The sequence below is a fragment of the Mesocricetus auratus genome, unplaced genomic scaffold, assembly GCF_017639785.1.
Source record: "Mesocricetus auratus isolate SY011 unplaced genomic scaffold, BCM_Maur_2.0 Super-Scaffold_4256, whole genome shotgun sequence".
In the NCBI taxonomy this organism is placed as follows: Eukaryota; Metazoa; Chordata; class Mammalia; order Rodentia; family Cricetidae; genus Mesocricetus; species Mesocricetus auratus.
Genome location: NW_024429182.1, coordinates 72,108,952 through 72,179,296, shown reverse-complemented (window position 1 = coordinate 72,179,296; position 70,345 = coordinate 72,108,952). Strand labels below are relative to the sequence as shown.

The 70,345-nt window shown below is 49.3% G+C and overlaps 3 protein-coding genes and 1 long non-coding RNA gene across 5 annotated transcripts; 2 read left to right on the top strand and 2 right to left on the bottom strand.

Moving 5' to 3' along the window:
* The first annotated feature begins 8,109 nt into the window (after positions 1–8,109).
* CUNH16orf54 (chromosome unknown C16orf54 homolog) lies at positions 8,110–11,185 on the top strand. Of its 2 annotated transcripts, none has more exons than XM_040754088.1 (2): positions 8,110–8,440; positions 9,471–11,185. In XM_040754088.1, the coding sequence occupies exon 2, from the start codon at positions 9,512–9,514 to the stop codon at positions 10,178–10,180; it is 669 nt and encodes a 222-aa protein (XP_040610022.1). In that variant the 5' UTR covers positions 8,110–8,440; positions 9,471–9,511; the 3' UTR covers positions 10,181–11,185. The 2 variants fall into 2 exon arrangements, with proteins under 2 accessions (XP_040610022.1, XP_005064431.2); XM_005064374.4 differs by having other exon boundaries at positions 8,112–8,440; positions 9,468–11,185.
* Positions 11,186–26,486: 15,301 nt separating this feature from the next.
* On the bottom strand, positions 26,487–43,139 carry Qprt (quinolinate phosphoribosyltransferase). Its single transcript, XM_013120027.3, has 4 exons — positions 42,939–43,139; positions 27,408–27,943; positions 27,076–27,207; positions 26,487–26,948 (listed from the first exon to the last, which is right to left on the bottom strand). Exons 1-4 carry the CDS (start codon positions 42,949–42,951, stop codon positions 26,730–26,732), a joined length of 900 nt encoding a protein of 299 aa, XP_012975481.1. The 5' UTR covers positions 42,952–43,139; the 3' UTR covers positions 26,487–26,729.
* A 12,974-nt stretch (positions 43,140–56,113) lies between these two features.
* On the top strand, positions 56,114–61,505 carry LOC106021083. Its single transcript, XR_001196433.3, has 3 exons — positions 56,114–56,464; positions 58,012–58,109; positions 59,940–61,505. It is a non-coding gene; the product is annotated as an uncharacterized LOC106021083 (long non-coding RNA).
* On the bottom strand, positions 61,420–65,385 carry Spn (sialophorin). Its single transcript, XM_013112045.3, has 2 exons — positions 65,305–65,385; positions 61,420–64,960 (listed from the first exon to the last, which is right to left on the bottom strand). Exon 2 carries the CDS (start codon positions 64,938–64,940, stop codon positions 63,771–63,773), a length of 1,170 nt encoding a protein of 389 aa, XP_012967499.1. The 5' UTR covers positions 64,941–64,960; positions 65,305–65,385; the 3' UTR covers positions 61,420–63,770.
* Positions 65,386–70,345: the final 4,960 nt, after the last annotated feature.

The window sequence follows — 70,345 nt, the reverse complement described above, 5'->3', positions numbered from 1 at the left end:
TAATTAAAATAAAAGTTTCCCTTTATAAGAGTTGCTGTGGCCATGGTGTCTCTTTATAGCAATAGAACACTGACAAAGACAAAGGCCATTGTGGGCCACATAGCAGGAACTTGTTTCAAAAGAGGAGGGGTGGTAAATACTGTTTATCCAACCACTTAGTAAAGTACAAGTTACTGTGGATGAGTAGGTAAGCATGTATATAAGGAAACCAAACTGTGAATCTGGAGACTGAATGAATACCGAACTTAAGGCTGGAGAGCTGGTTTAGGGACAGATCATAAAGGATCTGTGTGCTAAGATTTAACTCCATCTTGTAGGCAGCAACGATTCTCTGTTGTGAAAAGGTTTTATCATGTGTGTTTATTCTCCTGCATGGGTGCTCATGTGCCAAGGCGCATGTGTAGAAGTCAGTGGACAGCTTGGGAGAGTTAGTTCTCTCCTACCATGTGGGTCCTGGGGATGGAACTCGGGTGATAAGACTTGGTGGCAAGCGCCTTTACTCACTGAGTCATCTCCCTGTCCCCAGAGCTATCTAAAAAGATTACCTTGGAAAAGATCAAGACGGAAAAGAAAGGAGAGAGGGGGGCACATAGGGAGGCTGTGGAAACAGACACGGGAAGAGGGGCATACCCCAGTGTGAGTATTTCATGTCACCACCCAGACCAGGAGACTGATAAAGAAGATGGAGAGGTTGGATGTCTTTCACGTTTCTGTCCTTACAAACTACACAGGTCACAATGCTGCCAATTCAAATAAACATCAAGAACGGGCTTAGAGAGAGGAAATGGCAAGTCTTTCCAAAACTTTTTATGATGAAATATTACACGAACATAGAAAAGCACACACAAAAAACAAACTGCATGGTAGGTAATAAAGCCATTTTTAAATTTTTATTGACTGTATGTGCGTGTGCCCATGTGTGTGTGCCCATGTGTGTGCCCACATGTGTGTGCCCATGTGTGTACCCATGTGGCCAATGTGTGCGCCCGTGTGTGTGCCTATGTGTGTGCCCGTGTGAGTGCCCATGTGAGTGCCCACGTGTGTACCCATGTGTGTGTACCCATATGTGTGCCCATGTGTGTGTACCCATGTGTGTGCCCATGTGTGTACCCATGTGAGTGCCCATGTGTGTACCCATGTGTGTGCCCATGTGTGTGCCCATGTGTGTGTACCCATGTATGTGTACCCATGTGAGTGCCCATGTGTGTGCCCATGTGTGTGCACAAGGAGGGCAGAGAAGAGTTTCTGGGAGTCGGTTCTCTCCTTCCATCACATGATTCCTGGGATCAAATTCAGATAGTCAGGCTTAGTGACAAGAGCCTCTGCCTGCTGAGTCATCTCATGGCCCTCTTCCTGCTTATTTACTTTGGGTTACCTGTGGGATCCAACCGGAAATTCTGGTCTGGAGCCTAGGAAAGTTGGCATGGACCGCATGACCCATCTGTCAGAAAATGTCCTAGGATTTGCATATATTAGCATTTATTCGCTTAAATTCAGCATGAGGGTATTTAGAGAGATGGCTCTGAGCACTTGCCCTTGCAGAGGACACATTTTGGTTCCTAGGGTGCACATGGTGGGTCACTAACACCTACATCTCCACTTCAGAGGATCTGATGCCCCCCCCCGCACTGAACCAAAATTCATTTTAAACATTTTATTTCAAGTATATTTTAGAAATCATAAATGGGGTTTGTAATCCAAAGGTGAAACATGTGTTCTTCAGAGTCTGACAGGCAATTCCAGACATGCTTTCCAACCCAGGTTCTTCGCTGTGAGGCCTTGTATTTAAACTGCTATTCAAAATGTACACGGCCCTTGTATACTTGGGGATAAAGCTTTCTGAAAACTGTCCATCAACATAAAGGATGGTTTCTATCCAAAGATTACCAGTGGAAAAACATGAAACATTGTCAAGAATACAATTCTGTCAGAAGCAGAGCTGGTCTCTAGAACACAAGAGAACTGATGCCTTCTTTTGACCACTGTGGCACCAAGCATGCACTTGGCACACACAGGCCAAACACTCATACCATAAAATAGACAAATCCAAAAACATCAGTACAGAGTGCATGCCTGTGATCCACTCATACCATAAGATAGACAAATCCAAAAACATTACAGAGTGCATGCCTGTGATCCCAGCACTTGAGGGGTGGAGGCAGAAGGATCAGGAGTTCAAGGTCTTCTGGTTATGTAGTTAGTTCGAAATTAGCTTGAGCTATATAGTAAACACACACACACACCCCTCCAAAATGAACTAATGAAAACCTCAGAAACTCAATTCAAACCACTTAGCAAAAGGGAAGTGTGTTACTAGATGGAACTCAAAGGCAGGATTCCCGTCAGATCTGGATGTCAAGAGGAACCTGGAACTCATGTGCCGAGTCATAAACGCCCCCAGAACTCTTCTATGAACCCCAACACTTCTACTTCTCTACCCACAAATGCAAGACAGGGCCACCAACGGTTGCCGGCTTTTCCATGTAACATATTTGGTCCCTCAGAGAGCCACTTAGTCTCACTTCTAAATCCCAAGGACATCTGGGATGTAACTCAGTGGCAGAATGCTGGCCAAGCATGTGCAAGGCCCTGGGTTAGATCTCCAAGACTGGAAGGAGAAATTTTTGTTAAAGGTGAGCGTGGTAGCATGAACCTACATCAACCCTCGAGAAGGAAGGCAGAAGAACTGCACAGCTGATGCCAGCTTCACAGAGAGACACTGTCTCCAAAAACAAAAACAATGGATAGGAGTAATCTATCCATCAAGAGGGAATTATGTGCTGGGTGTTGGTGGGACACACCTTCAATTCCAGCACTCAGGAGGTAGAGGCAGTCAGACCTCTGCGAGTTCAAGGCCTGCCAGGGCCACACAGAGAAACCCTGTCTCAAAAAATGAATCGTTCAACTCAGGAGAAAGAGACTGGAAGCTAACGATGCCATGCGGTGGAACAGCACCATTCAGACAGATGCCAATCATCGGTCCAGTGGGGCAGAAGCTGTAATGCCAATCATCGGTCCAGTGGGGCAGAAGCTGTGGTGCCAATCATCGGTCCAGTGGGGCAGAAGCTGTAATGCCAATCATCGGTCCAGTGGGGCAGAAGCTGTAATGCCAATCATCGGTCCAGTGGGGCAGAAGCTGTGGGTCCCGTGGAGGGCACAGACTAGGACATATGGCTGCACATAGAAATCTTGTGGAAAACCTTATAATGTTCTGGGGTGTCCACCAGAAAAGACAGCAAACATGGGTCTAAGCCAATAGAAAGTCTTTGTTGGCCAGCCAGCCACCACACTGGGTGTCTGAGATCCCAGCATAGCACTGAGCCTTTCTCAGGGTGAGCTTTTAAGCACAAAACCATGTTCTGCGCTGACATACTTCAGTTAACAAGAACAGTTAGCCAGAAGCAGAACTGCAACGCCAAAAGGTTGGTACAGCCTTAAGCTTAAACTTGTCTCATCTAACTCCTATAAATTAAATCAACCCACTATATTCATCTACGTTCTTCCATGCAGCATTGCCTCTCTTCCATCTTGCACCTGCTGCTTCCTCTGAGTCTGGATGACCTCTCCCACACACCTACATTCCTCCTCCTCTTCCTCTCTCTCCCCAGAAATCCCGCCTATACCTCCTGCCTAACTATTGGCCATTAAGCTGTTTATTAAACCAATCATAAGGTGCCATGGAAAAGACACATATTCACAGTGTACAAATTTTCTGCAATATTTCCCTCTTTTGTCTAAACAAAAAGGAAAAAAATAATTCTAGCAAGTAAAGCTACATACAATAAGAGCAATTATCAGATAGGAATTGCATTTGCAATGTCCAATCCATTTGTATTTGGCAAATTTGGTGAAAATGTTCTATTATCTACCTTATCTTGGTGAGTCTAAAGTTTTATACCTAATTTACTTTCTATTTTAAATTGTATTACTAGGCTGGGCAGTGGTGGCACATGCCTTTAATCCCAGCACTCTGGAGGCAGAGGCAGGTGGATCTCTGTGAGTTAGAGACCAGCCTGGTCTACAAGAGTTAGTTCCAGGACAGCCTCCAAAGCCACAGAGAAACCCTTTCTTAAAAAAGAAAGAAAGAAAGAAAGATTGTATTACTAACCCAAAACTCAAGGTAAACAACTCAAGCTTTTGTGTTTCCAGCCTTATAGACTTTGTATCTCTTATGTAAGTTTTTTTCTCAATTTGGTAACAAGGGAAACTGTATACTATAGTCTTCAATCATCATCAGAGACCCAAGAAGGATAAACTGTCACCTGAGTAAACAGGAAGTGCAAAGCAAGCAACTTCCAAAACTATAAAAAATGACAGAGACAGCTGGCTGCCTGGACAGTCACCCAAGCCTCCTCTGGAATGCTTGGACATCCAACTTTGCCTATGGGCCTAGAATATCTAACAGACTTTTCTGTGAAGCAGGAAATTTTTGAAGGACTGTCCTACCCTGTCTTGGCAAAGTAGGGCAGTTGCTTTTTATGTGTCCTGCTTGTCCAGTTTGGATAACATACTGTCAGCAGTTGAGGCAAGGGCAGTTTCTTTCCCAAGTGGCTAGCTTTTGCCACAAAGAAAGTAAACTCCAAGGCCGGGCTGGACCGACAGCCTCCAAAACAATACAGAGAAACCCTGTCTTGTAAAACCAAAAAAAAAAAAAAAAAAGGAAAGAAAGACAGAAAGTAAATTCCAATTAGAGGTTCTTCAATGCCCATCACCCTTTTTTGAAGTAAGTTGGTACTGCCAGGAAAACCTTATGTTATTAAAACATTTTAAATGTCATATTCTGTAGGCCTTTGAAGTGTTTGAAGATTACCTATATATCTAAAATATCTCTGTATAGTCTATAAAACATACCTAGCATGACTATAATTTTGATAGTTATAGGTGACTATTAACCGTATTTATTATACTAAATTGCTTTCAAAAACTAAAACTTTTCGTTACATTTTTAAATGAGCTGCATAAGTACAATACCTTAAACAAGAATAGAAACATTTATAAAGCATAACAAAAATACCCTTAAATTTGTATCAATATACAAAAATATCTTAAGAGTGGAAACATATATACAATATAAACAAAAGTAATCTTAAATTTGTATCAATATACAAAAATCCATACAAATGTAAAATATTTGAGATTAATAGTTGCTTTTTTCATTTAGATTGAATAATATACCCTTTTATCCTATCATTCCTATATATCCTTTTCTTTCTTTTCATAAAGAGATTTTTTAATCTAACCTCCCTTGCTTAGCTTCTTCTCTTACCATGGCCAGTAACAATTTGAAACCAACCCCTCTAAACAATGAAAAACACTCATAACCCATCAAACAACCAAAAACAATGCAGCTCACCTCCTGGGTATGTGGGCACCACGTTCTCATGCAGCTCACCTCCTGGGTATGTGGGCACCACGTTCTCATGCAGCTCACCTCCTGGGTATGTGGGCACCATGTCCTCTAGACTGCTTTCTACCGTCTAGGGGGATAGCATCCCTGAGAAAATTGCGATAATGGTCAAGTCCTGGGAGAGCCAGCTGCATCCCTTGTTGCCCAGTCTCTGTGTGATGGGAAAGTGTAAGGATTACCTGAAGTCCTGGATAAAGTAATCTATGAGACTTGACTATCTCCGCTAGCAGCTTTGAAATTTTTCTGGATGTAGAATTTTGAGGAAATTGCAACAGAGGCACTCTGAGAGGCTGGATCACCTGAGGTATTTGTCTTTATTGGTGCCTGGACTTTTTTTTTTTTTACTGAAAACACACAAACTTGTTTTCCTTACTTTTTTAAATCTTTTTTAAAATTTTTTACATTCCAATCCCAGTTTCCCTCCCTCCTCTCCTCCTCCTCTCCCCCTCCTCCCTACCTTCACACCTCCAGTCTGCTCCTTAGAGAGGGTAAAGCCTCCCCTAGGATGTCAACTAAGTCCGTCCCATCACCATGTTGAGGCAGGACCAAGGCGCCCCTCCCTAGCCATGTCTAGGCTGAGCAAGGCATCTCTCCATAGAGAATGGGCTCCAAAAAGTCAGTTTGCACATTAGTGTTAGATCTTGGTCCCACTGACAGTGGCCTCATATACTGGCCGAGCCACACAATTGTCACCTGTATTCAGGGGTCCTAGTTCAGTATGGAGTCAATGATCTCTCACTAGCTTGGGCCAGCTGATTCTGTGGGTTTCCCCATCATGGTCTTGAATCCTTTGTTCATATTATTGATCCTCCCTCACTTCAATTATACTCTGGGATATAAACACACAAACTTTTAAATGTAGCATATATGTCTGTATTAACACAAGTTTGGAATATGCCATGTGCACAAGTTAGCTGAAGATGTTTTTTTGTTCTATGTTTGAGCAAGTAAAAGGCATCTGTCATCTTTATAAGTATGTTTGGACTGTATAGCCAAACCTCTATCCATGACATATGAAAGGACGGCATGTAATCATAAGTCATGAGGACTCTGCAGTTACAAGATTTATCATGTCTCATCCAGTCTCACAGTTGTCCCCATGACTAGGGATCAGCATACACATCACCTGTCCTGTAGTCTTTCTTGGCTTTTTTCCTCCATGTCTATAGCCAAGATTTTCAGGCGGTCTCCCCCAATCAAATCTGATCTTCATTAATTTTAAAGGAATCCATAGTTTTTCCTGTTTCCTATGGAAACAAAAGCACAACCTCTCCACTAATGCAACACATTTTCTGATTTCCATTATTAAGCTAAGACATTCTTACACTATATAGGTTGGTTTAATTTAGCAGTTTCCATAATCCAATATCTCTCAGCAGTTACTGTTTTTTGTTTATTAACATTGTAAAAATGCAAAGCAAACGAAGAAGACTTACATTGGAGCTGGTAAAGTGCTTGCCTAGCATGGGAACTACAAACAAGCACCTCCCCCCAAAAAGATAGAAGAGAAGAAAGAAGAGGGGAGGCCGGGAGATGGCTCAGGCGGGAAGCGCTGTTTGACAATACTGGGGACCTGAGTTCAGGTCTTGGTGTCCACTTTAAAAATCTGGGCATAGCAACATGCACCTGTAATCTCATGCTGGGGGAGCAGAGAGGATCTTTGGTGCTAACTGGACAACCAATTTTGAAGAATCAGCAAGCTCAGTGTTGAGAGAGAGAGAGAGAGAGAGAGAGAGAGAGAGAGAGAGAGAGAGAGAGAGAGAGAGAGAGAGAGAGAGAGAGAGAGAGAGACTGTGTCTTTACTAAGTAAGCTGGGAGCTGGAAAGTTGGCTCAGAAGTTAAGAGCATTTGATGTTCATACAGAGGACATGGGTTCAATTCCTAGCACCTACAAAGTACCTCACAGCTGTCTGTCACTCAACTTCCAAAAGATCTGATGTCTGCCCAGCGTTGGTGGCACACACTTTTAATCCCAGCACTCGGGAGGCAGAGGTAGGTGGATCTCTGTGAGTTTGAAGCCATCCTGGTATACAGAGCAAGTTCCAGGACAGCCTCCAAAACAATACAGAGAAACCCTGTCTCGAAAAACAAAACAAAAACAAAAACAAAAACAAAAAAAAAATCTGATGTCCTTTTCTGGCCTCCTTGAACACCAGGCATGCTTACGGCTCACATACATACAGATGAACAAAACACTTGAACACATAAAATAAAAAACAGGGTGAAAACTAAATAGACATGACATAGACCTCTGGTCTTCACACACACAATCAAACGCTACAAACAGAAATGCAAAGGTGGCTTAAGCACTGCCAGCTAATAGTTATTCTCAAAGCATTTACACAGTGTCAGGTATCTGGAGTAATGGAGAGATGACACCAGGCTTGGTGGCTCAGGACTGAAATCCCAGCTCTCAGAAGGTCAAAGTGGGAGATTCAAGGCCAACCTGAGCCTGTCTCAAATGAAGCAAAACAAAACAAAACGGAAAGAGAAGTCTGAAGGCAACTGGATGAAGTAAGAGCAGTGCAGGGCGTGGACGGCAGCACGGCTTGCAGAGGCCCTGAGCGCGGGGGTGGGGGGTGGGGGGTGCGACGACTGTGCCCCTCCCAGGGCGGGCCATGGTTGGACTGTGCCCCTCCCAGGAGCAGTCGGGAGGATGCAGCACAGTGCTCTGGAGCAGCTGAGCTGGTCTCCAGTGTTCTCCACCTCTGGGTGAACGTGATGGCTCTGGGGTTGGCTCTGGGGTAAGACGGACTTTAGAGCAGCTGCTCATTCCGGCTCCACCTTACTCAGGAAGTGTTTCTTTACCACACTGACCACATCCCCAGGTTGCCTTGGAAACACTCTATGGGGCAGGAAGAGTTGGGGCACAGTCACCCAGCAACAGGTGGTAGCCTCCCTTCCGCCCTCTGAGGCCAGCCCTCCGAGGCCAGCCCTCCAGGGTCTTTCAGATAACTACACACACCCTCCCAGCATGCACTGGGAAGAACGGCTCTGAAGACAGAGAAATCCAAGACTGGCTCAAGGTGAAAGGTGAGGTGAGGGGTTCAGAAGCAGATGCAAATGGGGCTTGTGGCAGAGATGTGGGCAGGCGGCAACAAGAGAGGCAGATGGGCTAGTGACTGGGCAGAGCTGGACTAGTCGGATGGGTGCCCAGGTCACAGACCTGCTACAGTTGAAAGCACAACAGGCCCAACGGCTGGGCCACCTCTGAGAGGAGCGGTAAGGTGGCTGAAAGACAAGGTGCACTTGGGAGGCGTTCTCTCATTCTTGAGAGTGAAGCCAGACCTGATAGCTCCAGACCTTGATCTGTCGCCCGCGGGGCTGGGAGGGGAAGTGAGGCCTGTGACTGTGTAGCGGGGCCTCGCGGCCTCTTCTCCAGTGTCCCCTGGCTCTCCTTCGTCCTCGGGTCCCCTTTGCTCCTCTCTGGTTTTGCCACCCATCCTCAATAAGCCAATTAGAAGAGGCAAAATGATAGTGGGAAGCGGGAAAGGGAGATTTATTCAATGTGGCCACACTCTGGGCAAAGAGATCCAGCGTGCACTCATGGAGTGTACACACACACACACACACACACACACATGCACACGCATGCACACGCATGCACACACACACTCTTTCTCTGTCATACACACATATACTCTCACACACTCACACACACACACACACGCACACACACACACTCTCTGTCATACACACACATACTCTCACACACCCACACCCACACACACACACTCACGCGCACACACACTCTCTCTGTCATACACACACATACTCTCACACACTCACACATACACACACACTCACACACATACACACACTCTAACACAGACTCACACACACTCAGGAATACATGCTCACACACACACACACACAGTCTGTCTCTGAGGTACTGAAGTGAAACTACAGTGTAAATAGAAGGCCAGTGATTTGCAGTCAGGAGTCAAGATGTGGTCCACCCACTGTCCCATACTGTGAGGTGGCTGAGTTGTTAGAACTGTGTTGAATCTCTTTCCAGGACACAGGATCCCCTCTCACTGGCTCCCTTTCCTTTTCTTAGCAGAGACATTCCCTGCTTCACCTGCTGCCCCTCCTGTGTCTCAGATGCCTTCAACTCCTGGGCAGCCCTTAGGGCACACGGAGGGGCTCCCAGAGTCTACAGCAGCGGAGGCAGTCCTCCCCTGCGGCCCTTGTATTCCCATCATGCTGGGCCTGGCCTCTCTCACAGCCTTCTTCATCATAACTACTGCCGTACTGGCTGAACGCCTATTCCGCCGCCCAAACCCAGACACCAGGCAGAGGGCACCCACCCTCGTATGGCGTCCTGGAGGAGAGCTGTGGATTGAGCCCACAAGCAGCGCCCGGGAGCGCTCTGAGGACTGGTATGGCTCCTCCATGCCCCTGCTGATGGACAGGGTTCCAGATCCCCCGACTCCTGGGGGAACCTTGGAAGGCAGAGCAACTGCTCCACCAGCGCCTTCAATCCCACACTCTTCTCCCAGCTCCTTAGTTCCCCAGACCCCACCAGAAGTCTCAGCCCAGAGCACCTTCTGGAGGCCTCAGGCCCAAGAGGAGAGGCTCGACGCCACAGGCCTAGCGAGCTGGGTTGAGCCTGAGATGAGACAAGAGACTGGAATGCAGGTTGGGAGTCCCAAGTCCTGGAGGATGAGGCAGGGAAGCCTTGAACCTGACTGGGGTCTCCAGCCTCGGGTCACCCTGGAGCAGATCTCTGCGTTCTGGAAAAGGGAAGGCCGGACCAGTGTTGGCTTCTGAATCTTCAGAGCCTGTAAGACTAGCCTCCCACCTCAGAGCGGCTGAAAGGGGTCAGCTGCAGCCTCAGGCCTGGACTCCACTCTAGATGTTTCTCTAGGCCCTGCCTAGAGTCTAGGGCCTTCTGTGTGGAAATTTCTACCTTGGCATCTGGCTGTGGGCAGGCTGAGAGTGTGGACCGCCTGTGTATCACGGCTTGCACTAAAGTTCAGCTTTGGTTAAACTGTCCAGGAGTGGGCCAGAAGGCTTTGAGATGGCATGTCAGGGTATAGATTAACCTAAGATACCAACTATATCAGAATGAAGAGGTCCTGTGTGGGATGCTGACCAACATCAAGGAACTGGTGATTGTGTGTCAATCATGTGGACACGAGATGGCAGGAATCTTGTTCTCCAGAGACAAAGACCCTCTTTGTGCCCAGACACTCTCACCAACCACTGTGAACAAAATAGAGGCCAAGTCCAGGAGGAGCCTTTGACTGCATACAAACATTGGCTTTGTCACATGGAATTTGCTGAGCCAAGCTGGAAAGGCCGTCTCTTGACTAAAATTGGGACATACTCAAAATGCACCAGCAAGCTCCTCTGTCCATTGGCTATGGCTGTACATCCTAGAACATGAAGTTTTACTATTCAGTGTTAAGGAAACCCTGGACTAAAAAGAACTGAGTTTGTTACAGTATGGAAATGAAGACTGTGAGGAGAAGGGAAACTCCCCAAACCCTGCCTACCTTTCCTTCTGGCTTGTTGGAGTGGTCCACAGAAGCAGGTTTGCTCCAAGACAGACTTACTTATAATGACCCATCCCATGGAAACGGACCCCCAGATATCTGTGGACTCACCAGCAGTAGGAGAGCAATGGAGTTTCCAGTCCCTGGAAATCTGAGCTCCCAAACTTCAGTCAAGAATATGAAGATTCTGCCATATTCATTTACCTCTTGCTTTGTTATTTGCTTTACATTTTTACTTAAGTTGGTTCACTGCTTAATAAATTTGTTTTAAAAGGAATCTTTTATTTTACTACAGCCTCTATAAATGGCAAATCAGTATTACTTGCCAAAAAGTAAAAAATAGTATGAAAATCAGCTAGGTATGCTAGTGCATGCCTTTAATCCCAGCATACATTATACTGAGGCAGGTGGATCTCTGTGATTTCCAGACTAGCCAACTGCTACATTGAGACCTGACTCAAAAGAAAGCAAAAGCATGAACATAAATACAATGTAGATAATGAATTCCTAAGGAAACAGAGTTGCTTATTGGAGACGCTGACCTCAAATTCTGCTCCCAGTTAAAGGAAAAGAGGATGAGCCGGAGGTGGTGGCACATGTTTTAAATCCCAGAACTCTGGAGGCTGAGACAGGAGGATCCCAAGTTCAAGGTCAGGCAAGGCTACTTAGTAAGACCCTTCTTCAAAGGGAAGAAAGGAAGGACAAGAGGGAGGGACAGAGGACGGAAGGGAGGGGTTCTTGCTCTGCCTTTGACTCATGAGCTGGGGGAGCAGTCATTTCTCATTCGCCATTAACTAACAGGACTGAATTTTGGGTTCTGCCTGTGAGGCGTACACAAAAGGTACAGGATTTAGAGCTTGTCCATGCACATTGCAAGAACCCAGAAGAGGTATCGAGGTGTTGAGGTCAAACCCAGGCAGGGCTCTTGGATCCTGACCTGACCCTGTTGTCATGCTATCATCTACTTGGAGACTTCAGAAAAGTGGCTTGGTTTTGTTTCGTTTAGTTTCATTCTCTGTCTGTACAATAAGACAATAAGAGAGTCCAGAGGTGAACAAGGGCTTTGTTGGGAGTTCCCAGCTGTGAAGCTGGAGGGGAAGATTTTATAACTTAAGGATGGCTGCATGGAAGGATGGGTAAGGATGGATGCAAGGAGGAGTGGATAAATGGAAAGATGGGTGGGTGGATGGATGGATAGAAGGAAGGAAGGATGGATGGATGGGTGGAAGGATGGATAGAAGGAAGGAAGGATGGATGGGTGGAAGGAAGGATGGATGGGTGGAAGGAAGGATGGATAGAAGGAAGGAAGGAAGGATGGATGGATAGAAGGAAGGAAGGATGGATGGGTGGAAGGAAGAAAGGATGGATGGGTGGAAGGAAGGATGGATAGAAGGAAGGATGGATGGATAGAAGGAAGGAAGGATGGATGGGTGAATAGAGAGAAAAATGAGTCTTAGGGTTTCTATTGCTGTAATAAAACACCATGACCGAAAAGCATCTTGGGATGGAAAGGTGGCCTTGTTTTGCTTACGCTTCTGTATCACAGTTCATCATCAAAGGAAGTCAGGGAAAGAACTCAAACAGGGCAGGAACCTGGAGGCAGGAGCTGATGCAGAGGCCATGGAGGGTGCTGCTCCTCATGGCTTGCTCAACCTGCTTTCTTATAGCTCCTAGGGCTGCCTATCCAGGGCAGGCCCCACCCACAAAGGGCTGGGCTCTGCCCACACCAATCACTTATTAAGAAAGTGTACCACAAGCAGGGTGGTGGTGGTGCATGCCTTTAATCCCAGCATTTGGGAGTCAGAGGCAGGAAGATCTCCAAGCTTGTGGCCAGCATGGGCTACATAGAGAAACCCTGTCTTAAAAAACCAAAAAAAAAAAAAAAAAAAAAAAAGAAAAGAAAAGAAAGAAAGAAAGAAAGAAAAGAAAATGCACCACACAGGCTTGCCCACAGGCCAATCTGATAGGGGCATTTTCTCAATTGAGGTTTCTTCTTCTAAAATGGCTAGCTTGTTTGGAGATGACAAAAAATTACTGAGCACAAGTGAATAGATGAGTGAGGGCTGTGTGGATAGTTTTAAAGATTTAATTTATTTTTGATTTTGTGCATGTCTGTGTGTCTGTGTGCTGGTTTGTGTATCCCTGTGAACAAGAGAGAAGGCTGTAACCCAATAGGCGGGCGAGGGCTGTGTGCATGGCTAGATAAACACACTCGTGAAGCCAAGGGTGGATGTGTATGACCTTCCTGAAGCAAAGCCCAATCACTATCCCCAGAGCTACCTTCATATTCTAAAACTGAGAACATAGACTGCGGCATGCAAAGAGCTCAGTGAAGGAGACACGAATGACACAGATTGTTAGGCGTGTCAGCTGTGATGGAGAGAAGGCTCAGCCATGATGGGCCGGTGTTGTTCTAGCAGATGCGGCATGGCTCACAACTGCCTGTAAGTCCAGTTCCAGGAATCTTCCACGGGTACCCACACACATGTAGGTAGGGCGCATATATACACATGCACGTGCGCACTGATGCGTGTACGGGCGCGCGCGCGCGCGCACACACACACACACACACACACACACACAGAGACTGGTTAGGAGTGAAAATATTGATCTAGATGGGGGTGCTGAAACTCTAATTGGCCACTGCTTGCACTTGTAGTCTCTTTGCCTTCAGGGGTCAGCATTTACAGGTAACGCCTCAGAGAGCTCCGGGATGGCACCTGGTGAGGCCACCAAGCTGTCCCCTTACCACAAAGTGGCCCAGCTGGGCCTCTGCTCAGGTTTACACCCTTCACTCTTTCACACATGCACAAGCCAAAACGGGCACACAGACATACATGTTATTAAAACAAAATCTTTAAAACTATAGGCACAATTTATACTCTCCTTCATTTTAAACCTCTTAATTTTTTAAAGATTTATTTATTTTTATTTTCTGTGTGTGTCTGTGTCTTGCCTGAATGTATGCACATCATGTGCCTGGTGCCCACAGAGGCCAGAAGAGGTCTTTAGAGCTCCTAGAACTGGAGTTACTGATGGTTGTGAGCTGCCATATGGGTATTGGGAATCGAACCCTGGCCCTCTGAAGGAACAGTCAGTGCTCTTAACTCTTAAGCTATCTCTCCAGCCCCTGTCCCCTCTTTTTTATGGTGTTTTTGAGGAGGTCTGGAACTCACAATCCTGTGTGCTGGGATTGGCATAACAGGTAAACCCCAGCACGCCTTCTTCAACCCTCTCTTTCTTTATTTTAATTGTGGACTCTGATGACTCCTTCGTTAATGGCTTTAGGAACTGAAAACATTGTAAACAAACAGCAATGCACTGTCCATTCTGTGCCCTGATCAGCGGCCTTGCCCTCTGGGATTCCAGGCCAAAGCTCATTTTGTATTTTCACACTCCTTCCTGAGACAGACGCCACCCTTAAGCTTTGTAACTGGGGGTTCTGAGCTCAGCTTCATCAGGGCTTTATCAGAGGGAGGCCACAAAGGCCAAGCTGGGGGCACTCTCGTTTGGATCTTAAATGTCCAGAAAAGGCTCAAGAGTTACAGGCTTGGTCTTCAGGGTTGGGAGGGCCAGCTGAAGGTCGCTGGAGATGCTCCCTAGGAGGTAACCTTGCTCATTCAGTCTGTCTCTACTGTACGACTCCCACGCTATGAGTGATTTTGCTCTGCAACCCTCCTTGCAGGATGTGAGGCTGCCTACAAACAGGTCTAAAGCATCTAGTGTTAGCAGCGATTTCCTCTCAGTGGAAACTTTCCCTCCTGGGAGCTCAAGAACGCCCACCCCGTCACCCCTCTCCCCTCAGGCCCCCCCCACTCCCACCCTCCTGTCCCTGCCCCTCCACCCCCCCCAGGGTTGCATGTATGAGTAATGAGCAAATCGGGAAGAGGTGGCCCCTCCCTGGAGCCACCTGTCCATGGTGCTGCTCCCCTGAGTTGTCCCCCATGCTGAGGTGAGTCTTTGTTTTCTGAATCATCCATGATCCAGTGAGGAGCCCTAATAATCTCATAGGTTCACGATGGACTCGGGTGGGTAATTATTTACTTGGTCTGTATTCCGTATACTGTCTGGGGTGAATAGGCATTTGCTCTCATCCATTCAGAAAAAGCATGTGACAGAGACCAGCTGATCAATGAATTAAAACCTGCAGACCCACCGGGCGTTGGTGGCGCACGCCTTTAATCCCAGCACTCGGGAGGCAGAGGCAGGCGGATCTCTGTGAGTTCGAGGCCGGGCTGGACCGACAGCCTTCAAAACAATACAAAGAAACCCTGTCTCATAAAAACCAAAAAAAAAAAAAGATAAAACCTGCAGACCTGAGATCAGGCATGCCCCTGTCAGCAGTTCCCGGTAGCAGGCTAGTCACCAGGCTGGGCCAAGGGGACAGCTTGAATGTTTGAGTTAGATTCTCGTTTGAGCAGGATAATAAATTCCTTCTCAAAGGAGGGGGAAAAAACTATGAACTAGAAGGATTTTTCCTTCAAGAGGACAGAGGAATTGTGTTAGCGCTTTCTTTGTTTTCACCAGGTAGGGTGTAGAGTTACTAAATAAAAGTGAGGAGGAACTCCCAGGAGTGGGAGACTTTCCAGGGGAGGAGTACCAGTTTGGTATTTTTTAAATTAATTTCTCTTTTAGATTTATCTATTTTATTTTGTGCATGAGAGTTTTGCCTATATTTATGTATTTGCTCCATACGCGTGCCTACAGATGGTTGTGAGCCACCAGTGGGTACTGAGAACTAAACCTGATTTCTCTGCAAAAACAGAAAGTGCTCTTCCCTGCTGGGCTATCTCTCCACTCCTTGTTTTGTTTTGTTTTTTGTTTTTTTGAGACAGGGTTTCTCTGTGGCTTTGGAGGCTGTCCTGGAACTAGCTCTTGTAGACCAGGCTGGTCTCGAACTCACAGAGATCCACCTGCCTCTGCCTCCCAAGTGCTGAGATTAAAGGTGTGCACCACCAACGCCCGGCTTCCTTGTTTGTTTTTTAAGACATGCTATGTGGCCCAGGCTGGCCTTTAATTACCAATCCCTCTGCCTCATTCTCCCAAATGTTGGAGTTACGGACACATATGTAACCTGTGGAGGCCAAAAGTTAATGTAAATCATTTCCCTAGACCACTCTCCACATTATTCACCCCATACACACACTCACACACAGATCCTGTGTGTGAAGGTCACAGGACAGCTCACAGGAGCTGGCTCTCTTTCTACCTTGTAAGTCCTTGAAAGTGAACTCCGGGGATCAGGGCTGGCAGCAGGAGCCTTTGCCCACTGATCCACCCCATTGGCCCGCTCCATTTTATTTTTTAAGTTTTATTTTGTGTGTATGGGTTTCCTACCTGCATATATGTCTGTGCACCATCTGTCTTTAGCGCCCAAGGAGGCCAGAAGAGGGTGTCGCATCCTCTAGGACTCAAGTTAGAGATACTGTGACCCACCATGCAGGTGCTAGAAACGGAACCTGGGTCCTCCGGAAGAGCACCCAGTGCTCTCAGTCACGGAGTCATCATCACTCTAGTACAGCCTTTGGTATTCGAGCATGTTGAGTTCAGTCTTCCTGCCTTCTTACTCACTGACCGTCTCTGCGGCCTGCCGTTAGAGGTGTTGACTCCCATCTTGAGACGTTCTCTTCCCTCAGCCTGTGTGACCTATGGTGCCTGTCCCTCCCTCTACCCCCACCCCTTGTCTGCTTTCTTAGAGATTCATCTTGAATAGCCCTTCTCTGACTCCGAACACTCGTCCTGGGCAATTTCGCCCATGACTTCAACTTCAATTGCCTCTTGCCTGAATGATCCCAGACTTCCTAACTCCAGTTGCAACAGATATAGCCCCTCTAAATCTATTCTCCCATTATTCTGCAGAAACAACAGTGCAGTTTGTAACAGGCTTCATGGTCACCCAAAAGAAAGACCCTGCTTCCCAGAGTCTGCTGCAGCCAAGAATGGCCACGTAACTGTGCTAGGATCCAGACACGGTGTGAAACATCACGGATGAGGGCAGCATCTTTGGGATCACTGAACACTTAGAGAGAAGGAAGTGGAGGGTCTGTGAGCACCTGAATTGCCTGCTCCGTGCTATCGCACATTAAAACTACCGTTTTGTCTCTGTATAAGCCACTGCCACTGTGGGGTTGTAACCAGAAGCAGACCCATGCCTTGACTACAGTACTTCATGTTCCTGTAGCCACTCTCCCTGCCATGAGTGACCATACCCTCAGGTCTCTCTTGAACTCAAGAGTCACTGCTGTTCCCCCCTCACACACAGGGAAGCTTCCTTCGTGCCTGCATCCACCAGCCCAACCATCCAAATAGCCGTATTCTGGTTACTTCCTCCCCTGCCTGCCTCCTGGTTACCCTCCTGTCCCCTTCCATTCTTCACATGGTAGCTTGCGTTAGCCACTTGTCTTATCGCTGTGACAAAACTCTAGACAGAAGCTGCTTAAGGAAGGGTTCATTTTGGCTCCATGTTTGAGGGTGTGGTCCCTTGTGGAAGGGAAAGTGTGGCCTCAGGAGATGAAGCAACTGTTCGCGTTCAACCCATAATCAGTGTGTGGTTTGAATGAGGCCCCCCCCGCCACTGCCATAGGCTCCTAGAAAGCAGACCATTTGGGAAGGATTAAGAGGTGTGACCTTGTTGGAGGAAGTGTGTCACTGGGGATGGGTGATAAGATTTCAAAAGCCCTGCCATCCCTCCCTCCCTCCCTCCCTCCCTCCCTCCCTCCCTCCCTCCCTCCCTCCCTCCCTCCCTCTCTCCTGTCTTTAGACCAGAGGTAAGCTCCAGCACACGCTGCTCCAGCACACGCCTGCCTGCCTGCCACCATGCTCCCTGCCATCAGGGCCGTGGCTCGCCCTCGGAAACTGTAAGCGAGCCCCCAATTTAGATGCCTTCTTTTTTAAGTTGCCTTGGGCATGGTGTCTCCTCACAGCCATGGAGCAGAGACCCGGACAGTCGGAAGCAGGAGTCAAACAATGAAAACTGGTTCTCAGTTTCCCCTTTTTATTCAGCCCAGGTGCTGTCCACAGCTCAGGTAACCTAATTAGAAACTCCACTGTAGACATGCCCAGATGTTTGTCTTTCAGGTGGTTCTAGATCCTGTCAAGTGATCAGTGTTCACCACTGCACATCTAAACGGAGCCTGCTAAAAATGTTCTGTAGCAGGAGATCAGCATCAAGCTTGGATTCCCCAGTAACTTTTGTTACCTTTTGTCTGAAGTGTTCATCTTACCTGAGTTCTTCCAGAAAGGTTCTGAGCCTTAGCAAAGCTTAGTTATGAGGGAACCAAGAGGTCTTGTGACTGGAGATTGCTTTGGCAAATGGTTCCTTCAAACAACTCCAGATAAGAGGTTTTGGTAAGCGGAAATTGCTTGCTGAATGCATAAATTGTGTAACAATAAAAAGAAACCTTTTTGTGAAGCAAAAGCAGTTTCACCAGAAACTGACTCCCCTGCTGTTTTGGCTAAACCTAAAGTTCATCCTGGAGGGACCCTTCTCTTTCACAGACCCTTGCAAAAGAGTATACCAACTATGTTCACCTCCTAAATCTCAATGAACACTCCTGCCCCTCTGATTTTGACATATGCTCATGTTTGTGTGAATGTGTGCACATGTGTTTAGCTGCAGGTGCATGCGTGCATCTCTGGGCTAGAGGCTGGTGTCTTTCTCAGTCTTCTTTCACGTTTATCTTTTGAGACAGGGTCTCCCCCCAGACCTGGAAATCTCCAATTTGGGTAGGCTGGCCAATAAGCTCCCGGAATCCACCTGTCTCCACTTCCCAGTACCCAGATTACAGGCGCATGCCCTGTCCCGGCTTTTATGTGGATGTTAGGGATCTGAACTCAGGCCCCACGCTTGTACAGAACACACGTTACTGAGCATCTCCAAAACCTTTTCCTGCTCCTCACAATGTATCCCAGTCTGGCCTCAAACCCTTGACCCTCCTGCCTCCATCTCCTGAGTGTCGGAATATTGACATGCACTGCTCATCTTTCTGATTTGTGTGTATGTGTGTGTGTGTGTGTGTGTGTGTGTGTTTCCTTCCTTCCTTCCATTTATTTATTTATTTATTTATTTATTTATTGAGACAGGGTTCCTCTGTGTAGCCCTGGCTGTCCTGGAACTTGATCTGTAGACCAGGTAGACCTCAAATTCAGAGATCTGCCTGCCTCTGCCTCCTCAATGCTGGAATTAAAGGTGTATTCCACCACCTCCTGGCCTGATTTTCTAGGAGAAAAACAGAAGTATATATTTTAGGCAAAATCAGATAAAACAATAATTTCTTAATGTATATAAATCTTTGCCTCTAAGATCCAAATGAAATATATCTTGGCCACATGGACCATGTCAACCACCAACCAAAAGTCCATTCCACACAAAAATGAACGATTTGTCTGGAAAGTGGGTTGCAGAGTCCATTGTCTTGGCCTTCGGTGGTAAGAATGTGGGCAGCTCGCTCAGGTCACTGCAAGCCACTTTGGCACTATCTGACATGGTGAGACAGATAATTCTTCCTTGTGACAAGCTTCTTGGTATCTTAAAGCTGGGAGCCAGTAGCATCCTCTTAGCTGTGACAGTGTGACACTGCCCAATGTCTCCCTGGTAGGGGAGGAAGCAAGAGACACTGACCTAAGTGAAATACGTTAACCAGTTCATAAAACTTCCTGGACAGCATGCAACTTGATCAGATGCCAAAATAAGGAAGGTTCCGGACAGTGACTGCAATAATAACGATAATTTTAATAGTAATAATGGTATTGGGGATTGGATGCAAGAAGAAATATTTTCAATACTTTTATGATATAAAACAAAATGATTTTAAAAATGAGAAATAGCTGGGCATGGTGGCGAATGCCTTTAATCCCAACACACAGGAGGCAAAGGCAGGCAGATTTCTGAGCCAGCCTGGTTTACAGAGTAAGTTCCAGGATAGCCAGGGCTACATGCTGAGACCCTGTCTCAAAACAAAAACAAAAAGAAACAAAAAAGTTGATAGATCAATTCATTCAATATATAGCTGACAGAATTTCCAAAAATCAAGACCAGAGGAAATGGAGATGGGCGGGGGTGGGGGAGTGGGGGGGATAGATGGGGACTGGGGGTGGGGGATGGACATGGGTCTATCCCGTGGAGAAAAGCCTCTGAGACAGGGGTCTATCCCGTGGAGAAAAGCCTCTGAGTCAGGGGTCTATCCCGTGGAGAAAAGCCTCTGAGGCAGTAAAGGCGGTGTGTTTGTGCTGTTCACCCCCAGGACACTGCAACACGCTGTGATCTCACTCCTGGATCCTAGGACTCCAGCTTGCAGGCAGAATGGAGTATCAGCGGCTGGATTTCGGCCACCACCACAGTGAAGACACACAATTCAAGAAGCAGCAGACCATCACTAGTGACCAGAGCAGTAACAATCCAGAAAGGAAGTGAACACCTCGGCCTGCGAGGAGCGGCCCAGAGGACTTCCTGAGCTGGAGAGACAGAGCTGATAGCCAGGAAACCGGGCGGAGCTTCAGCTGATTCTCCCCAGAGGACAGAGCTGAGCAGTCCCGAGCCCCAGCCTTTACAGGGTTCCTCTCAAGTGCTCAGCAAGGAATGAGTAAACGTGTGTGTGCTCGAGAGCAAGCCGCTCAAGGCCAGGGAAAGAGGCACCTGCGGGATTAGCCCGCCAGTGCCAGGACAGCCACAGCCAGATCAGACACACCCAGAATTCACAAGATGATGGCTAGACTATTCAGGAAGGCCTTGCCTCCGTGGTGGGGATGACTAACTCACTACCAAAGTACTCTTTATCACAATCATATGCAAAGGTCTGGTGTTTATCTGACAAACAATAAAAGATTAGTAGGCATAAGGAGGCAGTGAAGAGACAATATAGAGTTGGGAGAAAATATTTGCAAGTAGTGTTTGATAAGGGGTCAATATTTGCAAAGCATAAGGAACTTAGGCAGAGGAGTAGAAGCCATGCTCTTGTTTGCATAGAGTAAAACCCACCAGAAACAACCTGACTCACAGGCGTGGACAGCAGAAGGGAGGACTCCCGGGCTGGAGGTTAGGGATCGGTGGGAGAAGTGGTTAAAGGGGAGACGATTGGATGGAGAAAGAAGTCGGCATTTAAGGTGATGTGCATGGAGCTTAATGCAATCATTGACATTTCATACACTGAGGCAAAATAGGAAGATGGAAATTATGGGGATGTGGGAAGGAAAAGAGGCCCCCGAGTCTGGGCTAAAATTAGTCACAGAGATGTTTGTCTTCCTACAGAGGTCTCCTGTGAGGATGTTAAAAGCAACCAGCTAGCCAGGCAAGGTGAGAGATACCTTTAGTCTCAGCACTCCAGAGGCAGAGGCAGGCAAATCACTTTGAGTTTGAGGCCAGCTTACTGAATATAGTGGGTTTTGGTCAGCCAGGCCTACATAGTAAGAATTGGTTTCAAACAAAACAAAATGAAAAAAACAAGCCAGGGACCAGTGAAATCACTTGCAAAAACCCTGATAGCCTGGGAACCCACACGTTGGAAAATTTTAATTCTTGTTTGAAATGACAACCTTTGAATAATTGTAATGTAGAAAACCACGAAACTCTACTGAGCCACTGTAAAGGCAGAAAAGGGAAATTCTCTCAGAGTCTTAAGACTTAACTGTCCTTTCTTCAGTCTCTCTCTCTCAGTCTCTGTCTCGGAATTCCTCTTCATTCCCAACACGCATGCTTAAATCCATGCATATTTATTCTTTAACTTTTTTTTTGAGACAGGGTCTTAATATGTAGCCCTGGCTAGCCTCAAACTCACAGAGTTCCCCCTGCCTCTGTCTCCTGAGTGCTGGGATTACAGGTATGTGTAATTAAAGCTACCCTCATCCCTTGTCTTAATGAATTTGATAATGTGACTCCATTCTAACTTTCCATGAAATTCATGTCTGTCTTATAGTCAAGAATCCAGCCTTGGGGACTGGAGAGATGGAGAGCTGGCTTAACAGTTAAGAGCACTGGATGCTCCTCCAGAGGACCTGGGTTCAGTTCCCAGCACCCACATGGTTCTTTACAACTGTCTGTAACTCCAGCTTCAGGGATCTGATGTGTTCATCTGGCCTCCACAGGCCCTAGGCATGCACATGGTTCACATACATACATGTAGGCAAGACACTAGATTTTTATGTTTATTTTATTTTTAATTATTTTATCTTATGTGTGTGTCTGTGCACCACAGGTGTGCATGCCACTTGGGATGCACTTTGTCACAGAGCTACATCCCCAGCCCTTGCTGTTTTGATTAGCTTTCCATATACTCCAGGCTGGCCTTGATCCTTTGGCCTCAACCTCTTAACATTCCATCTTGCTGGGCCTGGGGTCACTCTGTAGCACTGGGAAAGCAGCTGCCTAGCGCCCACCACACTAAAGGTCTTCGCCCACTGGTTCCGGCAAGAGCTGTGCTGGTTTTCACTGACCAGAACAGCAACATGTCAGACACAGTTCATACTGTCTGGAGGAGTTTACTGTGCACAGGGCTAGGTGCACATTTACCAACAGTCTGGTGGTCAGATTTCCTGTAATTCACAGTTTGGCTCACAGGGCCTCGCTACTCAGGGCCTCAGAGATCAGAGCTGCCAGAATTGACCGGAAACTAGGGACACCATGAGAAGAAAGCAGAGAGATTCTGAAACGTTTGCACGCATCACCTCCGGCGAGGGCTAACGACGGTGTGTGTCCGTATCCTCACATGATAGTGAGATCTCCTCTAAGTGCCAAAACGGTTTCCAGAAACGTATTGGTTTGCTAAAAGGTCTTGCTGGCTTTAAATGCCTCCACCCTTCATTGGCCTGGGCACATAAAGTCTCCCGAGAAAACTCGTGTGTGTGGAGGTGATCCTTCTCAACTGACTTTGACGGAAGGCCTTCCACTCTGGTCTAATGTAGCCTCAGCTGGTGACTGGATGGAGAGGGAGGACCAGAGTTGAGTAGGCGAAAGTGGAAGGCGGTGGGTAGGGGGTGGGTGGGAGGGCAAATGGTGGGCAGTCTGGGTAGCCTCATAGGTGGGTAGAAGCTGATTGGTTGTGGGAGGGGCGCCATCAAAGCACCTCCGAATCGAGTGCTCAGGGGAATGAACGGAAGGGGTGTGCATGGGTTTGTGAGCGAATGAGTCGGGCTTTGCATGTCGGATGAAGACCTGGGGACCAGGCTGAGCTGGCCTGGAGGTGGAAGAGTCACCCACCTTTCTGCTGTCTCCCTGACCTAGGTCTTTTTGCTTTGTTTTGTTCTGGGGTTTTTTGTTGTTGTTGTTTGTTTTGGGTTTTGGTTTTGGGTTTGTTTTGGTTTGCTTGTTTGGTTTGTTTTGTTTTTGAGACAAGGTCTGTGCAGTCCATTTTGGCCTCCAAAATGTGATTCTCCTGCCGAAGTTTCTCAGGTGCTTGGATTCTAGGCTTCGAACACTAGGCCTAGCTCTAGCTTTCTCTGAAAGAGGGGCCTCAGTCTGCAGCCCAGCTGGACTAGAACTGGCTATGTCGTCTTGACTGGCCTTGAACAGGCAGACAGGCAGTCCTCCAGACTCTGCCTGGAGGGCGCTGGGAATGAAGGCAAACTCCAGCAGCCCAGCCTTGGGGAGCAGACAGATGCTGTGTTTAGTGGCCTTTAATTCGCCTATTGTCTTATTTGAATCCCAAAGCAGGTGGAAATCAAGCCGTGTGTTGCATTGCCCTCTGGTGGTTGTCAGAGCAATTTTATGGATTTTCCTTTTTCATTGTTCTCTGTCCACCCCAAACCTCAATGCTCAGGTACAATCTCCACAAGGACACACATTTCTGTCTGCTTGCTGATTGCTTTATATGCCGTATCTGGAACAGTGCCTGGCATCCATGGAAAGGAGGGCAGAACGCTCTCAAATTCTGCCTCGCACTGTGTTGATGTGTAACCGCCATGGCAGTACTCTTAGCTCCATAGCTTCTGTGTGGGTAACATGGAGACGCTGACACCCATGCCTCCCCGTCGCTAATGGGTGGGACCCACACATTTGCAGCCAGAGGACTCAGCCCCTGCTTCTTCTTCCCTTCTCGTCCACCAGTCTGCCCTGATGCTACCATAGATGACGGCAGTAGTCACCTTCCTTTAGCAAGTCAGTTTGACCGTTTGTCAAATGGGCTTCACACGGGGCACGGGGCACGGGGCAGCCTGGAGAGTCCCAGGCTGGCCAGGAAACCAACCACCAAGTGGGAAGGGAGACCCCTCTTCTACCATCTCCTCCCTCCACCCCCTGAGCCACGCCCAGCCTCTGTCTACCCCCTGAGCTGGGGAAAGGTTCTAGCCTCTACCCCAGCATTTCTCAACCTTTAGGTCTCAACCCCTTTGAGAGCTGCATATCAGATAATCTGCATACCAGATATTTACATGATTCATAGCAGTAGCAAAATTACAGTTATGGTTGGGGGTCACCACACGTGAGGAACTGTGTTAAAGGGCCACAGCATTAGGAAAGTTGAGAACCACAGCTCTACCCACATTGGAGCCTGTTCCACTGGCAAAACCCACATTCAAGCCTTCCCAGGCAGCTTCCTCCCAGCACACTGCCCCTCTCCAAATGAATCTTTCTTCGGAGGACTCTGCACTGAAAGTAGGTTTATCTCATTTTCAAGCTTGAATCTGATTGCTGTTGGGACACAGGCCAAAGCCTCTGACCTACTGTTTTGTGGTCTGGAGCCAACCCATGCCCAGCCATCTTGTTTTCCAGGGCCCAGCTTCAATTATTGCAGTACACGCTGCAGCCCATTACTGCCTCTGGGTCTCTGCCGTGCAGTCGCCTCTGCCTGGAAACCAACACACACACACACACACACACACACACACACACACACACACACACACACACACCCCTGCTTTGGCTTGCCTGGACTCTATTTGCTTTCCTCTGGTAATGGAATCCCTTCCCAGTTCACAGATCCAGGGAGTCCTGGGAGGGCTGTTCATTTCTGAGTTCAAAAATTGAGCTTAAAATCCGGTCTGACAGTTTATTAAAAATAATAACTGCCCAGCCAGGCGTTGGTGGCGCACGCCTTTGATCCCAGCACTTGGGAGGCAGAGGCAGGCGGATCTCTGTGAGTTCGAGGCCAGCCTGGTCTACAAAGCTAGTTCCAGGACAGCCTCCAAAACAATACAGAGAAACCCTGTCTCGAAAAACCAAAAAATAAAAAAAATAAATAAAAATAAATAACTGCCACACTAGCCAGAGAGAGGCTTATGCTGGTATCCTAACACTTGGGAGGTGAAGGGTTAGGGAGCAATAGCTCTGGAATACATGAGCTTGCATTTAAAAGCAAAGTCAAAGCAGCACCCTGAGCTGTGCGGGGTGCGATATACGGCCATTGGGTGCAGCCCACCCCCTCTGCCTGTTCAAGCCTCACTCGCCAGAGTTTGGGTCTCCTAATACCTCACTGCTGCCCCTCAGGCTCTAACACCACTCAGAATTCTAGATTTGGAGCTTTCTGATTACCAGAGCATCCCTGGGCCCACTTTCCTGCGCTGGGGACTTGCAGAGCCCAGTTCTCCCGCTTCAGAAGTGAGGAAGGAGTTGGGGCTCTCGAAGACCCAAGGGCTCTGGAGTTGGACCACCTTGCCAAGAGTGTGGCCATGCTGCCCTCGGAGGAAGGACAGGACCCAGGAGGGGTCAGAGAGAATGGATGTGCCCACGAGAACAGCCCTGTCGGTTCAGAGCAGCAGCCAGCTCTGTCCAGTGTCTCTGGGCCTCCTGCTGCCCAGCCTGCATAAGGGCAGGAGCATGGATGATGCGGGCCCCAGTCTGTTGGGATTCAGACTGCGATGTGAGCTGAGGGCTTGCTTCTCCATGCCCCCAAGGGACACAGACAGGGAACGTTTCTCAGTCAACCTAGGGCTTTGTGGGAAAGTTTTCCCTCTCCTTGTGGTAAAGGGTGAGAAGTGTGGACTCTGAGAGGCAGAGGAACCCCGAGACCACCCTTGGGAAGAGTCACCTCATTAACCTCCACACCTAGGGCCCTCATGGCCGTGCTCCTCCTGGAACTGCTTAGGTGAGGTCAGGTCAGGGCCCCGGACACCAGCAGGGGAATGTCCCAGGTAAGGGCAAACCTGATGTCACACGCCTTCAAAGATAAGATATTGCTCCTGGTATAAAAAAGAGAACCGCCACTCACTCCTACCAGTGTCTCCTTGCTGTCACAGCTTCTAATCCACACATGCGAGAAGACTTGTTTTAAGTTAGGCAGATGAGACAGCAGTGCATTTAAAGCCACAAGTACAAGGCCAGCCTAGGCTACCTGGTGAGGCAGCGGGGGCAGGGGGGAGAAGAAGGGAGCAGGAAAGAAGACAGAAGGAGGGAAGAATGAGGGAGCGCCATCCCCAACACTGCAGGAAGAGAAAAGAGGGCTTTGGGCAGTGCTAGCGAATTGTTTCCTGTCTAATGTCCCCAGCTGCATGCATGTACTGGCCCTGTGAGGTCAGCTGCCAGCGGCCAGGGTCTTGCTATGAAACACCATTTGTTAAGGGGGCAACCTTTGCTTGTTTATGTCGTAGAATTGGTGCTAATTTCTAGCATTGGCTGCCCACCTGCTGTGTGGAGGTTGTCATCAACAGCCCGGTAAGATTGAACATTTATTAGACCTATTTTACAGATGAGAAAACCGAGGCAAGCAAAATCAAAGTCAGCCCTGGCTGGTCACCCAAGCATGGAGGAGGAGGGGGAGGGGGATGGTGGGAGGGGTGGCAGAGCTATCGGGAAGCTCGGGTGTTGGGTGAGTCCTGTTGGTCTCTGAACCTAAGGATGTGTGACCCAGGGGGCCAACAAGCCAGAGTAAGGCGTGCTGGTGGCATCTTCTTTGGCTTTAGGGCCGGCGGGCATGAGGCACCGGAGTATCCCCTTCAGCAAACAGCTTGAGGGAGAAATCCAGGGCCGGAGCAGCCTGGGTCAGCATCCCCAACGAGATTACGTCAATGTGGGTCCCACAGAACTGGGGGAGGTTGCCCAGGGTGACGCCCCCACTGGCTTCCACGGCCACACTGGGGAACTTGGCTTTAAGTGCAGCCGCTGTGGGGTGCAGATCCTGTAAGATGCAAGCCAAGGAGAGGTGAGGGCCCCACCCTCCCACCCCATCCTCCCACCCTCCCACCCCCCTCCCCATCCCCCCACCCTCCCACCCCAGCCCTGCCCGGAGTTCGGATCCATCTCACCTCAGGCTTGAAGTTGTCCAGCAGAACCAGATCGGCCCCAGCCTCAGCTGCCTGCAAGGCCTCCTTCAGGCTGCTGCATTCCACCTCTACCTTCAGGGCGAAATCCGCTGCCTGCCGGGCCCTTAGCACGGCCTGCGGGGACACAGACAGAGGGTAGGGTTGGCTCTGGACCCTGGGGAGACCGGAGAGCTGGACACGCAAGACGGAAGTCGACCTCCCCCGTTTACAGATGGCATTCCTGGCCCGGGGATCACTTGTCACCGGGCAGTGGCTGGAAGGAGGGTGAGAGCGAGCGGGCCAGCGTGGGAACGGTGGCTCACCCAGGCACTCACCTTCTCCACGCTGCCGGCTGCCGTCACGTGGTTGTCTTTCACCATCACCAGCCCTCCCAAGTCATAGCGGTGGCCTGCAGCCCCGCCTATCAGGAGCCCGTACTTCTCCACCAGTCGGAACCCCGGGGTGGTCTTCCTCGTGCCCGCCACGTGCCCGTTCCAGCCGGTGCTCCTGGCGGCCTCCACGGCCGTCGCAGCGACGCTGGCAATCCCACTGCAGCGGGCCAGGGTGTTAAGGGCCACCCGCTCCCCCAGCAGCAGGTGGTGGGCAGGTCCCCTGACTTCTGCCACCTTGACCACAGGCACCAGCTTCGATCCCTCCGGGAGGAACCACGACACCTGGCAGTTGAGTCGGGTAAAGATGGCATCGAAGAAAGGTCGTCCGGCCAGAACCCCCGGGGATTTGGCCCACAGTGCAGCCTGTGCAGGAGCCGACCCAGTGACCCGGGCTGCGAAATTGAGGCCGGGGCAGTCTTCGTGCAGCCAGCTGTCTGCCAGGGCTGCCAGGGTTGTAGCGGGTAGCAGGAGCTGCAGGCCTGGGGGCGCACCAGAGAGACACCGTTAGGTTTGCACTCCCTAACTTGTAGCCAGAGGTGACACCAAAATATTCAACAACATGGTCAGTAGGGCGCTAGCCACTCAGGGTGGAGTCTCAGAGCTGTCAGAGTAAATAAAAATGCCCTGCACGTAGCTAAACTTAAACTTTCTACAAGCACCAAAGAGTTTCATAAGGAAGCCGGGTGTGGTGCAGGCCTGCAGCCCCACACTCTGGAAGGCTGAGGGGGAGGGCCTCACCAGACCTCATCTCAAAATAGCAACAACACTAGCTAATCAAAGGTAGACACAGGGCGTCCGCCCCTTCCTATCAAACCACGCCTCCTTTTTGTAAATTTGCTCTACATTTATTGTGTCTGAGTGTGGTGTGTGTGTGTGTATGTGTGGTGTGTGTGTATGTGTGTGTGTGTGGTGTGTGTGTATGTGTGGTGTGTGTGTGTATGTGTGGTGTGTGTGTGGTGTGTGTGGTGTGTGTGTGTGTGTGTGTGTGTGTGTGGTGTGTGTGTATGTGTGTGTATATGTGTGGTGTGTGTGTCTGTGTGGTGTGTGTGTATGTGTGGTGTGTGTGTATGTGGTGTGTATGTGTGGTGTGTGTGTGGTGTGTGTGTGTGTGGTGTGTGTGTGTGGTGTGTATGTGTGTGGTGTATATTGTGTGGTGTATTATGGCCTGTGATGTGCATGGTGTGTGTGTGAGTGTGGTGTGTGTGGTGTGTGTGTATGTGTGTGTGTATGTGTGTGTGGTGTGTGTGTGGTGTGTGTGTGTATGTGTGTGTATATGTGTGGTGTGTGTGTATGTGTGGTGTGTGTGTATGTGGTGTGTATGTGTGTGGTGCATATTGTGGGCATATGTATGGCGTGTGGTGTGTGTGTGGTGTGTGTGTGTGGTGTATGTGTGGTGTATGTGTGTGTGTGTTATGTGTGTATGTGTGTGTGTATGGTGTATGTGTGGTGTGTGTGTGTTTATGTGGTGTGTGTGGTATATATTGTGGGCGTATGTATGGCGTGTGATGTGTGTGGCATATATGTATGTGGTGTATGCGTGTGTGAGTGTGGTGTGTGTGTGTGTGGTGTGTGCATACAGCGTCATTGCTTTTCAGTGGAGGTCAAGGATAACCTCCTTGCAAGAGCTAGTTTTCTGAAGCCTGTCGGCCTGGGCTCTAATGCAGCTTGTGGAGCTTGGCAGCAGGCCCCTTTATCCACTAACGCATCTCCCAGCATTCACCCTGTCTCTAACTTTAGGTGACTTACAGTTAACAACATGAGACGAGTCTCCTGACACACTTGAGTCCGCAGCCTTACTAACGTCACACACCTTCCCCTCCAGGGTTAAAGCTCTGGACCCGGAGCAGCAGCCTCCCCCCCGCCCTGTCCCTGCCACGCCCTTCTGCTTTCTGTTAGGGAATCTGAGTGTGTAGGCACTCGGGGCATTTTTCTGCACAGTGCGTCCCAGGTGACACATTTAACAACTTGTAAGCAACCATGACCTGCTATCTGAAATTCAAATGTGTAACTTGGGGTCTTGTGTTTTTATGTATCAAACCTACTGTTGGGTCCAAAGCTATTTAGACGTGGCTTGCTTAGGTAGCCCAGGATAGCCCAGTCATCCCACCTCCTTAGTGTCAGGGGTTGCAGACATGCACCACCAAGGCCCTCTGTATTTAACAGCAAGGGCAACTATGCAGACCTGGAGGTCCCGCCTCCACTGCATCCATCCGCGTTGCCGAGGATTGGCTACTTATGCCCGAAGCCCTCCAGCAGGCTGTGAACTTCTGTCTTTTGTTTCCTGGCTTTGTCTTGAACACCTAGGACTTTATTCTTGTGGGGATCTAAGCCAGGGCCTTGGGCTTCCAGAAAGTGCTCTACCCCCCAGCACCACACACAGCCAAGCACCAAGTATCACAAAGCTGGATGTTCAGGACCACGGAGAGGCAGATCGGCTGAGAGCACACGGCAGCAAGGCGGTCGCAGGTTGGGAGCCAGATGCCTTAGCGCGGCTGCAAACTAGGCTCGGCTATGTGCTGTTCCAGAGACGGAAGCAGGGAATAAGGAGTAGAGACATGGTATCTCTAAGTCTTTCACCTCCATTGAACGGCATCAACCAAATTCCTTTCAGCCGTTAGTGCGGCACAATCTGACCACTGCAGAGACAGACCCAGACACGATGCAACAGTGCCACCTGCCGGTCTGTAGAAGAGCTGCGACACTCACCCAAAGTGTCTGGTTCCCTCTCAACTCCCGCCCCCGCCCCACCCCCTCTCCTTCACCCCTGCTGCCCTGGAACTCCTTATGTGGACCAGGCTGGCCTCGAACTCACAGAGATCCGCCTGCCTCTGCCTCCCGAGTGCTGGGATTAAAGGCGTGCGCCACCAACGCCGCCCTGCTGTCTTTGACAACTCTGCCACTGTGGAGACTCTAGTTCACGCCACTGCACCTGCCACTCTCTTCCCTGTACGTGCTCCCCACGGTTGTTTAGACGGGGCTCCTGACGGGGTGAGGGGGCTCCTGACGGGGTGAGGGGGCTCCTGACCGGGTGAGGGGGTGAGGGGGCTCCTGACCGGGTGAGGGGGTGAGGGGGCTCCTGACCGGGTGAGGGGTGAGGGGGCTCCTGACCGGGTGAGGGGGTGAGGGGGTGAGGGGCTCCTGACGGGGTGAGGGGGCTCCTGACCGGGTGACGGGGTGACGGGGTGAGGGGGCTCCTGGCGGGGTGAGGGGGCTCCTGATGGGGTGAGGGGGCTCCTGACGGGGTGAGGGGGCTCCTGACGGGGTGAGGGGGCTCCTGACCGGGTGAGGGGGCTCCTGATGGGGTGAGGGGGCTCCTGACCGGGTGACGGGGTGACGGGGTGAGGGGGCTCCTGGCGGGGTGAGGGGGCTCCTGACCGGGTGACGGGGTGACGGGGTGAGGGGGCTCCTGGCGGGGTGAGGGGGCTCCTGATGGGGTGAGGGGGCTCCTGATGGGGTGAGGGGGCTCCTGACGGGGTGAGGGGGCTCCTGACCGGGTGAGGGGGCTCCTGATGGGGTGAGGGGGCTCCTGATGGGGTGAGGGGGCTCCTGACGGGGTGAGGGGGCTCCTGACCGGGTGAGGGGGCTCCTGACGGGGTGAGGGGGTGAGGGGGCTCCTGACGGGGTGAGGGGGCTCCTGATGGGGTGAGGGGCTCCTGACGGGGTGAGGGGGCTCCTGATGGGGTGAGGGGGCTCCTGACGGGGTGAGGGGGCTCCTGACGGGGTGAGGGGTGAGGGGGCTCCTGACGGGGTGAGGGGCTCCTGATGGGGTGAGGGGGCTCCTGACGGGGTGAGGGGGCTCCTGATGGGGTGAGGGGGCTCCTGACGGGGTGAGGGGGCTCCTGATGGGGTGAGGGGGCTCCTGACGGGGTGAGGGGGCTCTGACGGGGTGAGGGGGCTCCTGACGGGGTGAGGGGGCTCCTGACCGGGTGACGGGGTGACGGGGTGAGGGGGCTCCTGACCGGGTGACGGGGTGACGGGGTGAGGGGGCTCCTGACGGGGTGAGGGGGCTCCTGACCGGGTGAGGGGGCGACGGGGATGGGACAGTGTCCTCCTGACACTCCCAGGCCTCAGCCTGGCTCGCTGGGCTTTGCACCTGGCCTCGCAATCCCTCCCGTTGCTCCGGTCACCATTCTCTCAGATCTTTCCACAGACTCCTGCGAGGCCAGGAGGTCCCAGCAATCTGCACCACGCTCCTGTCCAGGCTTCTGCTATATTCCAGTTGCCTGGCCCAGGTGAGGCTCAGGCCTGTAGCTCCAGCATGGGGGAGGGTAAGGCAGGAGGATTTCAACAAGCTCAGGCCAGCCTGGTCTACAGTTACTTCCAAAACAGCCGGGGCTACTGTGTAAAACTGCCTCAAAAACAAACAAACAAACAAAGCAACCAAATGCCCAGTGTGCTGAGCTGTACAAATGATCCGGGCAGCGGAGACGCACACCTTTAATCCCAGCACTCAGGAGGCAGAGGAAGGCGGAGCTGAGTTCAAAGCCAACCTAGTCTACAGAACGAGTTTCTTCAGGACAGCCAGACTTCACTGAGAAACCCCATCTACAAAAAGAAAGAGGGGGGAGGGGAGGAAGGAGAAGGAGAAGGAAGAAAAGAAACAAATGTGTAAAAATGGCCGAATACTGACGGTTCTCACTGCTGTAACAATGTGCAGAGGCAGGCACGCCCTCAGAGGGGCCTCCTGGTGGAGAGACTCGGCGCACAGACTCCGGGGCGTGACCTGAGTTCCCGTACTGCCTCGGCCTCTTTCAGCTCAGGCACAGCTCAGCCTCCCGTGGTCTGTAAGAGGATGACGATGCAGAGAGCCTGGACGCCAGGCAAACAGCGGGTGTGGCTGAAGCATCCCGCACGTGAGGCGGGTGCTGAGGTGGCCGTGTGTTCCTGAGAAGGGCGAGCATCCCGCACGTGTGGCGGGTGCTGAGGTGGCCGTGCGTTCCTGAGAAGGGCGAGCATCCCGCACGTGAGGCGGGTGCTGAGGTGGCCGTGCGTTCCTGAGAAGGGCGAGCATCCCGCACGTGAGGCGGGTGCTGAGGTGGCCGTGCGTTCCTGAGAAGGGCGAGCCGCGTTTGCCAGGCAGAGGTGACTGGGGTCGGACTCCGGGGAAGCGGGGAGCGGGCCAGAGTGTAAGGTTGACAGTTTAGCTTGGGAACCTGGGCCGATCCCAGGAACCGCACCGAGTGGGAGAGAAGTGCTGTGATTATGTTCTTTTCTAGAAAGGTCACCAACTGAAGGCAGAGCGGGAGACGAGGCCGAGGCAGCCAACAACAGCGGTAAAGCTCGGCTGCGGCCCAGGAAGGGAGCGCAGGGGCCAGGTGAGGAGAGTGCTCCTGAGGTGGAGACTGGCGGGGCCTGAGGAGAGTGCTCCTGAGGTGGAGACTGGCAGGGCCTGAGGAGAGTGCTCCTGAGGTGGAGACTGGCGGGGCCTGAGGAGAGTGCTCCTGAGGTGGAGACTGGCAGGGCCTGAGGAGAGTGCTCCTGAGGTGGAGACTGGCAGGGCCAGGGGAGGAGAGTGCTCCTGAGGTGGAGACTGGCAGGGCCTGGGGAGAGTGCTCCTGAGGTGGAGACTGTGCTCCTGAGGTGGAGACTGGCGGGGCCTGAGGAGAGTGCTCCTGAGGTGGAGACTGGCAGGGCCAGGGGAGGAGAGTGCTCCTGAGGTGGAGACTGGCGGGGCCAGGTGAGGAGAGTGCTCCTGAGGTGGAGACTGGCAGGGCCTGGGGAGAGTGCTCCTGAGGTGGAGACTGGCGCCGGCAGAGGTGTTGAAGCCCCGGGTTTGTGTTTGAGTGGACGAACGCAGACAGCAGGACTCACCCAGCAGGGGAGACCTGTGGCCGACAGCCTCCGGGGGCAGTGGGGAGGACATGGGGCTCTGGTGAGGGGGCACCACAGAGCGCTGCCTCATCTCCGCCTCCCCGCACCGACCGTTTCTGAAAGTGGAGGGTGCTGAGTGGCGAGGCTTCGAGGCAGCGCAACCGGGAGGGGAGCCGGGCGGCTTTCTGCAGGTGGTGACGTCGATGCCCGCGAGAAACATGAACGGTGTACCCACAGAGGAGGCAGGAGGCTCTGTCCCCAAGAGGCAGGGGAGGGAGGAACAGCAAGACCGCGGGGTCTGAGCTCAGCAAGGGCGGAGGTCAGGCAGAGGTGTGTCTGAGAGCACCGAGGAGAGTCAAGGGCGGAAACAGTGCGTGGGCAGGAGACTGGAAGACAAAGCGGGTCGGTGGACCCGGCCTCGGGACTAAGAGGCCTTGGCTAAGCAGCCTGGGGGTTGTGTGAAGGTCACAGTCACACTGGGAGGTGAGGCGTGGAGGCGCTGAGCTGAGCAAGGGCGCTCGCCCGCCCGGAGCAGCCTGGCTGGGGCCCAGACTGCATCAGAAGCTGGGCTGGGGGATCCCAGGTGTCTAGGTGTTCCACGTGCCCCTCACACCCCGGCGCAGACTGACACATCTGAAGGTTAAAAGCAGTGCTCAGAGTCAGCGAGATGGCGGACGGTAAAGGTGCCTAGACTGATGACCTGAGTCTCATGCTGCGACCCACATGGAGAAAGAAAGAACTGATTCTCAAAGCTGTCCTCTCGACCTCCACGCGTACACACACACACATACACATACAGAGAGAGAGAGAGAGAGAGAGAGAGAGAGAGAGAGAGAGAGAGAGAGAGAGAGAGAGAGAGAGAGAGAGAGAGAGAGAGAGAGAGAGAGAGAGAGAGAGAGAGAGAGAGAGAGAGAGAGAGAGAGAGAGAGAGAGAGAGAGAGAGGATAAAACGCAGCAGCGTAAGAACTGGCTGGTGCAGATCCTGGCTGGGCTCACTTCCCAGGCTCAGAGGGGTGAGGGTGGCATCTATGTTCACTGCAGCACTGTTCAAATATCTCTAAGTCATGGAGTCAGCCCCAGTGCCCATCAACAAGATAGATGAAGAAAACATGGTGTAAGGAAGCCTTAGCCTCAAAGAAAAACAAAATCTCACCATTTGCAGGAGAATGGTTAGAACTGGAAATGGTACTAAGACAGACATTACATGTGTCCTCTCAGATGTGGAGTCTAGACTGAAAAATAAAGCCACGGCAGTAGAAGGAAGCTGTCTGGAGGAGATGGGGACTAGCAGGAGGACGAGAAGGACAAGGGGGTGATGGTGAAGACCAAAGCACGCTGCAGTCATGTATGAAACTATCGTACAAATAACATGCTAGTAAACATGAATGGAAACTGGGAGAAATAAAAACAAAGATGCAAGAATGGGCGTGGTGTCACCTGCCTTTAATCCCGGAATTTGGGAGGCAGAGGCAGGTGGACCTCTGGGGCTCATCCCTACAGAGGAGTCTCCAGCTGGAGGGGCAGTTCAGTGGGAGAGCACCAGTGCCCACCCCCAAGAGGCAATGCCGAAAGCCAGTGTTTAAACTGATGGCATAAATCAGGAATTTGGGAAACCTGGGAAGGAGGATCAGAAGTTTGAACCCAGCCAGGAAAGGTGGCACACACCATTAAACACAGCACTTAAGACACAGCAGCAGGTGGATCTGTGTGAGTTCCAGACCATCTGGGGCTACATAACAAGACCTATGACTCAACGAAACAAAACAGCAACAACAAAAAGTTTGAGCCTAGGGCAGTGAAATAGCTCATCTGGGAGAGATGCCTGTCACCAAGTTTAACCAACTGAGTTCCATCCCAGGACCCTACAAGATAAAAGGAGAAGCCCACTCCTATCCTGTAATGTGCACACCCAAATAAATAAGTAGATATAATTTTTAAAATTAGCTGGGCATGGTGGAGCACATCTTTAATCCCTGCCCTCAGGAGGCAGAGGCTGGCGGATCTCTGTGAGTTTGAGGCCAGCCTGGTCTATATAGCAAGTTCCAGGACAGCCAAGGACATGTAGAGAGACAATGTCTCAAAAAATAAAATATAAATTACAATTAAAAAATATTAAAAATTTGGCTGGTGGTGGCACACACCTTTAATCCCAACACTTGGGAGGTCAGAGGCAGGCGGATCTCTGTGAATTCAAGGCCAGACTAGTTCCAGGACAGCTAGGGCTGTCTTGAAAAACAAACAAACAAAAAGTATATATACATATGAAAACACCAGTGCTTGTGCACTAGGATGCCATCTGACTCCGCTGATATACATACATACATACATACATACATACATACATATACATATATACATATGAAAACTCCAGTGCTTATGCACTAGGATGCCATCTGACTCCACTGATATACATACATACATACATATATACATGTGAAAACACCAGTGCTTGTGCACTAGGATGCCATCTGACTCCGCTGATATACATACATACATACATACATATATACATGTGAAAACACCAGTGCTTGTGCACTAGGATGCCATCTGACTCCGCTGATATACATACATACATATACAGACATACATACATATACATATATACCTATGAAAACTCCAGTGCTTATGCACTAGGATGCCATCTGACTCTGCTGATATAAAAACCTGGGAAAGACGAGCTGAGACTGAGTTGGCTTAGGATAAGGAAGGTGCTCAACTCACTGGCATTACTAAACTCACTGACTTACATATGGAAGTGAACAGGAACCAGCGTTGTGACCAAAGTCACATTCTCCAATGGCACCAGGAAGACAACACTCAGGATGCAGGAAAGCCCAGGAGAGGTGGTGCAAACCCCAGCACCCCTGAGGCTGAGGCATGAAGAGAGCTTGAGGCCAGCCTGGGATGCTGAGTGAGACCCTGTCACGAGGGAGGAGGAGGAGGAGGAGGGGAGGGGAGGAGGGAGAGGGGAGGGGAGGAGGGGGAGGGGAGGGGAGGGGAGGGGAGGAAGACCAAGAGCAGCTGAGTCTAGGTGCATTCACCTTCTTACCACTATGGTTTGAGCCAAGGCCCCTCACTTGCCGGATAAGCACCCATCACTAAGCTGCACCCATTCCTTACTTCAGGGATTTTTTCGGTGGTTTCATCACACAGGTCTGATGGGCTATTACCTCATTCTTCAGGCTTGTCCTTTCCCAAGCTGAGAGCAATGGAAGTTCTCAGCTTCTTTCTGTCGCCCCTCCCAAGAGGCTTCCAGTGCCAGGAAACTCAGATGGATAAAGGACTGGGTTGGGAGACTGAATATGAGAACAAAAGATTTTTCTAGTCCTCCCATGACGTAGGGTTGCAAGAATAAGATGGCCAGGAACCAAAACACACATTTCCTATTCTAGCTTTCTAAAGGTTTATTTTGTGTATGGTATGAGTGTTTTATTCTGTATGTGTGTGTTCACTACATGTGGGCCCTCAGAGGCCAGAAGGTATTGCATCCTGGAACCGTCCGGAGTCACAGACAGTTGTGAGCCACTCTGTGGGCTCTGGGAAGTGAACCCCAGTCCTCTGCAAGAGCAGCCAGTGCTGAGCTGTGCCTGCATGGCCTGTGTTTCTTGCACAACAGAATTAATGGAGAACTGTGCAAAATGTTGATCCCCAAACCCTGGGGGGGGGGACTGGAGGGCAGAATTAGGGTACCCTGTGGAATGTGCAGCATGAATCTAGTTGTTAGCAGAGTTTCTCAATCTGGGAGGGTCAGTCACCACCACACTGGTACCGCTATACCAGGGCACTGACTGTGTGCTGTCATGGGTCCTACCCACAGTCCTCCACATGACACAGCTTTCGGGTTTATAGATGGAAAATTGAGGCCGGGAAAGGGAAACTTCCTAAAGAGGGACGAGGTTGGAGCACGAAAGAGAGGGATGAGGTTGGAGCACCAGAGGGATGAGGTTGGAGCATCAGAGGGATGAGGTTGGAGCACCAGAGGGATGAGGTTGGAGCACCAGAGGGACGAGGTTGGAGCACCAGAGGGACGAGGTTGGAGCACCAGAGGGATGAGGTTGGAGCACGAGAAAAGAAAGGGATGAGGTTGGAGCACCAGAGGGACGAGGTTGGAGCACGAGAGGCAGCAATTGCTCTTCTCTCTCCACAATGAGTGCTTTCAGGAGAACCCAGCTGCACCAGCCCCCAGACTTCCCCCGTGCAGACAGCTTCGAGATGAGAGGACTTGGTTGCCTGGTGTAGGGCACACTGTTCACACTATTTCCACTTGGGGGAATAAACAAACACATCTGGTGTTCTTTAAGCCCCATTGGCTAACATTTCCAACAAAAGGGATTCCCAAGAGTGGTTCTGAATATCCAGGCTCTCCTAATTAGCAGCTGCCCCTGGAAGGCACTAACTCAGAGGGAAGTTGAGCTTCAGGGGGAGGTTCAGGAGGTGGCAGAGCCCTTGCTGGTGCAGTGAGCTGCCTGGTGGGGACAGCTGTCAGCCCAACTGATTGCAGTCCTTGCTGTGTTGCCATGGAGAAGTCCTTGTCATGGAGAAGTTTCTCCTGGGTACCTGGACTGCCTAGAGGACAATTTTACCCAGCTGTAAACCTCACCTCTCAAGGGATTCCTTTTTAATTGATTTTCTGGGGTGAATAAAACTGATAAAATTGACATGGCAGGGATGGGGTGGAGTGCTTGCCTGACATACAGGTTGTCCTGGGTCCTGTCTCAGGCACATCTGTAATTCCAGCAGTATTCAGAGATGGGGCAGGAGGATCAGAAGTTCAAGGTCACCCTCTGCAGGGTAGAGGGTTTGAAGCCAGCCTTGACTATATGAGACAGTTTCAGGTGTGGCGGTATAAACATGTAACTAGCTACTACAGACAACAGGATGGGAGAAGCTCATGTTCAAGGCCAGCCTGGACCATCAGTGGGATCTTCATGTGAGGTTTAGATTTAAATACAAGGTGAGAGGGCCTCTGACCAGAGCCTGGGGCAGTCTCCCTCCTGGAGACCTGCTCCTCTGACCGGTCCTGAACTTCAGCATGAGCTTCCCAGGAAATCCTAAATTTTTGCAGATCATTATTTCAGTAGTGTCACAGCCCAGAGAAGACACAAATGTCTCCTTCAGGTGTCTCCATTCTGACCTTGGGAGACGGGCCAGGAGTAAAGCGCTTGCTGTGGAAGCATGAAGATCCCCAGAACCCACAAATAACACACATGGAAAAGCAAGGTAAGGTGAGTGGCTCCTGTGGAAACACCTGCCATTAACCTTTGACCTTCACACGTAGGCTCACCTCCTCTGAGTCCTGCCTGCAGTCACCTTGGGTCCCAGGAAAGTCAGAAATGTGTAGACAGGACCCAAACAGCCTCAAGCAATGGACCCTACAGGTGAGCCACCCACCAAGGCCACTGTCTGTGGCCCTGAGGCTGCACCACAACAGGAGCTGTCCTCTGAGGGAACCAGAGTGCTCTCGAGAGCACTTCTTCTGGTCAGAAAAGAGAAAAGGGTGGACCAGACCACGAGCTGTATCAGTACAGAGTTCTTCAAGCGACACCCAAGATTCCAGGACTTTGCTCCCAGCCTGAAGTGTGAGTCGGGGACATCTGAATTGCAACCCTGACTCTACCCCATGCTCCCTTGGGCTCTCTGAAAGTGAGTGTCATCACAGGGGGACAGTTGTGAGGGCAAGGGGACAATTCACATCTGTGTCTAAGACCAGGCCTGGCCACCAGCCTCAGGACTCAGGACTCCATCTCAGCTTTGTTCTTCCTTGTGCTTATTTGTTGGTTCATTCAAAAAACACCAGGTGGAGACAGAGGCTAGTCTACACTGCAACTTCCTGATTCAAAAAACACCAGGTGGAGACAGAGGCTAGTCTACACTGCAACTTCCTGATTCAATAAACACCAGGTGGAGACAGAGGCTAGTCTACACTGCAACTTCCAGACAAGTTCTTTCCATTGCCCCCCCTCAACAGAAATGACTTCCAAAGGGGACCCAGTAAAGCCCCCTATACCAAGTGCTGAAATGGTGAAACGGCACACACTTGGACGGTGAAGAAAGATTTGTTCATGGAGAATGAGGGCAAAGGTGAGGCTGCAAAATGCTGGCTCTGAAACTAGGTTAGACTTTGACCGGGAAGAATGCTCAACAGCAGAGACAGACAGGGAGGCCGCGGGCATCCGGGAGAGGCGGCAGACACTGTAGATAATGGTTCCGTCCTGAGAAAGGAGCAAGGGAAAAGGCTGAGTCGTGAATGAGCCAGGCTGAACTGGACTTGGAGGAGAGCGCAGAAGTGGGCTCTGCTCACTGGGCGACAATGAAGACTGGCATTTCCATATTTAAGGACCAGGGAGATGGCTCGGTGGGCAAAGGCGCTTGCCTTCAAATTTGATGCTTTATCCCAGAGCCCATGTGACAGGAGAGAAGTTGTCCTCTGACTTCCACTTCGTGGTACATGCTTGCCCACACACAGACATACAGGGTTCTTGGTTAGAAAGCCATTGAAAGGGCTTTGGCAAGAGGCAGTGAACCAGAATACACTGTGACAGCTGGGCATGCTTCTCAAGGTCACAGGGACAGTGCTCAGCCACTAGGATGCTCACATGGGCTCAGCTGTACTCACTCCGTGGCCCAGTATAACCACTTGGCCTTTGTCTACTGGCTTCCAGCAGCTTCTGCCGCACTCTGGACTGGTCCCTTTGCTTCCCTGGCTCCCAGCCTGGGCCTACTCCCTTTCCTTGTTTACCCTCTCCTGACTTATTTCACACAGGTCACTGACCCTCCCCGACCTTCTGCTTGAGCCCAGAGTCAAGCATCAGATATCACACGTGTGAGGAAGAGCAGTGTACCAGAACCTTGAGGCTAGGATGCTCCGAAGGGGCAAAGAAAAAAGAAAGGACCACGGATGTAACTCCAGAGGGCAGTGAGCAGGTACTGTGAGTCTGACACACTAAACATGGACATGGAGAGTCCAGCTTCCAGAAGTGAACCTAATCTCTCAGGAGGCAGAGGCAGGTGGATCTGTGAGCTCGAGGCCAGCCTGGTCTAGAGAGTGAGTTCCAGGATAGCCAGGGTTACACAGAGAAACCCTGTCTCAAACAACAAAAAGTGCAGGGGCAGAGTTGAGAGACCCTCACTAGCCTGCTTCTGGGTACCCAGGCCTTCTTGATGGTCTTTAACACTACAGTCCTTAGGGAAGAAGGCACTGTTTTTAATTTACCAACAAGGAAACTTAGCACCGTGAGACTGAGTATCCTAGTCCAGGTGGCATAGCTGCCTGGTGGAAGGGATGGAACCTTACAGAAGTGACTCTGAGGTCACCTCTATGCTCTGTTCTAGGGGGGCCATGGAGATGTCCTGGAACATCTGTGTGTGTGTGTGTGTGCGCACACTAGCGTGCATGTGTAGACCAGAGATTGACAAACTTGTGTATTTTTCTTCTTTTTTTATTTTTCAAGACAGGGTCTTGCTATGTAGCTCTTGCTACCCTGGAACTCATTATGTAGACCAGGCTGGCCTCAAACTCACAGAGATCTGTCTGCCTCTGCCTCCCAAGTGCTGGGATTAAAGGTGTGCACCACTATGCCTGGTCAATGACTAGTGCATTTTCCACTTTTTTTAAAGACTGGCTCTCTCACCGATTGAACCTGGAACTCACACACTGGCTAAACTGTTTGGCCACTGAGCTCAAAATCCCCTCCCCCACACAGACTCACACACACATTCACACGCGCACACACACACACACACACACACACACACACACTGTAAGGATTGCAGATCAGCTTTTGTGTGGATCCTGGGGAATCTGAAATCAGTTCTTTGTTCTGGTGAGGCAATTTACCCACCAAGCCATCTTTCTAGACCCTATCCTTGAAGTTTTGAGGTTTTAAACTATTCTTAAAACTTTGGGTCTGGGGCCTGGTGTGGTGCACACACCTGCAAAGTCAGCACTTGGGAAGCTGAGGCAGGAGGATCATAAGTTCAAGGTCATTCTGGGCTACAAAGGGAGTGTCAGGCCATTTGAGATGTGAATTTAGACCCTGGAGACATGGCCCTGAGTATCAGTGAGGCCGGAGAGATGGCTCTGAGGTTAAGTGCATACTGATCTTGCAGAGGATCCAAATTCTGTTCCTAGCACACACATCAGGTGGGAATCCAATGCCCATGACTACTGAGCACCCCCAAACATGTGCACATACCTCCTGCCGTATATACACAGAATTTAAATTAGCAAAAATAAACATTACAAGATAGCCTATCTTAAAAATAAATGAAGCCAGGCATGCACCTTTAATCTCAGCTCTTGGGAGGCAGATGCAGGTGTTGCTGAGTGTTGGAGCCCAGCTAGGGCTACATTGTGACACCCTGGCTCAAAACTAAATGAATAATCAGGCCAGAAAGACAGCTCAGGAGGCCCATGAGATCCATCCCCAGAAATATGCAAAAATGGACGGGGAGAACAGCGTCTGAGGAGGTGACCTCTGACCTCCATGCTGTGACTTGTGACACCCGTCATGCACTCACACAATCATGACAAGTTCAAATAATAAATTTAGAAACCTGGATATGATGTAAATTATCACTATAAACCCCTTTCTCAGGAGGGGAAAAAAAGAATGCATGGCTGTTTTCTCAGAATTTCTTATCCATGTTATCATGCCCTCCCTGGACGTAAAGAACTCGTCCCTCCAAGGACTAGCCTGGACATCTGCAAAGCTGGCTGAGTTTTCCTGCAGTCCTGCAACGTCTTCCAGATGCAGAAACCCAAGATCCTACAGGGTAAATAACTTCCCAGAGTCCCCACAGCTGTGAATAGCCCTCAAACCCAGGTCATGTTATTTTAGAAGGGGAAGGCAGACCAGGCATAGTGTGGATCCCAGCACTTAGGAGGCGGAGCCAGGTTGGGAGGTGGAGCCAGGCAAACATAAGTTTGAAGCCAGCCTGATCTGCACAGGGTGCTCCAGGGACGCTAGCCAGAGCTACAAATCCAGAGCAGGCTCCACAGTCAAAGCAGAGGAGGTGTAAACCAGGATGAAGGGCACAGGATGGGAAAGGAATCAAAGGACTCAAGTATCAGTTGCATACAGGCCAGTATGGAACACAGAGTCTCATGCACAATAAGCAAATGCTGGACCCCTGAGCGGCCCCTCAGCCCCGATGCTATTGCCATTTTTACAGATGCAAGAAAAAGAGGCTGTGAGGATGTAGAGGTCTCCCGTTGTCCTGCAGCCTGTCCTTGCTGCACTCTGGACTCAACAGGCGCTCTGACTCCCAAGCCTGACTCCTACGGCCTGAACACAGGCTCGGACTTCATCCCTCCCCCACCTTGCAGGGATGAGGCAGGACTTTGCCTCTGCTTCTCTTGACAGAGTCCAGGACTGTTCCCCTTTCCAGGTTCCCACTACCTGTCCATTTGCCCCAGCACCCCGACCTTCTCCATTCCATTCCCCAGCTTCATCCCTTACAGCGCAACACAGAAGGAACGGAGAAGCAAGAGGACTCTGGGGACTCGGCCAAGTAGAGAGCCGTGGGCCTGCGAAGAAGGTCTGGGGGAGACCAGAGGGGAAAGGGGTCTTTAGAGAAGAGAGTGGGACAGATGACTGGAATCAGAGAGGGACAGGCAGTAGGGATGCGGGAGACAGGGACACAAAGCGAGACTTATGTCACCTTCAGGGTCCATGGTGACTGGAAGCAGCCGGTCAGTGTGTCCACCACTGTTCAGATCAATGTTCCCTGAGGCTGGGGGTGGGGCTGCCACAGAGAGTGGGGAGGGGCGGAGCTGGGCTAGTCCTCCCGGAGAAGCCTCTGGGTCCTCCTCCGGGACCCTCACTGAGCCAGTCACCTTGTGAACCTCAAGGTCAGGAAGAAGTGCTCACCTGTGAGATTTAGACAGTCTGCCTCGTCTGGCACCAAACAGGCTCTGGTTTCTCCCACTTCCGGTCCTCCTAGAGTTCACTCAGAGTGCATGGCTATGAATGCCGGACCTCACTCTCCCGTGAGGGCCAGTAAGCTTCGTTAGTGGTGCACTGATGGTTCTTAGACCTGCAGTCAAATCCCAATTCCACCCCCTATCCCAACCCCTGGGAGTGGGTCTCACTGTGGAAGTCCCCCTGCCTGTGCCCCTGCGTCCATGCTAGGAACAGAGCATACACCACCACATCCGGGCCATTCTCTTTATTTCAAATACCTTCTCGTGTCTCAGGGTTTTTTGTTTTTGTTTTTGTTTAAGCTATAAAACGGAACGCTAGTCAAGGAAGAGTGTATGTGAGGGACATTTGAAAAGGAACCCCATAGAAGTCTCCAGACCCCTCCTTTCCTCTTCCTGAGAGTCGCAGTTTGAATGTGTCTCTCCAAAGCCAGTGTGTTCAAAACTCATCCCCAAATTTATACGACTGAGGCATCTGGAAGTGGGGTCTTAGGCCGTAAGGGTGACAGTGGAGACTGTGGCACCAGTGGCTTCAGAGGGCAGAGCAACACTGCGTGTCTCCCTCATGCATGGCTCCTGGCTGTAAATCTTTCGTTGTGTGTGTTTAACCTAGAGTACACATGTGAGCCAGAAAACTACAGATGGATCACAAGGGTGGACACCTCGGGGCTGAGTCAGTAAATACAGGAAAAATTAAAGGAGAGAGGGCCATCCTGGGGGTGGAAAGGTTCAAGCCTGGGGTTAGGAATGAGGTGTTAGTGGAAGGTTTAGCCAAAATGAAGGGTATAAGAAAAAGCTCTAAGGAAACCTATGATCTTCCAACTCAAGAAAAAACTATTAGTGGAGACAGTAGGACACTGATGACTTGAAATCAGAGAGGAGATAAACTCAGGGTTTAAGTGGGGATAAGGAATTCAGGACAGGAGAGGGCAGGAAATTGGGCTAGCCAAAATTAAGAATATATGAAGAAGCTTTACGGAAATCCACTGGTTTAAAAGCTATTTTTAAATTGAAAAAATATACATATTGTTTTCTTGCTTGTTTGTTTGTTTGTTTGACACAGAGTTTCTCTGTGTAGTCCTGGCTGTCCTGGAACTTACTTTGTAGATGAGGCTGGCCTTAAACTCACATATCTGCCTGCCTCTGCCTCCCAAATGCTGGGATTAAGGTATGTGCCACCACACCCAGCTAATATATAATATTTTTCAAATAGGGAGTTTGTACAGAAGAACTCTGTATTTGTGGACAGTGCTTCCCTAGGAAGCCATAGGTTGTTAAATGAAAACATCAATGTCAGGTGTGGGGCACCTCCCTGTGAGTTATTGGCCAGGGAGGCCCCAGAGACCCCCACAGAAACACAGACCATTGCCATTGCTCTTGGCTACCCACTGTAACTATGGGGTAAGACAGTATTGCCAAAAACACCACTCACTTAGAATACAGAACATAAAGAAATTCACCAGGAATCTCTCTCTCTCTCTCTTGATTAGCCTACATAATGCCTGACAGGGCTGTGCAGGCTGCTGGGGGAGAAGACATCAGTGTCTTACCCAGTGCTGAACCCTACACACTGTAACACTACCCTACTAATAAGATGCGTCCTTTAATCACAACACTTGGGAGGCAGAGGCAGGTGGTTCTCTGTGAGTTCAAGGCCAGCCTGGTCTACAAAACAAGTTCTAGGACAGTCAGGACTGTTACACAAAGAAACCCTGTCTTAAAAACAAAAGCAAAAACAAAAAGACACTGATGCTATAGTGACATGGCATCTATAGGGATAACCAATCCCTTGTTTTTCTAGATATAAAGCCTGCTCAACAGGAGGGATTTCTTGCCTGGTACTGTGAACCTGGTCCAAAGTCTATGATTAGGGAGAACATAGGCCCTATAGTGGAATCTTCTGTTGTTATTTTGTTAAACCATCATGCTGTCAAACTGAATTTTGTTTTGTTTCTTTGTTTCTTTTTTATTCCTGAGACAGGGTTTGTATATTTTTTGGTTTTTTATTCTTTGCTCTTTTGACTCTTTGAGGGAGCCTGTCACCCAACGCCCAAGTAATCACACACAAAACCTTTTTCTTAACTTATAAATGTCCTGCCTTAGCTTGACTTTTTTCTAGTCAGCTTTTCTTAACTCAGATTATCCTGTTTATCTTTTGCCTCTGGGTTTTTGTCTTTCTCTATTTCTGTATATCTTTTCTTCTTTCTCCATGGCTTGTTGTGTAGCTGGGTGGCTGAGCAACTGAACCCTGAAGTCTTCCTTTCCTCCTCTTTCTCTTGCTCCTTGATCCTTTTTTCTCCTTCTATTTATTCTCTCTGCCTGCCAGCCCCGCCCATCCTTTTTTCTGCCTTGCTATTGGACATTCAGCTCTTTATTAGACCACTCAGGTGTTTTAGACAGGCAAAGAATCACAGCTTCACAGAGTTAAACAAATGCAGCATAAAAGAATGCAACACATCTTTGCATCATTAAGCAAATGTTCATAGCATAAACAAATGTAACACATTTCAAAATACTATTCTACAACAGGTTTTTCTGTGTAGCTCTGACTGAACTGAAACTTACTCTGTAGACCAGGCGGGCCTGGAAGTCAGAGAACTGCCTGCCTCTGCCTCCTGAGTGCTGGGATCAAAGGTGTGGGTCACCACACCTGGTTGCCAAACTGTATTTTAATATTTATGGTTTTACCCATAGATCTGTGCTACTCTGCAGTTTAGTCAGAGATGCTGCTTTTTGTAGCAAATAGTGGTTGATGCAGAAACTCATAACTGGTCAAAGTACTGGTTATAAATAACCCCGCGTTCTCAGCTGTGGATGGGTCATCTGTACCAACCTCAGGAAATACCATGGAATTGGAGTGGAAAGACTTTAAGATTCAGAGATTAGGAAAGAGAGCTGTGAAGTGCCAACTTCTGGGCATGACATGGCTGTCACGCATATCAACTCATAGAAGCCAGGTTGTCTGCACAAGAGCAAGCCAATCAACATTTCATCATTGAAGGGCCCCACCCCATCAGAGGATGCTGAGGGAGGGAGAGAAAGCCACTCTCCCTGCTGGTACCCCAGTGGACACGTACCATGTGTATATGGGCAGTACCAATGGAACTCAAGGAGTTACTGATAACAAAGCAGGAGAAAAGGATAGGGATCTGGAGGGAGATGGGGTAGGTCACTAAGGGGGGCAGAGGCAGTGGTTGATAGGTATGGTCCATGTCCTTTGGATAAATGTATCCCTGGGACCCCCACCTCTTTCAAAACAGGATCTCACCATGTAGCCCTGGATGGCTTGGAACCCACTGTGTAGACCAAGCTAATCTCAAGCTTTCATTGATCTGTCTGCCTTTTCCTCCCAAGTGCTGGGAATGAAGGTATATGCCACCACAAGTGGTTATTGTACGATCTTTCATATAATAACAAAATATTAATTTAAAAAAATCTAGCCAGGCGGTGGTGGAGCATGCCTTTAACCCCAGCACTTGGAAAGCAGAGGCAGGTGAATCTCTGTGAGTTCAAGACCAGCCTTGTCTACAGAGCTAGTCCCAGGACAGCCAGAGCTATTACACAGAGAAACCCTGTCTCAAAAAAACAAAAAACAGTCTAGAGGGCTAGAGAGAGATGGATCAACCATTAAGAGTCCTTGCTGCTCTTGGAAAGGACCTGGATTCAGTTTCCAGCATAAACACAACAGCTCACAATAATCTATAGCTCCAGTTCCTTGGGTCTCTGGCATACCAGAGTACCAGGCATCCACATGATTCACTTACATACATGCAGGCAAACACTTATATAAATCAAAATAAAATAAATCTTTTTTTAAAAATCTGGGTGCTACATGTTGTGGTGCCCGTCTGTAATCCCAACACCCAGAAAGCAGGATCTCTGAGTTGGAAGTCAGCTTGGTCTACATAGTGAGACCCTCATCTCAAAACTAACAACAACAATCTGGCAGACAGAGCTTTGCTTCATTTCCTTACTAGCAGATTGTTAGCTAAAATATGTAAATGTTTAATGATATAAGTAAATATGTTCGGGGCTGGAGAGTTGGCTCGGCTGTTAAGAGCACTTGCTGCTCTTGAGGGACCAGCGTTCAGTTCCTAGCACACATGTGATGTACATGCATACACACACACACCCAGGTAAAACACTCATACACATAAATCTAAAAAGCCTTGTTGATGATTAAATACATATGCAACAATAAACCTTAACATTATGTTTTTTGGGTTTGTTTGTTTGGGTTTTTGTTTTGTTTTGTTTTGTTTTTTGAGACAGGGTTTCTCTGTAGTTTGGAGATTATCCTGGAAATCTCTTTGAAGACCAGGCTGACCTGGAACTCACAGAGATCTGCCTCTGCCTCCTGAGTGCTAGGATTAAAGGTGTGCGCCACTGCTGCCTGGCTTAACTGTTTATGTTTACATTTTTATTAAATCGTATTTTTATTTTTTATTTATTTATTTATTTATTTTTCGAGACAGGGTTTCTCGGTGGCTTTGGAGGCTGTCCTGGAACTCGCTCTGTAGACCAGGCTGGTCTCGAACTCACAGAGATCCACCTGCCTCTGCCTCCCGAGTGCTGGGATTAAAGGCGTGCGCCACCAATGCCCGGCTAAATCGTATTTTTAAAACGTTTTAAGAAGAATGAGGAGGAGGAGCAGAGCTGGCATGCTCAGGGCTCTGGCCATGTGATGCCCTACCCTGACATCCACTGGCACCAGGCACACGTGTGATTCACATACAGACATGTAGGCAAAGCACTCATACACACCAAACGTTAAATAGAGATTTATTTATTTACGTATTTTATGTGTATGAGCGCTCTATCTGCATGTATGCCTGCACACAGAAGAGGGCACTGGATCCTATTACAGATGGTTGTGAGTCGTCGTGCGGGTGCTGGGAACTGAACTCAGGACCTGCGGAAGAGCAGCTGGTGCATCAGACACCAAATGATAAATACTTTCTAAAGTGCTTTTAAAGAAAAAGAGGGGAGGGAGAGAGGAGGAGGGGGAGGGGAATGCTTGGGGTGGGGGTGCTGAGCTGGGAAACTTTCACCGTCCTGAGAGAGAAGTAAGCTCAAGTCTAAGAAGCAGCAGGGTCTCCGTTTCTTCACTGGACACCGCTCTTGCTACAGTCTTTTGGGGGCCGATTGCCAAAGCCCATCCTATCTTCCAGCTCCCCGCCGCCACCACCACTTCCTCCACCTCTTGACTGGGGACAAAGGTGAGGCAAACCAGGCCCAGGGCGGGGGAGGGAGGAGCAAAAATGAAGGCTTCCTTGCTGCTTGGGTCTTTCTCCCCAGCGCCTGGCTTGCCTCACTCTGAATCCAGGAAAAGCTTCCCACAGTCTTTCATGCTGCTCTCCCAATCCTGCCCTGCCAGCATCATTTTCTCCTGGTTGATCTTTTATTGCGATGTTTTGTTTTTTGAGACAGGCTCTTGCTGTGTAGATCAGGCTGGCCTGGAACTTACCATGTAGTCCAGGCTGCCCTCTGATTTACAGCAGTCTTCTGCCTCAGCCTCCCAAGCGCTGGGATCACAGGTGCGTGCTAGGCTCGGGGCCACTTTGAAGCTTTTCTTCCCTGCATCTTGCAGGCCAGGCAAGTCTCCAGTTTTGATATTCCCCACGTCTGGTTGGAATTTTTCCCTTTCGTTTCCAAGACATACAACCAAACTACATCTCCCAGCATCCTTTGGTTCTGAGGCTGACACAGGACTGGACTCCGGTTAATTGCAGTATGGGTACAAGTGCTATTGGCCTCTTCCAGACCTGGACTGTACAAGCTGTTGGATTTCATCTTCTTCCCTGCCATCAACTGATAGCAGAACAGTCCCTGACCCTCGACGAATGACAAGACTGAGTCCCCAGATACTCCTAATGCCAGCAGTAAATTGTTGCACAAACAGAGAAATATCTCTGAGTACTCTTTCGTGTCTTCCTTTGCGTCCTCCTCCTCATTTGCCCGAATACATGTCTATGTACCATCTGCATGCATGGTGCCCAGAAAAGGGTGTCAGATCCCCTGAGACTGAAGTTATGGTTATGAACCATCATGCGGATGCTGGGAATCAAACTGGGTTCCCTGGAATTGTAGCAGTTAATGACTGTGCTCCTGTCTTGGCCCTTTCAAACTTTTAATTATTTGTTTGTTCATTTGTTTGTTTAGAGACAGGGTCTCTCTATGTAGCTCCGGCTATTCTGGAACTCACTCTGCAGACCAGGCTGGCCTCAAGTTCACATAGATCCACCTGCCTCTGCCTCTGCCTCCTCCGCCTCTGCCTCTGCCTCGATTAAAGCATGCACCATGGCTCCAGACCTTAAAAGGAAACAAATCAGAGTCTTGATATATATGTAGTTCAAACTGGTTTGATGACTCAGCCTGCTGATTGCTGGGATTATGGGGTAGGCTCCGATGTAACTAACGCACCCCAAATGTCAACAGTTTAACTCAAGGGAGTTTTTCTGCTGGGCACAGTGCATTAGTGTGTTTAGTAAATGATATTACTTCTCTGTTTATACGCCACACGGTTATTACCGCTGGTCACAATCTGGTCACCATAGGTCATGCCTATAATCTCAGCTACTCTGGAAGGCACTTGAGTCCAGCCTGGGCCACACAGTGAGACTACCCAGAGCAAAACAGCAAACAGCTAGAAACCTGTCTAACCGGGAAGGCCTCCTCGGTGCTAGGCCTCTGACCATCTCCAGAGCATGTTTTAGAATTCACTCATGCACGTGTACTCCTGTGCAGTAACCATGCATCCATCCCGCAGCCCTGGATGTTGGGCTCCAGCACTGCAAAGATGATATGTATGGCGGCAGTGGAGGGCCCCTGCCCTGACATCTTCACAGCCACACAACCTGGCCTCGGAGCTCAGTTGGTGGCTTGCTTGCTCAGCATGCACAAAGCCCCGAGAGTGACCCCAGCTGCATATGCCAGGCATAGTGGCAAACACCTGTAATCCCAGTATGCAGGAGGAAGAGGTAGGAGGATCACAAGTTCGAGGTCAGAGACTAGGGAAGGGACTCCACAGGTAAGAACACATGTGCAAACATGAGGACCTGAGTTTTGGTTCCCAGCACCTATATGACAATGTTGGGTGTGGCCATGCTCTCCTGTTACCCCAGTGCTGTTAGGAGTTAGGGAAGGTGGTGGAGACAGAGGGTCACTAGTACTTGCTGGCCATCAGCCCAGTCACCTCCCCCCCCCCAAAAAAGCCTGAGAGCTCCAGGTCCAGTAAGAGACCCTGTTTTAAGGGAATACGGCAGAAGCGGTGCATATAGCATATATGAGCATGGTATCCTCCATCCTCCACAGGAACACACACACAGAATTTAAGATCATCTCCTGCTATACAGTGAGCTCAAAGCCATCCCTGGGTTATATGAGACTATTCCCCCAAAACAAACCAATGAATCAAAAATCAAAAAAGCCATGTGAGCCTTTAATCCCAGCACTCGGGAGGCAGAGGCAGGTGGATCTCTGTGAGTTCGAGGCCAGCCTGGTCTATAGAGCAAGTGCCTGGACAGCCTCCAAAACAATACAGAGAAACCCGGTCTCGAAACGCCCCCCCCAAGAAAAAAAAACAACAAAAACCATGTGATCTAGTCATTCATATGATCACAGGAGGAGCCGTAGGAGCGGAGCACTGCTGGAGTGGAGCACTAACAGCAAGCGTGTTTGCAGAGGGGGCAGGGCAGCAGGACAACTTCACTAAGGCATTGGCTTTTGAGTCAGATCTTTATGGTTGAGGAGGAGTTGGATGAGAAGTCAGGCTGGCTGTACTTTGGGGACAACTGGGAGTGGGCTGGCTTTAGGCAGAGCCTGTACAAATGCAATGACAAGCAAGCAGGTGGCTTTCTTGGGCAACGGTTGGCTCTGTTTTCACTGGGACCTTGGCCAAGGTGCAGGCAGCCTGTCTTGATGTCACAAACCATAGGGAGGGCACACAGGGTCTACTTGTAACTCACTGTTGAGAGCAACTAGATGGCTCACCCCAAGAGTCTACCCACTGTACAGGCTCCTCTCCTAAATAAGCCACTGGGGCTTGGGAATTTTCTCCTGAGTTTGTTTCTACGTTGGGATTTCAGAACCATTTGGTTATACTCCTTTCTCACTTGTTAGTAGCGGGACATCTGCCTCCTACCACACAGCCTGAGCATGGTGGGTCATGACTGCGCCCATTTTTCAGAGCTGAGGGGGAACCTCCATCCCTGCCACAGGGCACCCCCTTTCCCTCCCAGACTTTGCCTACCCACACTGGATAAACAGTCAGGGTCAGGAAGAGAGAAGCACCAGTGAGCACTCGTTGTTAGGAAGACAGACCTCTCATGGCTACATTCAGCCCTGTCTCGTGAAGGATTGTTTTAAACCTCGCCTACCCAGGTCTTCTCTCTATGTGGACTTCACTTAGCAGAATAAAGCTCATTGAAAGCCACAATTCCCTCCCTCTCCTTCTCTTCCTGCCCTTCTCAGGGCTGAGGGTAGATTTCGGGGCTTTGCATGTACTAGGCAAGTGCTCTACTGTGGAGCTATGTCCCAAGTCCCATAACCATGATCTTCAAGTGCACCTTAGAGAGTAAACAGAAACTTGAGTTTTATTTATTTGTGATGTTTATTTTCTTCTTTGAGGTAGTGTCTTATGTATCCCAGCCTGGCCTTGAAGTCACCATGAGCCAAGAATAGCCAGAGCTTCTGATCCAACGCTGCTTCCTGAGTGCTGAGTTACAGGCATGCACTATGTGTGTTTATGTTTTATTTATGGCCTCCTCAGTGCTAAGATACAGGCTTGCACAGTGTGTGTTTATGTTTTATTTACAGCCTCCTGAGTGCTGGGATAGAGGTATGCACAGTACATTCATGTTTTATTTACAGATTTGATGCCACTCTGGGGTAGAGATAAAGACTGTCACTGAGCTACGTGAACTATGCTGCTCTTTGTGAGGAGAGTGGGTATGCATGCCTACATGTATTTATATGTGGACTCTGATCTTGAAAAACTTTGGGACTTGGGATGGTTCTGTGGGAAAGTGTTTACCATATAAGTGTGAGAACCTGAGTTTGGCTGCCCAGAACCTTCACAACACCAGATGCAATGGTGTGCATATCTGTAATCCCAGCTCTGCCACAGTGACAGGGAAGAGAAGCAGAACCACCTCTGGATCTAAAGGACCATCAGCCTCGCAGACGAAGCGCAAGTGAACGTGTCCTAAGATAGAAACGAGGACTGACACCCAAGATTGTCCCCTGACCTCCACGTTCACGCTGCGCCATTTGCACACTCATAAGCAGGCACACATCATACACAGGGAAAGAGGGAGGAGTGGAGAGAGAAAGAATGGATGAACTTGGGTCAGATATCATGTCTGTAGTCACAGTACTTAAGAGGCTGAGACAGGATGATTGCCTTACGTTTGAGGCCAGCGTGGTCTACCGAGTGAGTTCTAGGACACAGTGTAATAATACCCAGTCTGAAAAAAAATCCAAACACTAACCCAACAGTGAATGCTGCCTGCTGCAACATTAACTGGCCAGGCAGGGTGCGCAAACGCTGTGGGAGCAACCAAGCCCTTTTAGACCAGATCTGAGGTCTGCTCCCCAGGAGCCAGTTCACGCCTGGCGCTGCAAACCCGGTCAAAGCCATGGCTCAGGAGGTCACAGGCCCAAGGGGAGCCTATTAAACATTGTCTTGCTAACGGACATATTGACAAAACTGCCTTGTGGATATTTAGGCTTGTACGCACAGATCACTTTTACCCTCAGCCTTGGCCAAGAAACTTCTCTTTTCAGTGCTCAACAGTCAATGCAGAGACTCTAGGAATGTGATCGTCGACTGCCCAGTCCCAAATGGGATATCCATGCTACATTCACACATCCTCCCAGTCTCAGGGACACTGAGGAACGGGGAGGGGAAAGTATGTAAAAGTTGGATGATGCAAGGGCCCGTGAAATGCTGTCTTCTGGATATAACACGGTCATTATACTCCAGAACTTACGACAGCTGTGGTCACCTGCACAAATGCTGTCTTCTGGATATAACACAGCCATTATACTCTAGAACTTACGACAGCTGTGGTCACCTGCACAAGAACAGGAAAGCAAGATCAATCAGCATCACTAACAGACTTGGTGGGTTATAAAACAATACCTCCAAAAAGATGGCAAAAATGGAAATGGAATATGTTGGTGATCCCCAGGAAAGTGGGAGAGGAGATTTGAAGTAGATATAATAAAGATACCTTGTTTACATTGTGAAAAATAAATTGTAAACATGCATAAAAAGTAAATGAAAAAATTATTATATTAGAAAGGTAACAGGGCTGGTGATGTGGCTGTTGGTTCATCTTACATGCATGAGATCCTGGGTTCCAACCCCAGAACCACACACACCAGACACAGTGGCACATGCCTGTAATCCTAAAATTGGGGAGACGTAGGCAGGAGAATTAGAAGTTCAAGTTCATCCTTGGCTTTACATAGCAATCAAGCCTGGCCTAGGCTACATGAGACTCTTTCAAAAAACAAAAACAGGACCAGTGAGATGGCTCAGCAGGTAAAGCTGCTTTCATATGCCCACTTACACACACATACAAATAAATAAAGTAAATGAGGAAGAAAATATAAAAGCCAAACCAACCAAACAACAAAGGGTTGGGGAAAACCCGGCTTGCTCAAGACCCTTAGTGCCACAAAATCAGAAACAAAGACCTTAGAGTAGTCTGGCAATTAGGTTTTTTGGGGGGGTGTTTTTTTTTTGAGACAAGGTTTCTCTGTGTAGCCCTGGCTAACCTAGAACTAGCTCCATAGACCAGGCTGGCCTCCACCAAACAGTGATCCGCCTGCCTCAGCCTCCCAGTGCTGGGATTAAAGGCGTGCGCCACCACTACCAGGCTGCAATTAGCATTTTTTAAAAATGTATTGTTTGTTGAGACAAGGTCTCTATATGTATTCCTAGATGGCCTGGAACTTGCTATGTAAACCAGGCTGACTTCAGATTTATGGAGCTCTTCCTACCTCTGCCTCTCAAATACAAGATTACAATTGTGGGCCTATGGCTTTCAGAAAAGGGGAAAATGCACATCTGTTTAGTGTTTGGACAAAATAAACATTTCCACATTGCTTAATCAAGGAGCAACAAAAGTTTGACGAGACTGGATAGCTTGGGAAGTGCGGGCTGACCATAGAGGGTGAGCAGAGGCAAGGCAACACCAGCTGTAAGCATTTTAGGCGCATTTACCGCGCTATTGCTTTGGGAAGGTGCACACCTGCCCTGGCACACAGGGAGGTCACAGGACGACCTGCAAAAACTGAGTCTCGTTTTTGGGGGGTGTGGTGGAATATGTCTTTAGTCCCAGAACTCAGGAATCAAGGCCAGCCTGATTTACATAGGAAGTCACAGAACAGTCAGGGCTACATAGTGAGATACTTTCTCAAACAAACAAACAAAAACAAAAAACAAAAACAACAACAACAAAAACCCAAAACACCAAAAGCCAAAAACGTTTTTAAAGGCTGAACCTTCCCTTCCAGAATTATGTCTGAAGGATTGAACTAACAGACAGAGTGGCTTTCAGGAGGATCCTTGGCTGTTATGAAGAGTGTCACCAATGTCCTTTCAGAACCGCTGTTTCGTTTCCTCTGGACCTAAACCCACAGCGAGGCTGCCGGGCCACAGGCAGCGCTGTCTGCACTTTTGAGGAGCCTCCTTCTGTCTTCCCTCCGTCTGCTTTCTCACCCGTGAGCAGTCTGCTGCCTTTCTCGCTCTTGGCAGCACTTCTTGTCCGTTTTTAGATATGTATGGGCATTTTGCCTGCCTGCCTGTGCATCACATGCTTGCAGTGACTGATGAGGCCAGAAGAGGTCACTGGATTCCTCTGGAACTGGAGTTCTGGATGGTTGTGAGCCACCAACCATGTGGGTGGTGGGAATGAACCTGGGTCCTGTGGAAGAGCAGCCAATGCCTTTCCTTTTTCTGTAGTGCAATATTTTGATTGCATTCTGACACTCCTGAGACTAACAACAAAGTTCATTTTGAACCAGCAGGTGGAGCTAGCTTCTAATAGGGTGGGGCTTAGAGAGGGTCTTGGCCCGTTTTGGATGGAGGAATGACAGAGACAGGAGGTCACTGGTCATTTCTCTATCAGGTCCTTACCCCTATATCTGATTCTTGAGTTTTTAATTGAAAAAGAATAATTAGATAAATGCATCATCTGGCGTCCAAGTCGGTGCACAAAATCACAAGATATCCACTCACCCCTGGCTTTGCAGCCCCTGGAGATGCCACCACCAGCTGGCTCTTTCTCTGTCACAGACTGATGTCTTCAGGGCTGAGATCAGAACCAGCTGAATGGCCCCAGGTCCATTCCTTAATGGGGGAATGTGGATGAGGGAAGTCTAGTTATCCCGCAATAAAGAAAAGAGACATCTGATCATAACAGGAGGGCAGTCAGTTAATACTGAAAGCGCCCAGTTTATTGATTCACCATCTTAAGTAACCATCCAAAGGTGGGAACAATAGCAGAAGACATCTATTATCATGTATAAAGGGCAGATAGCAATTACTTCCCTTAATCCTAAAGACACTCCTTAGCTGCAGGTACCAAGGCCTTCAGGCACTCCATACCAGTGCATCTCACCCAGCCTTCAGGGTGGGTGCAAACTCGCCCTGGCCCAAATCTCTTGCTATTTAGATAGGAGCCATTCTCCCCTGAGGCCAGGACATCTTGCAGCTATTAGCTGACATCTTAAAGACAATAGAAATCGAGGCTCTTCTGAACTCATGGCAGGGTGGAATAGATTTCCAAGCCCTCTAAGGGAGTCTGGGATTTTCCTATTGCAGACTGTCTACAACAGTATCCAGCTGCCACCCATCTTTGGCCCGGAACTCCACAGGCTCCTGGGTTCCAAATGCTAAAGTTAGCTGCCCACCAGAGCTGGCTCTGCCTTCAGGCAGACTCTGCCCTCACTTCCCACTGCATGAGCTTCTCCAGCATGTTCCCGTGTCCACTTCTGGCTGGCTCCTTCTCCCGGTGAGGTGTGGGCTTCCCCTGGACCCCTTCCTGAGGCTGCTGCTGCGGCAGGTCAGCCGCCTCGACACAACAGAAGCTTGTGCATCTATTGTTGCTGCCACCGCCAAACTGTCTCAGCTCCCAGACACATGGAAGCCCTGCAGCTGCCTCCAGCCAGGCTGCGCACTGCCTGTGTCCTCTGCCTAGCAACGATACTCAGCGGCAGCCAGCCCCACACTTCACTGTCATCGTCAGCAGATCTGGTGAGACGCCTAAAAATTCTTAAGGGGGAGAATTATTTTAAAGAAATGTTAAAAATGGGAAATGTTGCAATGCAGGGAGTTAGGTCTCTGTAGAGTTCCACAATGGGTGGTTTGAAAATGAAAAAATAGTAAATTTAGCCAGGATTGACACAATGTCAATTATAATTATTATCAGTTTGGGAGTTCATGTTTTATCTCTAAAAAAAAGTAGTTTGGTAGCAGTGCCAAATATGAAAAATTGACTGATAAGATACAATCCTTAGAAAGACAAATTCATGAAACTAAGAAAAATATTCACACACAGAGGAGTTTAGAGCAGAAGCTACTGAGCCATTGCATTATGAAACTGAAGAGGAGCAGCCCAACTTTAATTAGAAAACCAACTTTAATTTAACCAGTTACCACCGGGCATTGGTGGCGCATGCCTTTAATCCCAGCACTTGGCAGGCAGAGGCAGGTGGATCTCTGTGAGTTTGAGGCCATCCTGGTTTATAGAGTGAGTTCCTGGACAGCCTCCAAAACAATAAGAGAAACCCTGTCTCGAGAAAACAAAACAAAATTTACCCAGTTACCATTCAAGAAAAACCACCAGATGATAGTACCCTCAAGGCTATTCAGAAATTAACTGTGAGCCTATAGAAATGTTAAATTTGAAGAGACTTAAGGAAGCAATAGTTTCATGTAGTATGCATTCACCTTTTGTGAAGCAGATGTTAATTTCATGGCCCACTTGAACAAAATTATTCCACAAGTCCCGCCGGGCGTTGGTGGCGCGCGCCTTTAATCCCAGCACTCGGGAGGCAGAGGCAGGCGGATCTCTGTGAGTTCGAGGCCAGCCTGGTCTACAGAGTGAGTTCCAGGACAGACTCCAAAACAATACAGAGAAACCCTGTCTCGAAAAAACAAAAAAAAAAAATTATTCCACAAGTCTGGAAAGATTTAATTATAGCAGTATTGGAAGCTGGTTCTCAGTTACAATTGAAAACATGGTGGAAAGATGAAATTAGAATCACTAAACAACCTGGTAAGGTTAGAGGTTATGAGATTTCCCAAGATCAAATCCTTGGTGAAGGCCAATATGCTGATTTGCAAAGACAGTCTATATTTGATTATCACATCTTGGTCCTATGTCATACAGCAGCTTTGAATGTTTGGGACAAGACTAAAGAATCAGGGAAGAGGACTGAACCATTTATTAAAATTATATAAGGCCCAAAAGAAGCCTTCACTGATTTTTTTTTACAAAGATTGAATTCAGCTGTAAATAAAATATCAGATCAAAAAGTTAGACAAATATTAATTGAATCTTTGGCTTTTGAAATGTTAATTCAGAATGCAAAAGGGTGATCAGTCCTTGAAAGGCAAGTTCAGCACCCAGATATGAAAGGATTACAAATACAGCTGATATTAGATCTCACGTTTATATGATACTTAGATAGGAGAAATGATTTCTAAAAATTTTAAGAAAAATCAAAAGGTTAGATGTTTTACTTATCATTTAAAAAGGATTGTATGCAAGGCATTCCTAGGAACAATTTCTTTTCTAGAGATAATCCAAAGAGAAGGCCCCATATTCTTCAGTAATACGCAGAAGGTATGTCAAAGGCCAACATTGGACTAATGAATGCAGATCAACATGGGACAGGTAAGGTAAACTTTTGCCATTTGGAAATTCCTTAGGGGGCCTCTCCCAGGCCCCTCTGTCAAATTTGGCTCAATCATTCCCAGTCAGCATTGAAGAAACCCTCCATAGAGCAATTACAAGACTTAACGCCTGTTGTGACCATACTGCTCTGGATGACAGAACAGCTTGAGAAGATAAAACAAAATTTTCAGGATAAACCATAAAGCAAATATTTTTGGAGAATTTCTATAAATGATCAGAGACCAAAGTTAAAAATACAAATAAATGGCATAGAAATGGAAGGCTTAGTAGACACAGAAGTAGACGTAAGAATAATTGCACCAAAATCTTGGCATCAATATTGGCCTCTTCAGGAGGTAAATTTTCAGCTTCCAGGAATTGGAACTTTATCTCAGGTAAAACAAAGCTCAAGATGGATTGAGTATATAGGGTCAGAAGGACAGAGAGAAAAATTAAAGCCATATGTGGCTAACATAGCAATTGATTTATGGGAACATGATTTGTTAAGCAATGGAAAATCCAGATTAGCATTCCTCCATCTTTCTTTTTCTTTCTCTCTTCCTTCCTCCCTTTCTTTTCTTTCCACAGGGATTCTCTGTGTAGCCCTGGCTGTGCTGGAACTCACTGTAGACCAGGCTGGCCTTGAACTCATCACCTGCCTCTGCCTCCCAAGTGCTGAGATTGAAGGTGTACAGTACTCTTAAAGGCTGAGCCATCTCCCTAGCCCCATCCCTAATTGTTAGAAGTGTCCATTCTGACTAGGGTGAGCACCATCTCAGTGTGGCATGACTTCCCTCAGGGTGAACTTTCTTCTCCCTGCAGACCTCTTGACCACTTGCAGGCCTTCTTTTGAGAAATATCTATTCTGGTCTAATACAGTTTCTGTCTGAATTATTATTTATTTATGTATATGAGTGCTTTGCCTGCATATATGTCTGTATACCATGTATGTGTCTGGTGCCTGTGGAGGCCAGAAGCAGGAGTCAGGTTCTCTGGAGCTGGAGTTGCAGACAGTTGTGAACTGTCATGTGGGTGCTGGGAATTGAGTCCTGGTCCTCTAGAAGAGCAGCTGGTTCTCTTAAAGGATTAGTCATCTCTCCATCCCTGTGATTATTAACCTTTTGAACTATTTGAGTTTCAAGTACCCCTCAATAGGAGAATAGATAAAATGTGTGGTTATATATGCAAGCATACCATTCAGTAATTGGAGTACTATTTTATTAAGTGAAATCTTGTCATCGGTAACAAAAATGTAGGAATCACACACATTGCATGAGTGAAATTAGGTAGACACATAAAAATACTGTGTGACCTGAAGCTAGGTGTGGTGGTAAGAGCTGTGTGGTGGTTTGAGTGAGAGGAGCCCCCTAGGCTGTGGTGGTTGAGTGAGAGGAGCCCCCCAGGCTGTGGTGGTTGAGTGAGAGGAGCCCCCCAGGCTGTGGTGGTTGAGTGAGAGGAGCCCCCTAGGCTGTGGTGGTTGAGTGAGAGGAACCCCCCAGGCTGTGGTGGTTGAGTGAGAGGAGCCCCCCAGGCTGTGGTGGTTGAGTGAGAGGAGCCCCCCAGGCTGTGGTGGTTTGAATGAGTGAGAGGAGCCCCACAGGCTCACAGAGTTGGATGCTTGGTCTCCAGTAGGTAGAGCTTTTGGGGAGAGGATTAGGAGGTGTGGCCTTTTTGGAGGAGGTGTGTTACTGGGGGTGGGTTTGAGGTTTCTAAAGCCCATACCACTCCCAGTTATCTCTCTCTCTCTCTCTCTCTCTCTCTCTCTCTCTCTCTCTCTGTGTCACACTCTCTGTCCATCTCTCTCTCTCTGCTTCATGGTTGTGTCTCAAGATGTAAATTCTCAGCTACTGCTACACCACCATGCCTGCTGCCAAGCTTCCTACCCTGATGATCATGCACTCACCTTCTGAAACTGTAAATGATGAACCCCCAGGTAATTACTGTCTTTTATAAACTGCCTTTGTCTCCATGTCTCTTCACAACAATAGAGCAGTGACTAAGCAACATGTGATCCTAGAACTTGGAAGGCTGAGGCAGGAGGATCAAGAGTTTGGCCAACTAAATAGACACTCTGTCAGTACTGTGTGTTTGTGTGCGCACACACAGCCTCAGTTATATGTGGAATCTAAAGATAAGTCTTATTGAGTCGAGTAGAATTTCTCAGAGGCTGGAAAGAGGATTGGATGCTCGGGGTACAGAGCTGTGACCAGGAGGAGGAGGTCCTACCATGCCAATAAGCATGACTGTGGGTCATTGTTTCTTGAGACAGATTCTCATGTGGCTCAGGATGGCCTCAAACTTGCTATGCAACCCAGGATGACCCTAAACCCCAATTCTTCTGTACTGTTTCTCAAGTCCTAGGAGCTACAGGTTTTTGCCAACAGGGCTGACTCATGGTTTATGTTTCAAAATGGCTAGAAGAAAGGATTTTGGATGTTTTACTATAAAGAAATGTCTGAGTTGATGAGCATGTTAATTACCCTGACTTGATTACTAGGCATTGTGCATATTCTGAGATATATATGTGTGCATGTGTGTGTGTTATATATGTACCCCCTTAGAACTGAATAATTATTGCATGCCAATTCAAAATAAAATAAAATTTTAGCCAGGCATGGCTGAGGAGGGTGAGTTCCAAGAGACCTGGGCTACATGGTAAGACTGTGACAGTCTCACAACAAAGCAAAAACAGTAACTCCAAATAAGCCTTACCTCCTCTAAAAAGTGAAAATAATAGCTGAACATGGTGCTGGGACCTGCAGAGAAAGCAGGGACCCGAGGGGAGGAGGGACCAGTAGAAGAGGCAACTGGACCTAGGCCTGGGAAAGCCAGCACAGGGGAGAGGGTTGAGGATGGCTGTAAGACCTGTTGCCAGGCAGCTGCAGAAAGAATGGCGCTCACTATCTGTAGAGGCCATGGGACAGAGGGGACACCCCCTCCTCCTTCTCAACACTCGCAGAAGCCAACTCAAGCTTTCCGAGACCCTGACCTTTTCCACAGCTCTCTTCCAACCACACCCCCCAACAGCTATCCAAGAAACATGTGTTTTGTCAACACACTTTTAAAGATTTGCTTGTTTTCCTGTGTATGCGTGTTTTGCCTGCATGTGTGTCTGTGTGCCTGAGCCACATGCATGCCTCGTGCCCTTGGAGATCAGAAGAGGGCATTGGATCTCCTGGAGCCAGAGTTACAGACAGTTGTCAGCTACCATCTTAAGGGCTGGGAACAGAACTCGAATCCCCTGGAAGAGTAACCAGTGCTCTAACCACTGAGCCATTTCCCAGTCCCTCAGCAACGTTTTTCATACATGTAAAAGTAAACACATTTATTGCGTAAAACTTGAAAACCACAGAAAAGCAAAGTTGAAAATCACACTTAAATTCCCCACACTACACATTTGAGATGTAGCTTTTATTATAAATGTATTTACAGATTAATAACATCCTTTTCCTTCTCCATGTCAGCTGAGATCATTTCTGAGGTTATCACAGTTGCTGAAAACGTGGCAAGGATGTCACAAACACAAGCCATTTGCAATCATTTCATGACTGATCGAGTTGAAACTGCTGTCACGTCTTACGTCTCTGTTTCTGTTTACCTACTTTATTTTTTTCTCTTTTTGGGTTTATATATTGCTTGCTACTGGTTTTCCTCTACTGAGCTGAAGGACATCCATCTATCCTGTCCCACCACGCTCCCTGCTCCCTTACATACTTTTGCAACCCTCTAGTCCTCGTGCTAAAAGTACCTTTGCCATTCTTAGCTTCCAAAGCCTCATTTCTTCATCCCTCCCTCCCTCCACGCACTCATTCAGTCATCCATCCACTCACATGAATGTGCACTGAACACCCGCTTCTGCCAGGCCCAGGAGCTGATAGGACATGCAGCGCAGCTGGGACCCCGGGGCAACCATGAAGCCTCCTTGCCTTCCTTTAGAAGCAGTTTGACACTTCCTTTTTTTTGGTGCCCTTGTGACATTTTCACCTGTCACTCAGTTTAGCACTCGGAACATTCTGCCCCTGTCTGGACCGAAGTCCTGTTGTGTACCACCCCCATCACTACTCATTTCCTCTAACCCCCCCTGCACCCGAAAACCAGAAACAGCCCAGGAAATGGCTGTGGAACATGAAGGAGTCAGAGCGCTCGACCTCTCAGTTTGGTGGCATTACCCTCTAGCCCTGAAATTGGGGCACTCGGCTTGGAAAACCTACCGTCCCTGCCACACTCGGTCCACACAGCACCTGGTGTGCAGTAGAAACGGTTCAATGCGGCCCATGGGTGTCCATCTCAGCCTTTCCTCTTCCCCACAGACTAAAGGAGGCGGCAGTGACAGCTTGAGGTGGTGGCAGCTGATCCGTGCCCCTTTCCCCTCCTTGTCTCCCCTCTTCCCACATACAACAGGTGAGCCGCCTGGGCTCCATTCCCCCTTTCCCTCCCCCATCCAGGCCATGCACAACCACACTCACACATCTCTTTTTGTAGGTCAGTCTGTTCTCAAGGACTGTGCCTTCTGACTCAACAACTTCCTCTTGCAAATCTCCTCCAGCCACCACCTGTGGACCACTTGTCCACTTGGGTTGCCACTGGGCCAGTATCAGAGGCTGATGGATCAGAAGCAGCAGGATTGGGGCCTGTCCCCTCTCTACCTCAGACCCTCAGGGAGTCCCTGGACCCATGTCCCACCCCTGGGTCTGTCTTCCCATCTAACTCCCTCTCACTTAGAAAAGGGAAGGACCTCAGCCTTGGAATGGGAGAGGAAGCAGACAAACCAAGCCTGTAGGGGAAAGGCCTCAAGGCCAGAGGGTTCGGCAGCACGCAGTCCCCACGTGGGTGGCCGCCTCTCCTCTTCTTGCGTGTGCGCAGGGTGGGTGGGTGTTGGTGGGAGGGCACCTTTGAAAGGAGGGTATAACAGCTTAGCCCCCATCCAGTTTGCATTCTCTTGGAGGCTGCACACGGCTTAAGGCTCTTAGCTGTTCCTACCCTGTCTGAGCAAGATGAAGGTCCTGTGTTCCCAGGAGTCCCTGTGTCCCTCACTTTGGAGGAACGCTTTGCCAGCCCCTGCCCTGCTCTTCCCCACCCTGCAGTCACCAGTGCTGCTCACAACCACCACCTAAGGGTCACACCTCACACACAATCCACACCTCGGAGTGGACACAGCAGGTGCCGGGGCCTCTTGGAACCAGAAACTCTCATCTCTGTCCCAAGGAGAAGCGGCCGATCTCTGGCAGCCTCCACCAGCAGCTACCAGCCAGAGTGCTCTGGGGGAAAGTCACAGGTCACAGGTCACCCAGAAGCATGTCAGATGGCCCCATCTAGTCTCTAAGCTGGCCCCTGAGCAACGGAAGTCCTGAAGGTACCCTATGGGGGTTGCATGTACGTCACAAAGTTTCATCGTCGGAAGTTTGCTGGTTTATTACTTCATTCTTCTCATCAGACCGCAGACGCCCAAGGCGGATCCTTGGAGAAATGGTGGGTCAATTAAGATAATTCTCATGGAGATTCGGCGACTGGTTCCAAAGGGAGCACGGAGGAAGGAGGGGGCAGGGAATAAATGGATGGATGGATGAATGAGTGCACTTGGTTCACAAATATTCACAAGTGTGAGGATGCTCGAGCAGGATCCGGGGTTAAGGAGCAGGTCGGTTGAAGACCTCCTGTTGCTCATACGCTTTGAGGTGTAGCCCCATCTTTAGCTTCTAGCCCATCGGAAGTGGGGGTTTCCACAGCCTCATCCTCACTGCCCACCAGCGGCTCTTCTTCCCCCTTTAGGTTGGGACCTGGCCCAGACTTCAGCTCTTCCAGGACTAAAGAGCCCTGGTGGGAATTCCGTCTGCTGAAGAAAGTGGTGAGCGTGGGCCGCTGGCCCGACCCCTCCGTCTCCAGGGTCTCAGAGCCCTTGTTGCCCCCTGGCCCTGACGCTATTGCTGTCTCTTCATCAGGAACCCGGGCGGGACCAGCCCAGGCATCCACTACCCCATTGCGCTTTCCGTCCCTGCTTAGGGTCAGGGCCCCAGTCCGCCGCTTCTGTCGCCGGCGCCACAGCAGCAAGAGTGCCACGAGGGCCAAAACTACTAGCAGGGTCACAAGCATGGGCACTAACAACATGCCACTTGATCCCTGGCGTGGCGCTCTGGTGGTTATGGGCTCCGGGGTAGACATCATGGATATTTTTATGCCGGAGACTGGGGTGCCACCCGTTACACTAGAACTTTCCACAAAACTGGTTGCTATGGTGGCAGGGAGTCCATGAGTCTCACTGGAGAGACCCAGAGACCCAGTAGTCATGGTGACAGGGGGACCACTGGTCTTGGAGCTTATTCTTGTAGCCACGGAAGGTCCACTGGTCTCATTGGAGCTGGTTGTCATGGCAACGGGGGGTGTACTTGCCCCTTTAAAGGTTTCTAGAGAGGCAGATGTCCCAGTTTTGTCTGTCATGGGATTGGCTGTGGTGGCAGGAGGGTCACTGAAAACATCTGATGGTTCTGGAAGCTTCACTGATACCTTGCTGGAAACTTCCTGGGAGTTTGTAGGCTCAGGTACAGGGGTGCTCACGCTAGCACCAGCGGGAGTCCCAAGAGAAGACAATTCAGCAGTTCCAAAGGTGGTTTGGAAGGGTAGGGATAGTCTCTGACTCCAGCTGCTGGTAGCCTCCATGAGGTCCACTGTGTCTGGCCTAGTAGAGGTTGCCTGGTTGACTCTCAAGGTCTCGGAAGTGCCTGGGACCTTGCTATGTGGGGCGGTAGGTGTCACCACCGTTATGTTCTGCAGATCTGGGCTGCTGCTCATCACCTGGATCCAGAAGCCCCCGAGGAGGAGGAGAAGCAGGGCCATCTCCAGACAGGGGCTGGGACCTGAATGTGGGGAAGTTACAGAGCACACAGGGGTTGGGGAGGAAAACCTGGCCAGCCCCCCTCCTTCTGCCACTTCCCTGCCAACTGCTAAGCCCAACTTGTGGTTTAACGGTTTTTTTTTTCCATTCTTGCTTTTACTATATCAGAAGCAGCACAGGAACAGATGGTGGCAGTGACTCCCCACCCTGGCCTTGGCAGCAGCCGCGTCCTCCTGGCCTTCACTCATTCTGTCCCAGCCAATGGCTCTTGGCCCCCTTTGCCCATCACCTACTCATCTTTCCAAACTATAGCTGCATCCCATCATCCTCCAGCCCCCACCCCACCTCTATTATACCTACTCTTACCAGCTTAATGGATACGGCACAGGGCCAGGGTGAGCACCTCCAGCTCCTCCCGAGGCTTGGTCAGGACTGGGGCAAACCGAGCCCCAGGGGGAAAGGAAGTGGGTCTTGGCTCCACCCACCCCACCCTGCATCCTGCCCCACCCAATCCTACACCCATAATTGCCTGGGGGACCCAGGCACTCAGTGGAGGCTGAAGGGATACCCTGGTCTAGAATGGGAATTTTTAGATTTCCACTGGGTATAGAATGCCAAACAGGCACAGCTGGGAGATGAGAAGTTGTGCTAAGGTCTAGGAACAGAGAGGAGGGTATGGAGGGAGAATCGTTTCTGGTTGTCCTGCATGCCGTTTGGACAGGACCTGAGGCGGTGCATTTCCTGCTAAGAGCCAGGGCCAGGGAAAGCCCCCTGACTCTGTTTATGGCCCTGAAAGGTTTTTTTCAGCCTGCCAGAGTCACAAGGAGCTGAGTTCCCGCCCCCAGCTGAGGCTAATATAACCAGTTTATGCTATGGTCTTAGAAAACCATGCGGGCTGGAGAGATGGCTGAGAGGTTCGGAGCATGGGCTGCCCTTCCAAAAGAGCAGGCTAGTTCCAAGCACCGGCATGGTGGTTCACAGCCACCTGAAATCCCGAGAGTCCGAAGCCGCCTACTGGTCTCCAGGGCAACAGCACACATGGGCACAGACAGTCTCTCATCCACACAGATGAAAATGAATTCAGATTTACTTACTTAAAAAAAGAAAACTTCAAGCCGGGCGTTGGTGGCGCACGCCTTTAATCCCAGCACTCGGGAGGCAGAGGCATGGTCTACAAAGTGAGTTCCAGGACAGCCTCCAAAATACAGAGAAACCCTGTCTCGGAAAAAAAAAAAAGAAAGAAAAGAAAAGAAAACTTCTAGAAATACCTCTACTAAGAAATTAGTCAAAAGTCTTTAACTGAATTCAAACTGAGTGTTTGGGATCATTTCTGGAATGCTGAAAGATCAATCGCAGGGCCCTGGTTCCTCACACATTCTCTGAGCCACATACCCCAGCCTTGAATAAGGGGCTCTTTGCATTTTTTTTTTAATGATTTCTGTTGTCTGACTCTACTTAGGAAGTGGATCCTTTTGGTACTTGTCTGTTTGGGAACCTGGCCTTGCCTTCTGAAAACTGACTGGGCATGGTGGAGCACACCTTTAATCCCAGCACTCGGGAGGCAGAGGCAGGCGGATCTCTGTGAGTTCCAGGCCAGCCTGGTCTACAGAGTGAGTTCCAGGACAGCCAGGGCTACACAGAGAAACCCTGTCTCGAAAAACCACAAGAAACAAACAAAAACTCATAACTGATTTTTATATTGTCAAAACAGTTCTGCACACAATAAAGAAATAAAATAAAATGGGGTGGCTCCCCTTTGAAGAGTCCATACCACCCTCTCGGGCATGTCTTTCTTTCTGAATACCTTTCTTTCTCTCTCTCTCTTTTTATTTTTTACTTTTTTACAAGACAGGGTTTCTCTGTATTGTTTTGGAGGCTATCGGCCCAGCCTGGCCTCGAACTCACAGAGATCCTCCTGCCTCTGCCTCCCGAGTGCTGGGATTAAAGGCGTGCGCCACCACCGCCTGGCCCTTTCTTTCTCTTAACCATAGAGCTTACATATATACATTTAAAATCTCAAAAGTAGAAAATAATTTTTAAAATCTATAATTTAATAAACCCAAGTTCTATAGCAACAAAAAGATTGAAATGGGTCCATGGTAGAGTATGGATCCTACTGTAGCTACTCACTGCTGAGTTAAGGTGACATGAGACTCCAGGTCAGAAGCAGGAGTGCTGTGCTCACAGAACAGCGGGCAGTCATCTGCATGGACTACAGACGCCTGTGAATCTAGGTGGCTTCTGGGGATTAAACCTGGGTCTGGAGCAGCCATCGTACTTAAGCACTGGGACACCTCTCCAGTCATGCATTGTTTTAGAAAGAAAGACCCAGCGATGGTGGACTACACCTATAATCCTCCCACTTGTTGGGAGAGGCCGGAGAATCAAGAGTTCAAGTCACGCCGGGCGGTGGTGGCGCACGCCTTTAATCCCAGCACTCGGGAGGCAGAGGCAGGTGGATCTCTGTGAGTTCGAGGCCAGGCTGGACCGACAGCCTCCAAAACAATACAGAGAAACCCTGTCTCGAAAAACCAAAAAAAAAAAGAGTTCAAGTCACTCTTGACTGCATAGTAACTTCTAAGTGAGACTGTCTGGTACATAAGATCCTGTCTCAGAAAGAATAAAGGGAGAGGGAGGTAGCAGGAGCTGGGGGTCACAGAGAGAGCAAACAAGAAGGAAAGTGATGGGGGGGTAGGAAAGGAGGGAGGGAGTAAAGGGAGTGGAGGGGGGGAATGGAGACAGGGGAAGCACCCCACTGTTTGGTGTGTGCTAATTTTGCCGCTGCAAACAAAAAAGCAATCAAATGAGAAAAGCTAACCGATAACGGAAACGAGTCACACCAAGGATGCTGGGAAAAGGTAGTAGGATATTTATTCAGATAGGGAGAAGTAACTTACATGAGAAGCTGAGAGCTGGGGTCAGTGCTCTATAGTCTCCGAACCTCGACCAGAATCCAAGAGAGCAGGGGCCCCTACTGTGCCCTCTTTTATTCCTGGTTTCTCCCACGTACCTGAGACCACGCCCAAATGGGCGTGGTTAGTGCTGCAGATACCTGAGACCTCTCTCTACAGTTAGCAACTGTTAGAGATGGGAAACCATTTTAAAACTGTAGAATGCAGGACTTGAGATGGCTGAGTGGTTAAGAGCATTTGCTGCCCTTGCAGAGGACCCCAGCCTAGCTCCCTGCACTCACATGGCGGGTGCCTGCCCTTTTCTTTCTTTCTTTTTTGGGGGGGCTAGAGTGGGGTGTGGTTGAGACAGGATTTCTCTGTGTGGCCCTGGCTGTCCTGGAATTCAATTGCAGACCAGGTTAGCCCAAACTCACAGAGATCTGCCTGCCTCTGCCTCCCCAGTGGTGGGACTAAAGGTGTGCGCCACCACCTCCCTGCCCTTTGCCAACCTCTACCAGTTGTGTACACACACACACACACACACACACACACACATACGTCTTCTGCATTTGTTTATTATTCTAATAAAGGGATAAAAGTTCAGGGCTGGAGAGACGGCTCAGGGACTAAGAGCACTGGCTGCTCTTCCAGAGGTCCTGAGTTCCATTTCCTGCACTCACATGGTGGCTCACAGCCATCTGTAACTCCAGTTCTATAGGATGTGACCCCTCTTCTGACCTCTGGTACCAGGCATGCACATAGTACATATGCATACCTGCAGGCAAAACAATCATATGTATAAAACAAAATAAAATATTCTTGAACAAAAAGTATAGCATACAGAAAAAAATGTTCAAAGTCAACAATGGTTCCCAAATTGAGAGAAAAAAGTCACTGAGGCATAAAGCTGTGTTTGGGAAATGGTCATTTCAACCAAACTGCTGTGGATGGAGTTAAACAAAAGTTGTACCTTCCCAATGTGAGCTGAACATCAGTGACCCTAGACTCCAGAAATAACAGAGAGGGAAAGGGTGAACCCAGGCTCCACCACTCAACAGACAGGACCTGAGACAGCTCCGGGAGAGCTGCGGAGATCAGCAGCCATGGGCTCACATAGGGCGACACTGAGGAAACGGGTTGTAGAGATGTGGGCCACACTCAAAACCAGCCTGGCCCAGTGCAGATGGTTCTCTGCTCCTCCCTGCAGCAATCTGTGGTGAACAGGCATGCCGAAAAGAAGCTAACGAGCTACCAGGGCCTTTGGGGCAGACCAGACTCAATGGCACACATGTTTCATCCACGTGGCATTTACTTCCTGGAATAGCCCTGGGATATACCTTTGATTTTGCAGGTGGATAAGACAAGAAACAAAATAGCCAAGAGATTTTCCCAGGCTCCCTTAACCAGTAGATGCTGGAGATGAAATTCAAGCCTGGGTTTACTAAAGGCTGGAGACAGGGGCAAGGACCTGAACTGTGCTGAGTAGGGATTGCTGGGATCTGAATAAATCATATAATACCTATTAAAACCGGGGCTAAAGTCAGCTTTAGAGTGTTGAGGAAGATTTCATAAAGCAAAGTACTTTTGAGATGGGCCCTACTGAGTAGACAAAACTACCCTCAAACTTGAAATGGCCCTGCTCTAGTCCTGAGTTCTGGGGTCATAGGCATGTGTTGCTATTCCCAACCTCAGAAAAGCAAGATGCTTTGGATTTATCTTTGGAACACTAAAGAAAATAGGGCTTCCTTTCCTCTGAAACCCAAATGCAAATGATATAAATTTTGCCCTTTCTAACTTTAAAATGGGTGTGGCACTTGCCATCAAGCTCTTGGCTTCTGTATGCCAATCTCCTTGGAGAAGCTGAAGTCTGGAAAGCAAGAGATAAGCTTGGAAAATACTTTAAAATTGTTTTATTTAATGTATTTGTGTGGCGGGGAGAACAGAGCATTTTGTATGGGGGTCAGAAGACAAGTTGTAGGTGTTGACTCTCTCCTTCCAATGAGCAGGTGGAACTCAGGTTGTTGGATTTGGCAGCAAGCCCCTTTCCTCACTGACCCCGGAAAAGTCCTTTTGCATCAATCAAATCCTCAAAGAATGATGAGGATCCAACAAAAAGCCAAGGGACAAGTTTGAAGAAATTACCAAAGGCCACAATGGGGGATTCTGTAGGGATCACAGTGAGGAATGTCAGGTTTGGGGTGTGACTCAGTGCAAGGTCTTTTCTCTGGCAGGCATGTGGCCCTGGGTTTCATCCCAGCATCAAAAGGAAGAGGAGTAGGAAGAGGAGGGGGATTAAATAACCAATAAACACACAGAATAAAGAAGGGAACCTGAAACTTACACTGATTCTCAAAATAATTGGGAGACGGAAGGTGGGGGGAGGCAGGGGGAGATAAGGGAAGGCAGGGGAGGCAGGAGGGAGCCAGGGGAGGCAGGGGGAGATAAGGGAAGGCAGGGGAGGCAGGGGAGACAGGGGAGGCAGGAGGAAGGCGGGGGAGACAGGGGAGACAGGGGAG

What these genes read in the sequence shown, in the direction of transcription:
- CUNH16orf54 (XM_040754088.1), top strand. Translation starts at nt 9,512, where the DNA reads ATGCCTTCAACTCCTGGGCAGCCCTTAGGGCACACGGAGGGGCTCCCA.
- Spn (XM_013112045.3), bottom strand. Translation starts at nt 64,940, where the DNA reads ATGGCCCTGCTTCTCCTCCTCCTCGGGGGCTTCTGGATCCAGGTGATG.
- Qprt (XM_013120027.3), bottom strand. An exon ending in CAGCCGGCAGCGTGGAGAAG is followed by an intron (nt 27,208 to 27,407) that starts GTGAGTGCCTGG and finishes GTGTCCCCGCAG; the next exon opens with GCCGTGCTAAGGGCCCGGCA. An exon ending in TGGACAACTTCAAGCCTGAG is followed by an intron (nt 26,949 to 27,075) that starts GTGAGATGGATC and finishes TGCATCTTACAG; the next exon opens with GATCTGCACCCCACAGCGGC.